We start from the raw sequence: 64993 nt of genomic DNA on the forward strand, positions 1-64993 counted from the left end.
CTAAACATATACCAAATTTAAAATCATACAGAAACAAAAAGACTCAAGGTTAGCTCCCCTTACGGTTTTCTCCTAAGCTTGCTTTCAAACGGTTCCCCGACGTTCCTCTGCCTTAGAATTCCTTCTCGTGGCTCCAAACTTAGCTCTAAAACTTCTCTGGTCCAATGCTTTTAGGTAACAGTTCTCAGATTCAACTTAGGAATTCTCTCAGCCCCAAAACCCTCTTAAATAACCAGAAAAACGTGTTTAAATAGTAAAACGCGTTTACTGAGTCAAAACGCGTTCAAAACGCGTCCAAAACACGTACAACGAGTGAGTCTGATTTTGACAACTTTGCCAGTCCGGTTGAACCCCTTCCCGATGTCGGAATTACGCGTATAAGTACTCGAATCGAAACTATTCGAGTCTACATTCTAATGGAAAAAGAATCAACTTAATATCTAATTTGTACAATTAATTATAATTAAAATACCAAACCATGTCAAAGTTGACAGCATTGTATTTTGCATATAAACTTTAACTTTTGTTACAACTTGATACATTTTTGGTTTCTTACTCTACTAATGACCCAAGATTCACATTTTCCTTTAATTTTTCAGGGTCTTACATCAGGCTTATGCTACAAACATCTACAACAACAGGCAACAAAAACAGCAACAACAACAACAGATGCAATTTTATGATGCTCCTGCTCAAATAGCTCCTCAGCCTTCTACTTCTAAACCTACATTGAAGGAGTTATTAGAGCAGATGACCATGCAAAATCTTCTGTTCAAGCAAGAAATAATGGAGTTTCAGCAGGAAACAGAAGCTGTCATTCAGAGTTTGAATGATCAGATAGGGCAGACAGCTACTCAGCTCAATCAGGAACAACCTCATGATTTAGAGGAATCACCATTTCAGACTGTTCAGATTCTTGATGATGATAGTGTCGTCCACATAGGAGATGGGGAACAGAGTTATGAGCTTACCACTGAGCAACCTACTTTCCTACCTTCAGATGTCCATACTCTTGCACTTGAGGAGACTAATGAAAATCTTGAGGACCAGGCAGAAATTAGCAGTAATTTCGAACCAGGTAGACCATTTTCATGTGCCACCACTTTTCCAATCTTTAGGGAAGTGGCGGAAAACATACCTGAATTTGATTATGCTGTTGATGATTATGCTTTTAATGATTATGTTGTTGAGAGGTATGTTGATGATCATATTGTTGCTGAGCATGTTTTTAATTCTTCCTCTGTGCATGATGAGAACCACTTTTTGATATCACATCCTAATGTTTATTCTCCATGCACTGAACATGAATCTGAGTCTGTTATTGATATTACTTGTAATTTAGAAATTGATTCATGTTCTGAGGATGTATCTGAGGTTCAGCTTGTTACACTAGGATTGGGTGTTATACCCCTGCATGAAATTTCTATAGAGCCACATTGCACTAACCCCATTGCAGGAGGTACAAATGAATTTGATCAACAAACACCCATAGTGGACAACAAAGGTGCTAACATTCACAAAAACTTCAAGATCAATAGGCACCTGTTGAACCCGCTCATCAACAATCACTTCTTAGATCCAGCTGTGGAAGACATTTCCCTGCTTGATCAAATCTGGAGGATGAAGAAATTCTTCCTCAAAACTTCCTTGCTGGATCCAATGGTGGAAGACATCTCCCTACAAGTCCAAAATTGGCAACTGCCACCATGACCGGGGGAGTTTTCTTTTTCCCTTCTCCCCCTTTCCCTACTTTTATTGCACTTGTCCATGATCTGTTGACTATTATGATTTCTGATCTTATGCTTATGACACATTGAGGACACTGTGTAGTTTAAGTGTGGTCTATTGGGGGAGATTTTTATTTTTCTTTGTTAGTTTTTGTTTTCTTGGTAAAAAAATTTTTTTCTTTTCTAGGTAGTGTTTGTTTTGTTTTGTGTACAGTTTTACATGTTTCTCTTGATTTCTGGACTTTGTTTGGGTTGTAGACTTATCATTTCCTTCACTTGATTGATACTTATTTGTTTGAAATCCTTGTTTTTCTTTGCTTGGAAGATGATTATGATTTTTGAGAGGTTGAATTGATTGTGACAATTACCCTGTGTGAGATTTGAGCCACTTAATGTTCTTTCTTGTGTGTGATATGTCTCTTGATTGCTTGCGCATATGTCTTGGCTTGACTCTTGTTGATAATTCTTGATTGATATGCATGTTTGGAAGTGATAAAGGCAGTTTTGTTCTTGAACCTCTCTGGCCAAATTAAGCTTACCTTGTTTTAATCCTTTGATAACCCCCTTGAGCCTATACTTTTCCCCTGTTCTTTGTTTTCAAGCTCATTAATCACCCTTAAGTGAAAAACCATGATAACCTTAACCTTAGGGAATTTTGGAGCTTTGGAAGTGTCTTGGGAACAAGTGTGGTCTCCTTGGGGATTCTGATGAATTGGCTAGTTGGTTCCTCTTCTTGTTTTGTTTTTGTAAATATATTGTGTATCTTGTCTCTTACAGTTGTGTCCTAAACAGAAAGAAAAGAAAAGAGACAAGATGAGAAATGAAAAAAAAAAAATATAGAGAAAAATGAGAAAAAAAAATTGTGAATAATGGAGTCAAGAAGAGGACTTAATTAGAGGTTTTGGGTGTGAGTTGACTATGTTTACACTTGTTCCCCATTGCTCCTCTATTTCTTTTGGTTTGTAGCTTCTCATCCATATTTATCCTCCCTTGTCCTTGGCCCCATTACATTCATAAAAGACCTTTTGATTTGAACATGCATATGTTTTGAGTGTTGATATTAGAGGCTCGCCAAGTCTGTTGTTGCTTGTTTTCTTGAGTGCATCGAGTTGACATTGTTTACCCTAGACACTTGAAAGAAACACTGATAGTGCATCTGTGAGGTTCTGTTGCTTTTGATTCACCTCTTGAGTTGATTGATTATTTTGTCATGCTTGGAAGTGCTTAGATAATTTCATGAGTATCAGCTTTCTTTGATATTGTGTTGGATATTGTCTACTTCCTTTCTTGGTCCAGATTCCTTGAGAACTTTGTAATTATGTTCTTGTCCTAGTTAGTGTTTGTTTTCTGTGTGCTGAGTTTGTGTCACTTCCCTGATGTCCTTTGAACTATTCCTTGATTTGCGTCTTCATTTTGCCCAGGAGTGCAAAAGACTAAGTGTGGTCTATTTTGATGAATCAATATTTTCTTGATTTCACTTAGCTTATTGTGCTAGATTTAATCAAAGAATTGTGCTTAAATGTCCGGTATTTTTCCGTTTTTGCTAATTGTGCTTAATTTGACCAAAAATTCTTATTTTAATTAATTTGAATTATTTGAGCTAATTATTTGCATTATTAATTGTAGGAAAATTGTTGGATAATATTTTGGGATTTAAAGAGAAAATGCCACATCAAATACAAGAGAGGTGGCGTAGATTTATTTTTTTTATGGGGTGCACATAGCAGAAATAAGCACATGCGGAGGCACATTTCACTTTAAAGAAAAAGATGGGCTGAAAGCAACCACACGGACCAACTCTCATCCAGAAGCAGCAGCTTGGTCTAGTAGAAGCCTTCACGTCCAGCAGCTTGGAGGGAGCGTCCAGTGCGTCCAGGAAGTGCATCAGCATCTGGGAGGTGTGTGCTTGGAGAGATTCGGCCCACACCTAAAAAGCAGCAACACGAGAGCCCAGCAGAGGAAGCCTTCACGTCCTTCAATTGGATCCACGCGGACAACAACATCACGCGGAGAAAGTGGAGGGTGCACAGGGAGACTCACGGTCCAACACGTGAATGGGGAGGCACTCACGTCTCATTCACGCGGTCCAGCACACGGGTTTGGCTTCCAGCAGATGGGGTGCAGCAAAACAAGGGGCAGCAGGCCCAACTATCTTCATTCATGTGTCCAGCAAAGATTCACACGCTGGCAGCAAGGGAGGTGTGTGATTGGAGAGGTGCACGCTCACGGGCTGAAGACCAAAAGGAGTTGCTACGTCCACATGCTGCCACGTCCACACAGCCCATCAGCAGACGTTCGCGGTCCAACACGCTTTGAGGAAGTCCAGTTCACGGTCCTGCTGCCAGCATCTCTAGAGGGGTGCAGGGAGAGAATAGGAGGTGCACGAAGGGCTTTACCACGTTCCAGCAGTGTCCATCATTCCACACAGCAACACACGGAGGGAGAGGAGTCCAACAGTAGCTTGTGGGTGCAGTGCACACGGTCCAGCAAGGGAAGAGGCTTTCACGTCCAGTAGGTTGGATGGATGAAGGAGAGACATGTGTGCTTAAAAGGTAAAGGAGAATAGCCGCCACAAGGAGGAGAGTAGAGAGGGAGAAAGAAAGCAAGCATGGAGGGCTACGGTTGAAAAAAAGAATGGTGCTGGAATGAAGAGCATGGAGTTTTCTTTGGAGGGTGTCTCGGCCTGAATCAGGACAGTAGCCGCCACTTTCTCAGATTTTATTTTCTGGCTTTGCTTTTGAATGTTTCTTAGAGAGTTTGGAGCTGAAGGGTACGCGGGAGACACACGGCTTGGAACCAGTCACCACACTCATTCAGTTTTCTTTTCTCTTAGCTAGGAACGTTTTTGTTTGGTGGAACGCTGTTACAGAGATGGATAAAAAGCTTCACTTTCTATTTTGCTGATTACACATGCCCTTTTTATTTCTTTGGTTCATGCACTTTTTAATCTGAAGAACGTTCACGGCTGCCACCTTCACTTGGTTTTCTTTCTTTGGCTTTTCAACATTTTTTTTTGTAATAGAAGCTGCTGCCACCTAAGTGAATTCATTTTCTTTTGGCTTGAGAAAGGGGTTGCACAGTAAAGTGGTGGAGTCACGGATATTGAAAGAAATGTGGTGTGCTGCACTAAATAGCTTTGCTGGAAAGGGAAGAAACACACGCGTGGGTTTGTTTTGGATGAAGATTGAATTTTATATTTGGAAGAACATGGTGCTTTATTTTGTTGGAAAGTGCATAATGATTAAATTGGAGAGGCCCACACGGTTTGTGCATTCAATATTTTTTTTTATCTTCTTTATTCTAGACCGAGGATGAAGTTTACATTTTACATGTTTCAACTTCTTAAATGCATTTAAATGTTTTTTTAAGTCATTTCTACTTATTCAACTATTGCAATTTATTGTGTCGTTTCGTGATGAATTACTTTTAATGTTTAGCTTACTCGTTGCATTTTAATAGCTTCAATTGCGTTTGGATATTTACTTATTGCATTGTACATTTTAATGTCTTCTTTTATTTCAATGCTTTCAATTCTGGTTACGGTTTTATTTAGTTTCCAGTTTAATTTAATTTTTCCGCATCAAAAACAAAACTTCCAAACCCCCCCACTTCGTGTTTGATCTGAGACTCGAATCACATTTGGTCCTTGAGAGACGACCTAGGAGTCACTTCCTAGTAATATATTGCATTCTTTTATGCACAACTTTTGTGGGAGGTGCGACCCTCTCAACAGTCAACTGAAAGTCTTGAAATGTGAAACATCGAAGCGGAGAATCATAATATTGTGCCAAGGCTGTGATAGCGGGTATTTGTACTTCAACCTCCATTAAATTCAACAAATTTCCATATCTTCTCTGAAAGGTTTCTCTCTTTATAGTCTTAAGCCTTTTGCCCAAGTTTATCAGCCCGGTCAAATTTCCAACATGGGTCCTTAGACTATACTTCTTTCTTAAATCGGAAGAGTCGGTATGCCGTGTAGCATCGGATCTTGTGTCAACATCCATCTCGTATGAAGTCAAGTAGGTACATGTGATTTCCTTTAAAATTAACATGTTACTAAATGATGCATGAATAACAACATGACGAAACAAAGCACATGCGTGGTATGAAATGTAATATCATAAAAAAAATGAATAGCGTGAGGATTACAGAAGTACATATTCCTCCCATCGTGCCCTAACAAAGGTTCACTGTTTTGAGTTCAAGGTCAAGTATATGCAATCTCACAAGGATGGTTCCCTGAACCTAAAGGTCAAAGGTTACTAGAGCTATGGCCCCCTTCATAGAATCTCCACAACAGTCGAGTAATCAACTAGGTGTGGAAACACATATGAAGAGAACAGACTCTAGCTGGAGTTCTCACGATAGCCAAACAGGAAGTACATCCTAGAGTGACACCGCTACACAACTCCTCTAATTCTAAGTTACGCTCAGACCCGGGTATAGGGCCCCACTCATGATATGCCGATAGTGTGTGTGTGAAGGGAGAACATCATGCACATCCAAACCCTCACCTGCAAAACAACCAGAAAAATTCCTAGGCAGATATAAACATATTGTCTACCCTAGGGTTCAATATTCAATAGTTATTGCATTTATTCCAAATATCAAGCATAGATAGAGAAAAGGGAAAGAAAAACGCAAAGCAAAACCACATCGAATTCGCGCATCTAATTAAATGGCTCGACTCTCTAGCAGTCCCCAGTGGAGTCGCCATCTGTCGCAACGGGAAATCGCGACGGGACGACGATCCAAAAAAAACAGAACGGGTTTTAGAAAGAGATTTGGAGTCGCCACCATAGTTTATTAAGGAAAACTACGGAAAAACCATAAAGTAATAAGACACGGTCCGCGAAAACCAGATTCTGGGTTCGGGAGTCGGTTACGCGTAGGGAAGGTGTTAGCCCCCTACAACGCCTGCCCTAAGGCAGTACCTTTAACTAAATGCACGAATATGATGTGGTTTTCAAAATATTTAACTATCCCCTAAAATAAAAAATTAAAGAAACAAAATATATATTTTTTAGTTTTTTGGGCCCGACAAGGATTGACCTTGCTCCTACGTATTCTCATTCCAAATGAGAAATCAGGGTTACGTAGTTCTTTCAGAGAGATTACTTGTGGTTTGGGAATATTTTAGTATTTTTAATAAAGAAGGAAAAGGTTTTCTAGCACAAAGCCTACGCGAGCGGACGCACATGTGCTTAAACCTTTTCAAAATATTTTTATTTGATTTTTAACTTTTGTAAAAGGAAAGGAAAAGATTTTCTTATTATATATTTTTTTATTTCAATTTTATTTTATTTTTTATTTTATTTTTAATTTTATTTTTAATTTTATTTTTCAATTTTTTCAATTATTTTGATTAATTAACTCTATTAAAACAAAATGAATATAAGAAATAAAATAGAAATTGAATTAAAAGCAAATGATCTAAATACATTAAAATAGAATAAAACAAAAAGGTAAAATAAAATAAAAGGAAAATAATAAAAAAAACAATAAAAACACATTTTTACTACCTGGACAAAATTGAGTGTTGACACCACCAATATTCATCAGCCTCACCCACCAAAAGAAATGATGCATAAGTTAATTTTTGTTCTTCTGAGCAAGTTATTACTCGAAAAATCTTCTCATTCTACCTTAGCCAAGAGTCTGCCTCATCAGGAGTAGCCTCCCCGTTAAATTTAGTAGGATCATGCCTTAAGAAGTCATTCAAGCTAGAATGATTTTGAGGTACTTGATCAACTTTTTGTTGTTGCATCTTTGTCGAGTTTTAAATGATTTCTTCAAAAAGATAACAATACAATTTAGCATATGATATGAATTTCTTCAAATAGTCATTTTCATCATAAACCATTAATTGTTTTACTAAGAATAATAATTTCACTCCCCACAGTCCCAAAATATTTTCGAAAACCATTGCTCTGATACCACATTGTAACACCCAAATAATTTAAAGGGTATTACTGGTAGTAAAGACTAAATTAATTTGATATTTGATATAAACAATCAAACTTTTTTCAATTCCTCCAAAGTACAATTCCAAACTTACAAACTTTAAACAATATAGTCTTCACCACTTAACATAAATTCGAAATTAAACTTATAAGTCTTACACAACATATTTTTTTTTTAATACAAATTTATTCTTTTTACAAAAATCCCTGAAAGTTTTTCCCCGCGTCTCTCTCATCCTTCCTAAGCTTTTTCAACCGCATCTGCAACATTATCTCCTCACATATAACATGAGTTATATGATCATAGCACAAACAAATAAGGGTAAGCCAATCATATCATACAATCATTAAACTTACTTATAATATAAATGTTTCAATTATATATTTCTGCAATTTACAAATACCATTATCCCGATGTCATTAATTCATTTTTTTTAACTTCTTCAAAATTATCTTTCTCATTTTCATAAACCTTACAAGTATACCATGCTTACTCACGAAGCGTTATGGTCAGACCGCTCTCTGCCTGCTTCCTTAAGCCTTACCTGTATACTATGTCTTACTTTCTGAAGCCTTATGGTCAGACCTCTCTCTGCCTGCTTCTATAAAACTTACGAATCATATGTTTATGTCAAAGCCTTATGGTCAGACCACTTTCTGCCTGCTTTCATAAACCTCGGGGGTTACTTTGCTCATATCAAGCTCTCATGGTATAAACCGAACATACTACTCCTAGTAGTAAACATCATTTCATAAGCAATGATTTCTTATATCCACTCCAACATTTCATAAAATCAACAAATCATACCCTCTTATCCACCTAACTCAATCATGTTCATTCTTTAATCATAAATTGACAATAACCCGTTTTGGTGTCAATACCCAAAATAAAGTAAACATATTGTCAGATATCATACTTCATATTATAAACTCATTTTTTTCCATAACGAGTATAACTCAACATATTTTCACCAATCAAAGGTCATAGATCAGCCAAAATACATCAACATGTCTTAGGAACTACATATTAAAGTTTGGGCTCAATGTACTGGTAAATGAAATATATATGAAGTTTTTACCATGATAACTTAAGAACAAAAATATAGTGTTCATCATACTTTTCAAAATTTCGAAATTTATTTCTGAACACATAGACTTCTAATTACAAATCTGAATGGTCAAATTATAGTAATATATCTTAGGAATCATATATCAAATTTTCAAGTTAATCTAACAGTCAAATAGAATAGAATCTATATTTTACCGAGAGGACTCAGTAACACAATAACAGGGGTAATTAATTAACTCAAACATGCAGAACTTATTTCTCCAAGTACAGACTCTTAATTAATGATCCGAACGGTCAAAGTGAAGAAATAGGTCTTAAGATTCATATATTAAAATTTTAGCTAAATCAACCGGTAAAAACAATTAAAAGGAATGTTTTATCATAGTAACTCGAAAATAAGAAAAATTATAATCATGAAAACTAAATTTACACAAGTGAATAGATAACTACCATTACCAAAATTTTAACATGTTCATAACTCATATTCATGATCATAATATGTATAAATATCATACGTAAGAAAGGATTAGCTCCCCTACCATCAAAATAATCTTAATATAAAAATTTAGGGGAAATAAGAAGTTGAATCTGGTAGAGCCGGTTAGACAACTTCTCATCCTTCCAGAAAGATGCAATAAAAAAAATAGATAAAACAATAAAATTTTTGGGGAAACAAGAAGTTGAATCTGGCAGAGCCGGTTAGACAACTTCTCATCCTTCCAAAAATACAATATAAATAAATAATAAATAAAAGGTCTGGGGAAATAAGAAGTTGAATCTGGCAGAGCCGGTTAGACAACTTCTCGTCCTTCCAAAAATACAATATAAAGAGATAAGAAACAATAAAAGGTCTGGGGAAACAAGAAGTTGAATCTGGCAGAGCCGGTTAGACAACTTCTCATCCTTCCAAAATTGCAAAAGAAATAACTAAATGTTCTAAGTAACAATAACGTACAATTAGCATAACAGAATCAATATCACGTTTTACAACCATCAAACTTGGGTCTCAACACAGAAGCATGTTCTCATTCAAAATTCAAGATCATCTAGAAACAAAATACTCCATATTCAAGATTTAGGATTAGACAAAAGCAAGGTATTGTATACTCAAGATTCAAGAGTAGCTTCCCTTACCTGATTCTCGCTCCTTTCTGAATGAAGAGCACTTCTTCAGAAGCTCTCGCTACCTTCTCTACAACTGAGATTCCATTCCTAATATCTCCTTATTTTTTTTGACAAAAGTCTTACTCAATTTCACTCTCCTCCCCTAAAACTTCATTTCTCACCCCTTTTTATAGTTGAAGTTAGGGGTTACTATAGCAGTATTGTAGCTGTACTACAATTACTGTAGCAGTACTGTAGCTTGTACTAAAGCCACATGGCTCATGAAAATTCTACCGGATGTAAGATTAAAAAATGGATTGTTTTCTATTTAATCAAATACATTAAAAAATCTCAAGGAATTACAATTATGTGCAGTCAAAAATTTAAATATATCAGAAAATGTTAACCATATTTTGTTTCAATAATATCGCATATAGTAGGATTGATAATGCTCATCCTAGTTTCTTTTTTCATATTCAAACACAAAAATCAAAGTATTAAAAAAGCTATAAAATAGGAAAACTATTACTGACCGGCTAACCAAGCCAACTTTACTAACAAGAAGATCAATTACAAATTCAGGTGGTCTGGAAACACTCATTTTGAGCAAAGCCTTTATTCTGATTTTACGCTCTCCCATGATTATCTCACCATTTTCATCCCTAACATCAGCATGAAGTTTAGTTAAAGCAACCTGCTCCTCATGTTTATCATGAGAAAAGTACAATGGAAGCAACCTTCACGAATAATATAAAAAGGTATAAATAATTAATACAAACTCTAAAGGCTAGATGAAAAAGAAAATCAACCAAACTCATTTAACGATAATAAGTTCAGGTTTCTAAAAACAATGCGGGTATAAACATCAAAACAAAAGAAATGCAAAAAATACATTTTATATATTTGAGTATCAGTTGTGCTCACGGTGCAAAAGACAACCGCTGTTACATTGTTTTTTGCTTGTTGAGTTAATCCAAATATTCAATAATTGTATTAACTATCATACTGTTAGTTAGCAATATTTTACTTTTCTGCTGCTTATATACTCTTGTATACCTACGTCTTGGTTAATGAGAAATAGCTCTCAGTTTCTCAATCTCTCTGTCATTCTATATTCTCTCTGCATCATTACCAATCCTTAACAGTGGTATCAGAGCAAGGTTGTTCCAACCTGTTAGAAGTGGTGCGAGGTTCCAGAAAACCTATCGAGAAGAGAAGAGAGCTTCGTGGAGAAGTTTTGATGGCTACTAGAGGGATGATTTCAAGTAATCTACCGGTGTTTGATGGCAAAGGATATGATGATTGGTGTGACAAAATGGATGCAATTCTTGGTTTCTAAGAAGTGGATGAGATCGTGAAGAAAGGTTTCAAAGAACCTTCAAAGAATGATACAGATGAGGTGAAGAAGTCGTATAAAGAAAGTAGGAGATTGGATTGCAAAGCTAGAATGCTTTTGCATCAGTGCATATCTGCTACGATATTCCAGAAAGTTTCAAAAGCTACCACGGCAAAGCGAGGTATGGGATATCTTACAAGAAGGGTATGGTAATTCTGGAAAAGTAAAGAAGGTTAGATTACAGTCTCTACAGAGACAATATGAACTTCTGTGTATGGGCGAGCAAGAAACTATTGTAGGATATATTGAAAGGATACAGGTCATAGTGAATGCAATGAGAGCCTGTGATAAAAATGTAAAAGATCGAAAAATTGTTGAAAAGATCCTTAGAACGCTAACTCCTTCGTATGATCATATAGTTGTTGCGATAGAGGAGTGTAATGATCTTGAAATCATGAGGGTAGAAGAGTTACAAAACTCACTGGAAGCACACGAACAGAGGCTGATTGAAAGGAGAAATACTGATAAAGGCACAAATCAAGCTTTACAGACCAGAGTTGAACAGAAGATAAAAAAGGTCGTGGAGCTGGAAGAGGTAGGGGACGTTTAAGAGCTGGACGAGGTGGAGGAAAAAATACAAATTCATCTGAACAATCTGGAGATGAAAATGATAGTTATTAGAAGGAAGTAAATAAAAGAGGAGGAAGGCTATCCAGTAGCAGTGGCAAAGGCAGAGGCAGAAAAAACTATGATAAAAGAAGCATCTAGTGTTATACGTGTAATAAGTATGGGCATTATGCTTCAGAATGCTGGCACAATGATGAAGCAAATCTTGCACAAGAAGATGTGTGTGAGACAGATTCAGACCACGTGTTGCTGATGAGCACCATGAATCATGTAGAGGATGACACGTGTTGGTATCTTGACACAGGTTGTTCCAACCATATGATAGGAAAAAGAGAGTGGTTAATAGATCTTGACACAAGTATAAAGAGTAGTGTGCGATTTGCTGATAATAGCACAATCATAGCTGAGGGAGCTGGAAGAGTGTTGGTTTCACGCAAAAATGGTAAGCCAACATATATGAATGATGTTTTGTATGTTCCCATAATGAAGAATAATTTGTTGAGCCTGAGGCAGCTTCTGAAGAAAGGATATACAATGTCCATGCAGCAAAACTACATAGAAGTATTTGACAGAAAGCAACGCTCAGTCCTCAAGGCTCCCCTTTCAAGAAACAGAACATTCAAGGTAAATCTCAATGTTATAACAGTCCAGTGTTTATCTATTGTGAATGTTGAAGAAGAAGGATGGATGTGGCACTATAGATTTGGACATCTAAACTTTACGAGTTTGGGTCTTCTGAAACACAAAGAAATGGTGAGAGGAGTTCCACTGATATCCATTCCCAGCAAAATATGTGAAGGTTGCGCTATTGGGAAACAAACCAGAAAGGAATTCAAGAAGTATGCACACAAGAGAGCAAAGCAACCTTGATGTGATTTACTCAGACGTGTGTGGTCCCTTTGATGTGCTATCAATTGGAGGTAACAAGTATTTCTTGATTTTGGTAGATGAATGGACTCAAAAAATTTGGATTTACTTGTTAAAGGAAAAGAAAGAGGTGTTCTTATATTTTGTAAAGTTTTGTTCATTAGTAGAAAGGAAATTTGGTTTGAAAATCAAATTGTTCAGAACTGATGGTGGAGGTGAGTTCAACTCAAAAGAGATTGGTGAGTTTTGTGATGATAAAGGAATCATACATGAAGTCATTGCTCCATATACACCTCAACATAATGGGTTAGCCGAGAGAAGAAACAGGATGCTACTCAACATGACTAGATGCATGATCAAAGGGAAGAAGTTACCTCATTATTTGTGGGGAGAAGTTGTTTCTACTGTAGCTTATTTGTTGAATAGAAGTCCAACAAATGCAATACCATATTGTACTCCTGAAGAAGCATGGTCAGGAAGCAAGCCCGTGGTTCATCATTTGAGAATCTTTGGATTTGTTTGTTATAACCATGTTCCAGATGAAAGAAGAAGGAAGTTGGATGACAAGAGTGAGACTTTTGTCTTAGTTGGTTATCATTCAACAGGAGCATACAGGTTATACAGTCCAGAGAAAAAGCAAATTGTTATAAGCAGAGATGTGATAGTAGACGAGGCTACAACGTTGAGTTGGAAAGAAAGTGAAGCAAGTCTGCAACCAGAGTATGTGCCAAGTTGGTTAGAAAACAACACCTCTATTACTGAAAACGTCATTACAAATGATGAAGCTCATAACAGAAGGTCACAGAGAACCAGATTCTCGTCCACTAGACTCACAGATTATGAAGTCTTTGCAGACAACTATATAACCGATACTGGTGAGCTTGTGCACTCTGCGTTTTTGGCTGATGTAGAAACCTTGACTTGGAAACAGGCTATAGATATAAAAGAATGGAAAGAAGCGATGATGGAAGAGCTAAAGGCTATAGAGAAGAACAAAACATGGGAGCTGGTAGAATTGCCACAACATAAACATGTCATTGATGTTAAGTGGGTTTAAAACCAAATATAAACCAGATGGAGGAGTGACAAAGCTTAAAGCCAGACTTGTGGCAAAAGGCTTCCTACAAAAAGCTAGAGTTGATTTTACAGATGTATATGCACCAGTAGCGAGGCTTAAGACCATGAGACTGATAGTAGCAGTGGCCAACTTCAAGAATTGGAAAATATGCCAAATGGACATTAAGTCAGCCTTCTTGAATGGACCACTGGAAGAAGAAGTCTTTGTGAGACAACCTCCTGGCTTTGTGAATGAAGGAGAGGAGCTGAAAGTTTACAGATTGAATAAAGCCTTATACGAGCTTAGACAGGCACCTCATGCTTGGAATAATCACATCAACTCACTACTGATCAGACTCGGGTTCCAGAAATGTGTTGTGGAATCGGGTATCTATGTGAAATCTGTTATAGAGGAGAGGACTCTAATAATCTGCCGATACGTAGATGATCTGATAGTAACTGGAGATTCAGAATATGAGATTGAAGAGTTCAAAAGGAGAATGAAGGAAGAGTTTGAAATGACAGATCTTGGTAATCTGAGTTACTTTCTGGGATTGGAGTTTGTGCAGATAGAAGATGGAATGTTTCTTCATCAGAAAAGATATATAAATGAAGTTTTAAAGAGGTTCAATATGGAGAACTGTAACAGTGCTCCTATACCAGTCATGGCTAACCTGCACTTAACTGATCAAGCAAGTGAGAAGAAAGTGGATGCAACTCTCTACAAACAAATTGTAGGATCTCTCAGATACATTTGTAATAGCAGACCCGATATTAGCTATGGGGTTGGTTTGATCAGCAGGTTTATGGGTGATCCAAAGCAGACACACTTGATAACAACCAAACATATTCTGAGATATTTGAAAGGGACAACAGATCTCGGTCTTTTCTTTCCTAAAATGACAGCCAATGTTGAAGAAGCTCTAGAGGTATGGTGTGATTCTGATTGGTGTGGTGATAAGGTTGATAGGAGAAGCACATTCGGCTATTTGATCAAATACATGGGAGCACCAATTTCGTGGTACTCTAAGAAGCAAAACGTGGTTGCCCTCTCATCATGTGAAGCATAATATATCTCATCTGCAGAAACAGCCTGCCAATGTGTATGGTTGAAAACACTCTTTGATGAAATGAAGCTAAAGTGTAGGACTTCTAGTAGACAACAAAACTGCTATTAGTTTGTCCAAAAATCCAGTTTTTCATGGAAGGAGTAAACACATTGAAACAAAATTTCACTTTTTGAGAGATCAAGTCAGCAAAGGAAGGCTGGAGCTGATATATTGCCCTACTGAAGAGCAAATTGCTGATATCTTTACCAAAGCACTGAGACAAAACAGATTTGTAAAGTTAAGAAGCCTATTAGGTGTTAAGTCCTTTGAAAATTTGGATTAAGGGATTGTGTTGAGTTAATCCAAATATTCAATAACTGTATTAACTGTTAGTTAGCATTATTTTACTTTTCTATTGTTTATATACTCTTGTATACCTACGTCTTGGTTAATGAGAAATAGCTCTCAGTTTCTCAATCTCTCTATCATTCTATATTCTCTCTGCATCATTACCAATCCTTAACATTGCTTCTCAAGAAATCGTCGCACAGTTCCTAAATAAAAGGCATTTTAGCCTATGATTAATATATCATCCTTCAAGCATTTGCAAACAATTGTTAACTTGCAAGAGAATCATACTCTATATACTAGATGCATTCAGCAAGGATATGATATAAAAACCTGAGATCACACGAAATTATGCATTAAGGTATAATTAACATTTTAAAAAAAAAAGATGCACCCAGCATGTACTCTATTTTCCCACTCAAAGCTGCAACCGTTACCCCTATATTTAAACACTGATGAAATGATAATATAGAATATCAAATTCTGTAAATAGCAATGAGTTTGTAGACAAGTTACTTAAGATTGAACTGTAAAATAATTCTAGAGGGCTTGATTGATCCATCTCACAAACTTCTATTTATAAGAATAAATTGATACACAAGTACATGATAAATAGGGTAACCCTAGACACAATATAATCATGATAAATAGGGTAACCCTTGACACACTATAATGATGATAAAATAGGATAAATATCCTAACACTCTCCCTCAAGCTGGAGTATACAAATTGTATGTACCAAGCTTGGAACAAATAAACTCAATCCGAGGACCCCTTAATGACTTGGTCAATACATCTGCGAGTTGATCGTTTGACCCAATAAACTCAGTACATATTTCTTTGGTTAACAACTTTTCACGAACAAAATGACAATCAATTTCTATATGTTTAGTCCTCTCGTAAAACACTGGATTTAATGCAATGTGGAGAGCAGCTTGATTGTCGCAATACATCTTCATAGTATGGATGTCACAAAATTTAACCTCTTAAAGGAATTGTTTCACCCATATAAGTTCACATGTTAGTGATGCCATTGCCTTATACTCGGCTTCCGCGGTTGATCGAGCTACTACATTCTGTTTCTTACTTTTCCATGAAATAATGTTTCCTCCCAGAAAAACACAATATCCTGTAGTAAACCGTCTATCAATAGGTGAACCTGCCCAATCTGCATCACAATACCCAGAGACCTGAATGCTTCCTTTATCTTCATATAACAATCCTTGCCCGGGAGCCTTCTTTACATACCTTAGAATGCGAATGAGAGCATTCCAATGGTCAATACATGGAGCCTGCATGAACTGACTAACCACTCCAACTGCAAAGGATAGATCTGGCCTTGTAATAGTGAGATAAATCAGTTTTCCAACCAGCCTCTTATACCTCTCTAGATCGGAGAATAATTCACCTTCTTCTGTCCTTAATTTCTGGTTTGGGTCCATGGGACTGTCTATCGGTCTACAATCAATCATGCATGTTTCTTGTAATATATCAAGAGCATACTTCCTTTGGGAGATTACAACTCCATCTTTTGATTGCGCTACTTCAATGCCTAAGAAGTATTTGAGACTTCCAAGATCCTTGGTTTGAAAATGTCTACACAAGTACTTTTAGTTGAGATATTCCAACAGCATCATTTCCTGTAATGACAATATCATCAACATATACTATTAAGTAAACACATTTCCCGAGAGAAGAATGACAATAAAAAACTGAATGGTCTGCTTCACTGCGTTTTAGCCCAAATTTTTGAACAATGGAGCTAAACTTTCCAAACCAAGCACGCGGGGATTGCTTGAGGCCATATAGAGATCGATGCAATTTGCATACCATACCAGACTCCCCCTGAGCAACAAACCCAGGAGGTTGCTCCATATAAACTTCTTCCTCAAGATCACCATGTAGGAAGGCATTCTTGATATCCAATTGATGAAGTGGCCAGTGACGAATGGCTGCCATGGCAAAGAAGAGACGAATAGTAGTCATCTTGGCTACAGGAGAGAAAGTGTCACAATAATCAAGACCATAAACCTGAGTGTAACCTTTTGCAACAAGCCGAGCTTTGAGCCGATCAATTTCACCATCAGGGCCAACTTTAATTGCATACACCCATCGACAACCAACCGCCTTTTTTCCTGGGGGAAGGGGCACCAGCTCCCAAGTATTATTGTGGTCAAGAGCCTGCATTTCTGCAATCACAGCTTGTCGCCATCCAGGATGATCAAGTGCTTCTTTCACATTCTTGGGTATAACAACAGAGGACACTGAGGATAAAAGAGAAAAATAGGAGGGCGACAATCGATGATAGCTTAGAAAATTATAAATGGGATGAGGGTTTCGAGTGGAACGAGTACCTTTTCTGAGGGCAATAGGCCATGCTGAATCATTTGCACCAGGAGGTGTGGGAGGAGGTGACGAGGGAGAAGAATCTAAAGTAGGAGATTCACCATTGTCTTGGGGAGGTGGTCTATCCATTGGGGCCCTGTGTGGGATGATCTCAGTATGTGGAGAAACAGGTGTAGAAGGATTGTGATCAAGACTTGGAATGACAGAGATAGTAGAGCTATTTGACTCAGCCATTGGAATAGGAAGGACCTGTTGGAGGATAGAAACATCCTGAACCAATGGAGAGAAGTAAGGAGTCTGTTCAAAGAATGTGACATTGGCAGACATGTAATACTTCTTAGTTTCAGGAGAGTAACACCGATATCCTTTTTGAAGTCGAGAATAGCCTAAGAAGACACATTTGACAGCGCGAGCGGAGAGTTTGTCTAGACCTAAAGACATGTCATGAACAAAACATACACAGCCAAACACTCGGGGAGATGTATGAAAGAGAGGACATTAGGAAACAAAATGGAGAAAGGGACTTTATTATTAAGAGAGGAGGAGGGCATCCTATTAATAAGATAACATGCAGTTAAGATGGCATCCCCCAGTGATGGACAAGAATATGGGCACCAAGCAAAAGGGTACGAGCAATTTCAACCAAGTGTCTATTTTTTCGTTTTACTATACCATTTTGCTATGGTGTATGAGGACAAGTAGACTGATGTAAGATACCATGGGAACTCAAGATGGCAGAAAAAGAGGATGAGAAATACTCTTTTGCATTATCACTTCTTAATATTTTGATTACTTGACCAAATTGATTCTTGATTTCATTCAAAAAGGATGTAAAGATAGCTAACAATTCAGAACGATTTTTCATAAGATAAACTCAAGTACATCGTGAATATTCATCAATAAAGGTAACAAAATATCTAAAACCAAAGGAGGAGATACGACTAGGTCCCCATATATCAGAATGGATGATGGAAAAACTAGAATTACATATTGATTGAGACCTTTTAGGAAAGGAAGATCTAACATGTTTTCCTAATTGACATGACTCACATTCTAAGGTTTGGAGACCACTCAGTTCAGGACACATTTTTTTTAATTTGGACAAATGAGGATGGCCAAGTCGATCATGTAGCACTTTAGGATTAGGAGCAGCAACACAGGACACCCTTGGACGAGATCCAAAATGGTATAATCCGCCAGCTTCATATCCTTCTCCAATCTGTCTCCTCGAACCACGCTCTTGTATAACAAAAGATTTATGATCAAAGGTTATTGAACAATTTAACATTTTAGTCAATTGGCTTAAGGAAATTAAATTAAAAGGACAATTAGGGACAAAAAGGACTGAGTTGAGATTGAGGGAGGGAGATAAAGAAACATGACTGACTCCTTTGGAAGAAGTTTTAGATCCATTTGCAAGGGTTATGAAATGAGGTTTTTCTCGAAAGGAAATAGATGAGAACAAAGAGGTATTACCAGAAATGTGATCAGAAGCACCTGAGTCAATTACCCATGAATTGTGACCTTCCACAGATTGAGAAATGCAGGTTGTTGATGTATTGGGAGATTGAGATGGTTGTGCCAAGCTGTTAGACTTTAACCTTAAATACTCTTGATATTCATCCTCAGAAAACATAGAAGTGGAAGTTTCAGTCTTCGAAGTGGCAGTTTCAGTCTTCGAAATATTGGCGGTTTTGGAAGGGAAACCATGTAAGGAGTAGCAACTCTCTTGAGTATGACCCATCCTTTTACAATATGTGCATTGAGGACGTCCCCGACCTCCTCGTCCTCCTCCTCTAGTGCCACGTCCTCCTCTTCCTCGTGTGGCAACCATGATAGATGGTTCCACTAGTACATGCACTTCTTGAGTTTGAGGTACTAGGACACGCAGAAGGCGAGTGGTCAATGTTTCCATAGAGGGGACCTCATGACTAGTTAGAAGTTGATCTCTGAGATGATCAAAATCAGGATGTAGGGCACGAAGGATCAACACCATGTAAAATTTGTCTAGTTTCTTTTTTATATCCTCTAATGGATCTACTTCCAAAAACATCCTAAGTTCTTCGACAGCAGATTGGGCTTCAGCCATGAAGGACACCATATCATGGTCTGCCATTTTAAGAGATGCAAGCTTGTTCGTAGTGTCATAGAGATGTTGAATATCGTTGGCATAAATGCTTTGGGCTTTCTTCCAAAAGGAGTGACAAGTTTTGAAAGCCCTCAAAGATACAAGAAGTTTGGGTTCCACTGATTGCCATAACAGGGCACACAACTGGAAATCTACTTGTTTCCACTGATTAGCTTTTTCAGTAGGCACATGGCTTCCATCTCGCTCAAGGTGGTCATAATGCCCTTGGCCAAGGAACCACATCTCCACGGCAGCAGACCATGACAGATAATTTTTTCCATTTAGCTTCTCGGAGGTAATTGATGGACTTCCAGAGAAGGAAAGAGTACTGCCAGACGCCATTTTTGAAGAAGACAAATAGTACTAGCGAGGAACAAGAAAACCCTAAGGGTTTTAGATGAAGGAAACTGTGACAGTGATGGATGACGGTGGCCGGCAACGGCGGGCGGTGGCCGGCGGCGACGGTGGCCGGCGACGGACGACGGTGGCCGGCGACGGACAGCGGTGGCCGGCGACGGACAGCGGTGGCCGGCGACGGACAGCGGTGGCCGACGGTGGACAGTGGCCGGCGGCGGGCAGCGGCGGACGGTGGCGGGCGAAGAAGAACTGTGGCACCGGACAGATATATATTACAAGACAGAAACCAGAGCGGGATCGACCCGCTCTGATACCAACTTAAGATTGAACTGTAAAATAATTCTAGAGGGCTTGATTGATCTCTCTCACAATCTTCTATTTATAAGAATAAATTGATACACAAGTACATGATAAATACGATAACCCTAAACACAATATAATCAAGATAGGATAATCCTAGACACAATATAATCATGATAAATAGGATAACCCTTGACACACTATAATGATGATAAAATAGGATAAATATCCTAACAAAGTTGAAAAGAGCACATATTATGGCATTCTATCTTCCCCTTCCCTTCCACCAAATTTTAATTTCCCTTACTATCAAGCTGGCAACTCATTTTTTTGTATTTTGTCATTTGTGGCTTGATATGAAAAAAAACGAGGATATGTGAATGAATCCACATGTCTTAAGTACGCAAAGCTTGTTTCTTATAATAACTAGAGCCACAAATATATATATATATATATATATATATATATATATATATATATAGAATGCAAAATGTCAACAAAAGTATTATATGCTCTAAATTACAATATTTTCCTATATACAATATATTACATAATTACAATATTATTATCCGTGCTTCATTTACTTAATGTAAGGATGAAATGAAATGTAATAATAATTCCCACAAGTAATTTCGTTCTCAACTTCCCATGAGGTTTTCTAATAAATCATGCATCAACTCGCAACATCAAAAGAAATAAATTGAAAAAGTAAAATCATGACAAAAAAACTCACTTATAGCTACATGTGCAGCTGGTTCTCGGGGATAGTTCTTTGCCTCCGTATAAATACAACCCATAGCAATGCTACATAAATACAGGCCAAAAAGAAAGTAAGTTGTAGAATTTTGAAGAACATAACATCATGAAAACAGTAAATGCTGTACAAAAATCAACGACATAACGTTTTCGGGAGGGGAACCTTTGAAGTCCATTTTCAACAAGAAGCTCCAGGCAAGAACGATAGCAATGACTTCAAGCATTTTCTGCATCATTATGGTACTTAATCGCATACTTTGGTCCAACAGTGTGGATAATTTTCCCACAGGTAATTTATCAAAGAATAAAACATGGTATACAGATAATACAAGACAAGAGATTGCTAAGAAATTTGATTGGGTCAGAAACAAAGGGTATAAAGTAGAATGCATCCATATAATTTCTGGAGTAGGACATATGATAAACAGTTCTCAGATGTTACCAAATTCTAATCAAAATTATTGTACAAATCCAGACACCTATAACAAGAAAAGATATGGGTTGGGGTCATACAAACCTGGCAGGAAGGTCATATGCCTCGGTAACTTTAGCCATCCCTGTTCGACATCCACCCTGTACACAATACAGATGTATTAGTTCATATTCTCATGCATCTTTTATAGAATTCTTCTTCCCAATGATGAGATATTCCAAAGCTGCTTCTTACAAGTTTAAGAAATATTAAACCACGAAAATATAAAAAGACAACTAAAAACATAATAATAAATAAATGTGTAATTCAAGTCCCTACCTCGTATAACATTCAAACTTCCACATAGAGCACGTAATATAATTTTGGTAAATAAATATACTAAAGTCGCACATTCTTAGGCAAGAAAGTCCAGCTGCATCATGCAATCCAGGGCTTCAAGACTTCTTCTCGCTGCTTCAAAACCTCGTCTTCTACGGAGCTCCCTCCGTCACCACCACCACTACCATGAACAACCGCCACCGTTTCCTGCCACATTCTACCTCTCCCACCTCTGCACTAACCTGCAAAGTTTGCAGAAGTTGCACGCGTCCTTGGTGGTCCTCGGCCTCAGCGGCGAGCTCCTCCTCTCGACGAAGCTCGTCAGCCTCTACGGCTCCTTTGGCGTCCTCCACCGCGCCCGCGCACTCTTCGACCACCTCCCCTCCCGCGACCTCTACTCCTTCAAAGTCATGATCCGCTCCTACTTCCTCAACGACAACCACTCCGACGTCGTTTCAGTCTACCGCCTGATGCGGTACTCCCTCCATCCCACCCCTCACGACGACATCCTCTTCTCCGTCGTCCTCAAATCCTCCGCCGAAACACGTGACCTCCTCCAGGCCGCACTCACACACTGCCACGTCACCAAGTCCCTCCCTCCCGACAGCTTCCTCCTCACCTCCCTCGTCGATGCCTACGCCAAATGCGCCCTACTCTCTAACGCGCAACGCGCCTTCGACGAAATACCACACCGCGACGTCGTTTCCTGGACCTCAATGATCGTCGCTTACGTGCAAAACGACTGCGCTCGTGAAGGCCTAACCCTGTTCAACAGAATGCAAGAAGCCTTCGTCCCCGGCAATGAGTTTACAATGGGGAGCGTGGTCAGTGCCTGCACCAGCCTGGGGTGGTTGCACCAGGGAAAGTGGGTTCATGGGTTTGTTATCAAAAACGGAATTTCGGTTAATTCTTTCTTGACCACCTCGCTTTTGAATTTTTATGTCAAATGTGGGAGCGTTCGGGACGCACGTGCGGTGTTTGATGAAAGTCTCTCTTTTTCCGATCATCATCAGGATCTTTTTTCATGGACAGCTATGATTGTAGGGTATACTCAGAGAGGTTATCCTCGCTTAGCGATAGAGTTGTTCAAGAACGAGAAATGGGCAAGGCTTTTACCCAATTCTGTCACCGTTTCGAGTTTGTTATCTGCGTGTGGGCAACTACGTAGTTCTGCTATGGGGAAACTACTTCATTGTTTTGTAGTTAAGTGTGGATTGGAGGATCCTCCTGCGAGGAATGCTCTGGTTGATATGTATGCGAAATGTGGCCTTGTTTCAGATGCCCGTAACGTGTTTGAATCAATTGACAAGGATGTTGTGTCTTGGAACTCTATTATTTCTGGCTGTGCGCAGAGTGGTGAGGAGTGTGAGGCTCTGGAGCTTTTCAAGAGGATGAGATTGGAGTTGTTCTCGCCGGATGCGGTTACTGTGGTCGGTGTTCTCTCTGCGTGTGCTTCCCTTGGCGCGCTTCAGCTTGGTTGCTCTGTTCATGCCTTGTCGTTGAAGGATGGCTTGGTGTTGTCCAGCATATACGTTGGCACTGCTTTGCTGAATTTCTACGCAAAATGTGGGGATACGAAAGCGGCGAGGATGGTGTTTGATTCGATGGGCGAAAAGAATGTGGTGACGTGGGGTGCAATGATTGGTGGCTATGGAATACAGGGGGATGGAAATGGATCTCTTGTGCTGTTTAGGGAAATGTTGAAGGAGGAGCTTGAGCCTAATGAAGCGGTGTTTACAACTATATTAGCGGCTTGCAGTCATTCGGGAATGGTTGGAGAGGGGTCCAGGTTGTTTAATTTTATGTGTGAGGAGTTGAATTTTGTTCCATCCATGAAGCACTATGCGTGTATGGTTGATATGTTGGCGCGCTCTGGGAACCTTGAAGAGGCGTTTCATTTTATTGATAGAATGCCTGTTGAACCTGGTGTTAGTGTGTTTGGAGCTTTTCTCCATGGTTGTGGGCTTCATTCTAGATTTGATATGGGGGAAGTGGCTGTTAAGAGAATGTTGGAGTTGCACCCTGATGAAGCTTCTTACTACGTGCTTGTGTCAAACCTGTATGCTTCAGATGGGAGATGGGGCATGGTTAGCCAGGTGAGGGAGACGATAAAACAAAGAGGGTTAAACAAGGTCCCTGGCTGTAGTTCAGTGGAGATGGATCTCAACAATGACACTTGTGCCAAAATGGCAATACTTTGTTAGTCAGTCTTTGTGTAGTGATAAAGCAGAACTACTTGCTTCAACAAAACCTATAAACTTAATTCTTGGAAGATTGGAGATAGCCATTGGATATGAGAACCCAGGAGCTTAGGTGCTTGGTACTTGTAATTGATCCGATTCCGGTTGAAGTGAAAGTTAAATATTGTCGACAGATGCAACGAAACTCACTGGTGTCACCATTACACCCACACAGGAAACTGTTGAGGATGACCTTATGAGGTATGCAGTGGAGGCAAATATTGTCTTGTCATTTGCTTGCTGCTGCAATGTAGTGGATAATGTGATCAGTATTCTGCAGTGGTAAAATGATCTGGAGAGAAAGTATGGTAATTTGGGAGAATTAATATGGTGAAAATAGTGAGGACTCCTCGGTACGAATGTATAAGGTTGAGGCAATGACGTCGCCTGATTCTTTTTTCCATAACTTTAGAAATGTATGCTACAGTTAAGATTTGAAGATGAAAACAATGAAGACCAAAGAACTCATCGACAGTAGAAAAATACTTATAAAAAAAATTATGTAAAACAGTGCAGGAAGTTTGTAAGACTAATGATTGAATGTTGCGAATAGTTAGAATCTTTGTTCATAAATTAGTTTGTGTTTACAAGTAGTTGTTATTCTTATTCAAACTTGTAAAACATTACAAATCCGTCACCCAATGATTTTTACGATGTAATAAGTGGTTGTAACTTTGTTACTTGTACAGAACCTTGCCTACCCGACATTCATAAATGGATTAGACAGGCCTCATTACTTTGCTTTTAATCAGTATCTCAAGTAATCTTGATCGATCACTGATAGCCTTCTAAATAAACTGTATATTTCATTTCCTTTAATAGAGGGAGAGGAAATAGCATAATGGTACCTCTTGATTCGAAGATCCTGGACTTGCATAAACATGGTACATATATGAAGACATTATGACAATTAATGAATACTTGATTATACCAATAATTTATTGACCTAACCTAGTACTAAAAAGCCAGAAGTATGCGATAATTTCTCTAGGAGATAACAAAATATAATTGAGACGTTCAAGTTCATAGTCACCAGATAACTAAAGCCCAATGATGCAATGAGGAACCAAAGCCTAATTTTATTCAATATATCACCCTTGAAATGTACAAATAATCCAAGAAATTCAACCAATTAGCTTCCACGGTCAATCACAAATACATACAAGGGAACTCGAACTCTTCCCAAAAGTTCGGAACATAAAACAAGGAATGCTTCCATAAACATTTCTCCCTATTAATAACGACAATAAGGGCGAGACAAATAATGAAGAAACTGCAGTGAACTTCTTTATCCACTAAATGATAAGCACATGAGTTGCAGTGAACTTCTTTATCCACTAAATGATAAGCACATGAGTCTCACGGTCTGTTATACACATATTTTGTTCTGGGATCCACAATGAGACCCGTTCCTCCATTTACCTCCAAATCATGCCTACATGAAGTATGAAACAAATTAGTGCCAGCCTATGATCTAAACTACATTTACTAAAAGGAAATAGATACAAGAAAAAACACTTGATGCACAAATAGGGCAAAAGAATCCTGTGAGGATACTTTGTAACATAGGGCATCATTCCGACATGCTAGAATGTTCCAATTCTAAATACTTTTAGAAGACATATTGAAAATGGTTATTGTACAAAATAACAATGTGAAAAGAAAAAGTAAAGATGCTCCACGCCAAAACTAAACACTCAACTGAAACACAAAATCTGGAATGGTCAACTGTTCACGAGGTACATATCTGAACAGCTGCAGAAGTCTATCAACATATACCACTTTCTTCCAAACCTGAAAGTTATATTTTAGTAATAAATATACAAACACACGAGGTCATAAAATATGTTTATAGGTTCCACTGCTTTACCACATTGTCCACAAACAACTGAAGCCCAAATACGGCTGCTTTTAGTCCGAAAGTTGGGTGAAGGACATATATTGCCTACACTCGTCATAATAAGAAATTCGAGAACTTTTAGGACAGCAGGAATAGTTCGTAAGAGTAAAAAATAAAAAAATGACAAGTAAACCATGTTTACATGCAGGTTGCGCTGGTGCTTCCTACCAAGTATTTGTTGCAATCTTCTCATCCAACCCAGGTCTGGCTGTCTAATTATATCAAAACAGTGGAGGAAAAAAGTAAAACTCAACTGCCAACAAAACCAAAAAAAAAGAGTATTGCACAGCAATCAGGAGCAACCAGTAACGACACTTTTACAATTCACAAAGCAACGAACTAATGTAACATACTCTTAAGCCACCTTCAAAATGTACTATCTTAAATTCAGTATGCTTCACTCCAGTAGCACAACCATGTGTTCGTTTTAACACAATTTATCCAAAAACACCTTTGTCTCTCTTAAGTGATGCTCTTCATAAAAGCAAACCACTCAAACAGTAATATCTTCCATCAGCAGGCAATAGATTTTAACAGATATAACATCCTCGGCAAAGTAGCATATACTTAAATCACATTGAATAAAACCAAAGGGTTGCTCAATATTAATAACAAAGGTACAAACTACAAGTAGTAAGTGGCTTTATGATTCTATGCCTCGCATGGACAAATCCAATGGCCAAGCACGTGTTTCCTACAAATATGCACTACCAATACAATGTAAATAGTTTGGTAACCAAATTACTATTCCATATGGATAACACAAACGTTCAAACAATTTTTCCATATCTCGACTGCTGAATTTTCAGATTTCCCTTTACCTGGTTGAATAAAATGAGTGGATTACCAATTAACAAAAATTATGTATACGAAAACTATTGCAATTAATTTGAACAGTAAACACATAATTCAAAAAATAATTGAGTTAGCAATGAAAGTATAATCTGCTCATTCCACTTGAACGTTCCTAAAATATTTATCAATGATTCGCTTATAAACCTATATTTCATAGGAAAATAATAAATCAATGAGAACATCCTAGAATTCAAACATTAAATACTTACATCTGCAAAGATGCAGCAGAATGGAAATACACAACGGAAAAAGGCTTCTGTATTAAAGGCTCAAACTCCTGAAATTTAACACCAAGAAAACAAAGGAGAAGAAAGATTGAGATTAGAACTTACGCATATAAATCTGTTTTGACTTCAATAGAAGTATGCATTGCCCAAATATTTACAATGGCGAATCTAAAGCTTGACACCAGAATAAAGTGTCCAGTGGCAAGGTATAGCCAGACTAACCTTTACCACATGGAGCACAAACCGCTCCAGATCAAGACACCTGAGTAAAAAGTGGGCCCCTACAACAACCACGACAGGATGGCCCTCACTGTCTACCCCTCCACGATAGCTGAAAAACAGATATATCTCACACATTAATCACAAATATCATTTTTTTTATCAGCGTCACAAATGTTGTATAAATAATAGAACCTTGAAAGATCAATCGGAACACATATATGAACCATTCACATTGAATATGAGTAAAGATGTAAGGAATTTCCAAAACACAACTCCATTGTGATTTCAATTATCATTGAATCATGTTCGAAGTAGAACCATATTAATGTTCCAATTTCCTATGTCCCACTAGACCTTGACTTGTATGTACGCAGATTCCAGCCATATGATCCATGCCTATGGTTTGATTAGTTAACAACTATTGTGACTCTCTACTTTGCAGTTTTTGGGCATTCCCTTCCCATTTTGCAGCACCTCCACCTTGATCTCACAATCATCTTGTCATAGAGGATGCGTCAGGGACCTAGCAACAAGAGTTGCCCTCACTACAACTATTGTACCTATTGTGGTCATATTATTGAAGCATAATGTTGCATCAATGTAAGGGAACAACAAAAGACAAATAATGTTACCCAATCCATCAAAATTGTCCAACATGCAGACATTACTATTTCGACCATTGAGTATCATGATTTCCTCCAGTTTTGGGCAACCCAACATCAAGCTTCTTTTAGGTTAGAAGGAGCCACTACAACACCCAGGAAGATATCATAGACTTGTAGACTTGAATACCACATTGTCACCATCACCTTTGAAATCAATGTGGTAAGCCAGTTCCTCAATGTCCCTCATAATAGCCATTGGGATGTTGTCATGTGCGTACTCAAATTAAAAATGCACCAGATTGCAGACTCATGTGAACACAAAAGGTAATGCCACGATTGTTTGTTTCATTGATTCTAATTGGGCATGATCACCATTCGACAAGAGATCTCCTTTGGCTATTGCGTTCTTCTCAAGGGGGTTTTGTTCTCATTGAGAAAAGCAAGAAGCAAAATACAGTTGCTAGATCCATTGTCGCAGCTAACTATCATATCATGGCAAAAACTACATGTGAAATTACATGGCTTAAGCAACTTCTCTAACTATTAGAAAGTGAGTTTATGCCTAACTCATCCCCACAAAACCGGCTTGTAAGGTGAGGTTTGTACCTCACTTATATATTATCATTTGGCCTTATCTCTAGTCGATGTGGGACTTCCAACACACCCCCTTCACGCCGAGGTATAGACATCTCGTGCGTGATAGTAGAAATTGGGTGGTCCGATAGCGGCCCGATTGCGGGTGGAAGAGAAGAATAGAATGCCCACTTAGAATAGGGTAACCCTTGACACACTATAATGATGATAAAATAGGATAAATATCCTAACACTCCCCCTCAAGCTGGAGCATACAAATTATATGTACCAAGCTTGGAACAAATAAACTCAATCCGAGGACCCCTTAATGACTTTGTCAATACATCTGCGAGTTGATCGTTTGACCCAATAAACTCAGTACATATTTCTTTGGTCAACAACTTTTCACGAGCAAAATGACAATCGATTTCTATATGTTTAGTCCTCTCGTGAAACACTGGATTTGATGCAATGTGGAGAGCAGCTTGATTGTCGCAATACATCTTCATAGTATGGATGTCACAAAATTTAATCTCTTGAAGGAATTGTTTCACCCATATAAGTTCACATGTTAGTGATGCCATTGCCCTATACTCGGCTTCCGCGGTTGATCGAGCTACTACATTTTGTTTCTTACTTTTCCATGAAATAATGTTTCCTCCCAGAAAAACACAATATCCTGTTGTAGACCGTCTATCAATAGGTGAACCTGCCCAATCTGCATCACAATACCCAGAGACATGAATGCTTCCTTTATCTTCATATAACAATCCTTGCCCGGGAGCCTTCTTTACATACCTTAGAATGCGAATGAGAGCATTCCAATGGTCAACACATGGAGCCTGCATGAACTGACTAACCACTCCAACTGCAAAGGATAGATCTGGCCTTGTAATAGTGAGATAAATCAGTTTGCCAACCAGCCTCCTATACCTCTCTAGATCGGAGAATAATTCACCTTCTTCTGTCCTTAATTTCTGGTTTGGGTCCATGGGACTGTCTACCGGTCTACAATCAATCATGCCTGTTTCTTGTAATATATCAAGAGCATACTTCCTTTGGGAGATTACAACTCCATCTTTTGATTGCGCTACTTCAATGCCTAAGAAGTATTTGAGACTTCCAAGATCCTTGGTTGGAAAATGTCTACACAAGTACTCTTTTAGTTGAGATATTCCAACAACATCATTTCCTGTAATGACAATATCATCAACATATACTATTAAGTAAACACATTTTCCGAGAGAAGAATGACAATAAAAAACTGAATGGTCTGCTTCACTGCGTTTTAGCCCAAATTTTTGAACAATGGAGCTAAACTTTCCAAACCAAGCACGTGGGGATTGCTTGAGGCCATATAGAGATCGATGCAATTTGCATACCATACCAGACTCCCCCTAAGCAACAAACCCAGGAGGTTGCTCCATATAAACTTCTTCCTCAAGATCACCATGTAGGAAGGCATTCTTGATATCCAATTGATGAAGTGTCCAGTGACGAATGGCTGCCATGGCAAAGAAGAGACGAATAGTAGTCATCTTGGCTACAGGAGAGAAAGTGTCACAATAATCAAGACCATAAACCTGAGTGTAACCTTTTGCAACAAGCCGAGCTTTGAGCCGATCAATTTCACCATCAGGGCCAACTTTAACTGCATACACCCATCGACAACCAACCGCCTTTTTGCCTGGGGGAAGGGGCACCAGCTCCCAAGTATTACTGTGGTCAAGAGCCTGCATTTCTGCAATCATAGCTTGTCGCCATCCAGGATGATCAAGTGCTTCTTTCACATTCTTGGGTATAACAACAGAGGACACTGAGGATAAAAGAGAAAAATAGGAGGGCGACAATCGATGATAGCTTAGAAAATTATAAATGGGATGAGGGTTCCGAGTGGAACGAGTACCTTTTCTGAGGGCAATAGGCCATGCTGAATCATTTGCACCAGGAGGTGTGGGAGGAGGTGACGAGGGAGAAGAAGTAGGAGATTCACCATTGTCTTGGGGAGGTGGACTATCCATTGGGGCCCTGTGTGGGATGATCTCAGTATGTGGAGGAACAGGTGTAGAAGGATTGTGATCAAGAGTTCGAATGACAGAGACAGTGGAGCTATTTGACTCAGCCATTGGAATAGGAAGGACCTGCTGGAGGAAAGAAACATCCTGAACAGATGGAGAGAAGTAAGGAGTCTGTTCAAAGAATGTGACATTGGCAGACATGTAATACTTCTTAGTTTCAGGAGAGTAACACCGATATCCTTTTTGAAGTCGAGAATAGCCTAAGAAGACACATTTGAGAGCGCGAGCGGAGAGTTTGTCTAGACCTGAAGACATGTCATGAACAAAACATACACAGCCAAACACTCGGGGAGATGTATGAAAGAGAGGATCATTAGGAAACAAAATGGAGAAAGGGACTTTATTATCAAGAGAGGAGGAGGGCATCCTATTAATTAGATAACATGCAGTTAAGATGGCATCCCCCAGTGATGGACAGGAATATGGGCACCAAGCAAAAGGGTACGAGCAGTTTCAACCAAGTGTCTATTTTTTCGTTCTGCTATACCATTTTGCTGTGGTGTATGAGGACAAGTAGACTGATGTAAGATACCATGGGAACTTAAGATGGCAGAAAAGGAGGATGAGAAATACTCTTTTGCATTATCACTTCTTAATATTTTGATTACTTGACCAAATTGATTCTTGATTTCATTCAAAAAGGATGTAAAGATAGCTAACAATTCAGAACGATTTTTCATAAGATAAACCCAAGTACATCTTGAATATTCATCAATAAAGGTAACAAAATATCTAAAACCAAAGGAGGAGATACGACTAGGTCCCCATATATCAGAATGGATGATGGAAAAACTAGAATTACATATTGATTGAGACCTTTTAGGAAAGGAAGATCTAACATGTTTTCCCAATTGACATGACTCACATTCTAAGGTTTGGAGACCACTAAGTTCAGGACACATCTTTTTTAATTTGGACAAATGAGGATGGCCAAGTCGATCATGTAGCACTTTAGGATTAGGAGTAGCAACACAAGACACCCTTGGACGAGATCCAAAATGGTATAATCCGCCAGCTTCATATCCTTCTCCAATCTGTCTTCCCGAACCACACTCCTGTATAACAAAAGATTTATGATCAAAGGTTATTGAACAATTTAACATTTTAGTCAACTGGCTTAAGGAAATTAAATTAAAAGGACAATTAGGGACAAAAAGGACTGAGTTGAGATTGAGAGAGGGAGACAAAGAAACATGACCGACTCCTTTGGAAGAAGTTTTAGATCCATTTGCAAGGGTTATGAAATGAGGTTTTTCTCGAAAGGAAATAGTTGAGAACAAAGAGGTATTACCAGAAATGTGATCAGAAGCACCTGAGTCAATTACCCATGAATTTTGACATTCCATAGATTGAGAAACGCAAGCTATTGATGTACTGGGAGATTGAGATGGTTGTGCCAAGGTGTTAGACTTTAACCTTAAATACTCTTGATATTCATCCTCAGAAAACATAGAAGTGGAGGACCATGATAGATAATTTTTTCCATTTAGCTTCTCGGAGGTAATTGATGGACTTCCAGAAAAGGAAAGAGTACTGCCAGACGCCATTTCTGAAGAAGACGAATAGTACTAATTTGGAACAAGAAAACCCTAAGGGTTTAGACAAAGGAAACTGTGACAGTGATGGACGACGGTGGCCGGCAACGGCGGGCGGTGGCCGGCGGCGACGGTGGCCGAACGGTGGCCGGACAGTGGCCGGCGACGGACGGTGGTGGCCGACGGTTGACGGTGGCCAGCGGTGGGCAGCGGCGGACAGTGGCGGGCAGCGCCGGACAGATATATATTACGAGATAGAAACCAAAGCGGGATCGACCCGCTCTGATACCAACTTAAGATTCAAACTGCAAAATAATTCTAGAGGGCTTAATTGATCCCTCTCACAATCTTCTATTTATAAGAATAAATTGATACACAAGTACATGATAAATAGGGTAACCCTAGACACAATATAATCATGATAAATAGGGTAATCCTAGACATAATATAATCATGATAAATAGGGTAACCCTTGACACACTATAATGATGATAAAATAAGATAAATATCCTAACACTAACAACTACAATTTGGAGAAATTCATGGAATAAAGCTTATTTGTGACAATCAAGATGCCCTTCACATTGCATCAAATTGAGTCTTCTATGAGTGAGATAAACACAGATAGCTTGTCATGTTGCTAGAGAAAGTGTTCTCAGGAGAAATCACCACCAACTTTGTTAGCTCCAATTACCAATTGACTAATATTTTCATAAAACTTCTCAATGGATTTCATGTCGATTGTATTTGTAACGAACTCATTGCTCATGAGGGGGGAGATAAAATTATTGCATCATTATTATTCCTTATAGAGAAATGTATGAGCTCATTACACAATACCTATAAATCTTCTTATTAAATCTTTGTCCAGCAGCATTCTTTTATTTTCTCTCTTCAAAAGACTTGCTATTCTTACAGAACATTCTGACTATTAAATATTAATACATTTGATAGGGATTAACAAACCCTGAGAATAATAATATTGAAAAACCTTTACAACTTACTGATATGAACCAAACAACATTGGAATCAGAAACAAAAGGAAAGTATTAATAAATAGAGACTACACTAAAAATATGCAGCCCTTAACAAACACCCTATGTCTGCAGCTACCAGTCCTCTAGCAGGAGCCTTCTAACATCCTTGCACCAAAATTCTCCGCTTCATCCAAATACCTCCCCTCCTCTATTCCCCTTCCATCTCTCCAATAGGCTAGAGTACCCCTCCCAACAAAAGACTTGCCACCAGTCCATTGTGTTATTACATCCATCATATTTTGCCCCAACCAAATCCCTTTGTTAATTATTCCTTCATTGCCCTACTATTCTCCATATTACCATCTTGTCCCAATTCCTCCCTTTTTCTTGACTCCAGTTACTTTTGGTCTAGTAGAATCGCAATTAGCTGTTTGATGAAGAGGCCAAAAAGGATGAAAGAAATTTTATAACCTTGAAGTTAAATTATTTAGCAAAAACCAACAAATAAAGCACCACAAATAATATTATAATATTATACCTATGAGCATGCATGCAAAATAGATGATTCAATTGATGGATACTTACACAATTTTCATTTCAGCAATTTCAGAAAGATTTAAAGAATTTGCTTTAGAAAGGTATCGAGAGTGTAGAGAATATTCTTCAGCGGCAGACAAAGTAGGTCCACCAAGGTTGCCATATCCAAGCAATTTAGCACAATTCCAGCCTCTCTGTGCTTCAGCAGTTTTCTCCCACTGCTCCATACGCCTTAGATCAGGGTCTTTAATCATGGACATGAAGGCAGGGTCCAAAAATGAATCTAAATATGACGAATTCCTACAAAAGCCACATGGATCAGGAAAATTCTACCAGATATAAGATTAAAAAATGGATTGTTTTCTATTTAATCAAATACATTAAAAACTCTCAAGCAATTACAATTATGTGCAGTCAAACAAATTTAAATATATCAGAAAATGTTAACCATATTTTGTTTCAATAATATCACATATAGTAGGATTGATAATGCTCATCCTAGTTTTCTTTTTTCCATAAGAAACACAAAAATCAAAGTATTAAAAAAGCTATAAAATAGGAAAATTATTACTGACCTGCTAGCCAAGCCAACGTCACTAACAGGAAGATCAATTGCAAATTCAGGTGGTCTGGAAACACTCCTTTTGGGCAAAGCCTTTATTCTGATTTTACGCTCTGCCATGATTATCTCACCATTTTCATCCCCAACGTCAGCAGGAAGTTTAGTTAAAGCAACCTGCTCCTCATGTTTATCACGAGGAAAGTACAGTGGAAGCAACCTTCATGAATAAAACAAAAGGTATAAATAATTAATACAAACTCTAAAGGCTAGCTGAAAAAGAAAATCAACCAAACTTATTTATCAATAGTAAGTTCAGGTTTCTAAAAACAATGCAGGTATAAAGATCAAAACAAAAGAAATGCATAAATTACCTTTTATATATTTCAGTATCAGTTGTGCTCACGGTGCAAAAGACAACAGCTGTTACATTGTTTTTCTGCTTCTCAAGAAATCGTCGCACAGTTCCTAAATAAAAGGCATTTTAGCCTAAGATTAATATATCATCCTTCAAGCATTTGCAAACAATTGTTAACTTGCCAGAGAATCATACTCTATATACTAGATGCATTCAGCAAGGATATGATATAAAAACCTGAGATCACATGAAATTATGCATTAAGGTATAATTAACATTTATAAAAAAAAAAAAAATTAAAAATAAAAAGATGCACCCAGCATGTACTCTATTTTCCCACTCAAAGCTGCGACTGTTACCCCTATATTTAAACTCATCATGAAATGATAATATAAAATATCAAATTCTGTAAACGGCAATGAATTGATAGACAAGTTGAAGAGAGCACATACTTTGGCATTCTATCTTCCCCTTCCCTTCCACCAAATTTTAATTTCCCTTACTTACTATCAAGCTGGCAACTCATTTTTCTGAATTTTGGTATTTGTGGCTTGAGATGAAGAAAAACGAGATGTGTGAATGAATCCACATGCCTTAAGTACACAGCAAAGGTTCTTACTTATAATAACTAGAGCCATAAATATAGTGCAAAATGTCAACAAAAGTATATTATTCCCCTAATTACAATATTTCCCTAAGTGCTTCATTTACTTTATGTAAGGATGAAATGAAACAACATGTAATAATCATTCCCAAAAGTAATTTCGCTCTCAACTTCCCATGAGGTTTCCTAAAAACTCATGCATCAGCTCACAACATCAAAAGAAATAAATTGAAAAGGTAAAATCATGACATCATAAAACCTCACTTATAGCTACATGTGCAGCTGGTTCTCGGGGATAGTTCTTTGCTTCCGTATATATACAACCCATAGCAATGCTACATAAATACAGACCAAAAGGAAAATAAGTCATAGAATTTAGAATAACATGACATTATGAAAATAGTAAATGCTGTACAAAAATAAACGACATAACGTTTTGGGGGAGGGGAACCTTTGAAGTCCATTTTCAACCAGAAGCTCCAGGCAAGCACGATAGCAATGACTTAAAGCATTCTCTGCAGCATTATGGTACTTAATAGCATACTTTGGGCCAACAGTGTGGATAATTTTCCTGCAGGTAATTTATCAAAGAATAAAACATGATATACAAATAATACAAGACAAGAGATTGCTAAGAAATTTGATTGGGTCAGTAACAAGGGGTATAAAGTAGAATGCATCCATATAATTCTTTTCTGGAGTAGGACATATGATTAACAGTTCTCAGATATTACCAAATTCTAAGATCCAAATCCAGATGAAAAAAGCACAGTATTCAACATCAAAATTATTGTACAAATCCAGTAAAACGGGACACCTTTAACAAGCAAAAGATATGGGCTAGGGGTCATACAAACCTTGCAGGAAGGTCATATGCCTTGGTAACTTTAGCCATCCCTGTTCGACATCCACCCTGTACACAATACAGATGTATTAGTTCATATTCCCAAACATCTTTTACGGAATTCTTCTTCCAATGATGAGGATATTCCAAAGCTGCTTCTTACAAGTTTAAGAAATATTAAACCACAAAAATATAAAAAGACAACTAAAAACATAATAATAAATAAATGTATAATTCAAGTCCCTAGCCTAGGTCATATAACATTGAACTTCAACATAGAGCACATAATATAATTTTGGTAAATAAATATACCAAAGTCGCACATTCTTCTGCAAGATCAGGTCCAGCTGCATCATGCAATCCAGGGCTGCTGTGTGCTTCATCCATATTCTGTTCATGACAAGAAATAAAAACCAGATAAGAATTTAAGAAAGAAGATATAATTAACTCCATTTCATTTATGGGTGATCAGTTCTATTTAATAACCAGTGTTGCCAATAGTGATTTGTGAAAATTCACAAAAAGGTCAAAATCCACTTTATAATATGGCAGATAGTGTCACCGGCAAATAGCAGTAGCCGCATGGCAGCTGAAATGTAATATATATATATATATATATATATATATATATATATATATGACAATGGAATATTTAAAAGATTTATGAAAATTCACAAAAAGGTCAGTATATATTACATTTCAGCTGTCATGCGGCTACTGCTATTTTCCGGTGACACTATCTGCCATATATATAAATATATATATATATATATATATATATATATATATATATATATATATATATATATATATATATTTATATTTGTATATGACAATGGAATATTTAAAAGATTAAATCCAACTCAATCATGTTCAGAAGCAAGGAATGGAATGTGCAAAATAAAGAGACTATAGTGGGGAAAGTAAGAGGCATCTGCGAACCTATAGGGTGTTTCTTTAGTTCATAATTGCAGCCCAATGATTAAATAAACAGTAGATTCCTTTCATGCCTTGAGAACACAAAATGCAATCAATAATGCTTTTATTCAGTAATTAGGATGTTTGTTGGTAAGAGCCAGATGAAGAATTATTGTCATATGTAGGTACATTCTGAGATGTGGGATAAAATATTTAAAACTACAAGAGTGTGTTAAAGACTGTAATGAACTAGTAAAGAAATGAATGATGAAAAGATGAAAGAATGTATAATGCTCATCAGAATCAAAGGTGCCCAAAGAGAGAAATAAATGCGTAAACTATCCAGGACTTTAAGATCCAGGCCTCTCCCCATATCAGTTCCAACTACTGAACTTACTAGTTCCCCTCTAACCTCTCATTTTTTATAACTCTTTAACAACCCTGACTTTACACATAAGCTTCTGATACACAAACTGGGTAGCGCTCATCTAATGCTTATTCCTAATCCTTCTATTATATACATTCTTAATTGGGGGGTCTAACAAACTCTCCACAAGTGACAATGAATGTTAGAATATAATGCAATTCCTAGTTGCAATCAACCACAGATAGCAACAAGTGGGATGAGAAAAATAAAAAATTCAACATTTGTCACAATTCATCATGATTTTATTGCCTAATATCTGAACAAATTTATACAGACAAAATTACAAGTGTTCAATTTGACTTTATCAGCGATATAATCTTAGCTAACCTACAGTGTTAGTGATTCTAAACCTTAAAAATATCAGAACTTAAACACGGACTTTTAAATTTACAACAAATGTGGAGTAAATGGCTGAATAACAGGATATTATGCGACAACAAAGTCTTCTCCCACTAGACTAAATCAGCTAGCTACATAAACCAAATGATGCCACAGTGTTCTATCATAAACTAAATCCTTGATCTGTCCATTTAGATGTAAGACCTTTCTATGATTTCCATGTAGGTGCTTCCAGCAGCTACTTACCCATCTCAACTAGTTGTCTGTTTGCAGCACAAGGGAGAGATAAGCCGTAGGGTGAGGAGGCTTAAGTGTGTATTGGGAAATTGTGATTGGATTGAGGATATTGGCAGGTGGTGGGAAATTTGCAAGAGTGAGAGAATTTAAGTGGGAAAAATTTTGGTGATATGATGGGTGGAGGAAAATTGAAGGGGAAAGGAGAAAAGAATAAAAGACGGAAAAGTCAAATAATTTAAAAAAGCTTTTGAAAAGCTAAAACCTGTAAGAGGGAGAATTCTGTATTGTGAACAGTATACTTTATTATAAAATTCTTATATTTACTTATTATACTAACTATAACAGTTATACTGACAGCACAGGTATACTAATTAAAATACAGAGTTTTCTTTTCTCTGAACAGTTTGGGTGGTAATGGTGGCTATTCCTGGGTTTCTTATACATCGTCTATCTCTGTTACGCCTTGATCTTGTTACGCCTTGATCTTGCACCGAAAAGATTGTAAAGAACTCGAAACCAAGATGATGGAAAAAGAGAGGATCGAAGAAATCGAGTTCCACTATTCAGCCAATAGGAAAGTTTTATAATTTTATAATAAATTTATTATATCCAGCCTTCACAATTCTAGCAAATGAGAATGAGTTCTATCACGAGGTTCCACATATCATAGTGCCAAGATAGAAAACACCAACCTACAAAAGTTATATTAACGAAGGAAACCTTGAACAACACAACAATACTAAAAGAGCTAGATAGTGCTCACCTCGTTTGTTGAATTTACCACTGCATCCACTTCAAGACTCCAGGGATTCCCCCTCCACAAATATATCTTTGAATTGACTTCACTATCAACAGGGAATTTTGACACCGACTCACTGCCATCACCACTTTCTGCTCCCAAGGGCAACGCTAGAGGATCAGGAAAATGTGAACCAGAGAATGAAGTTTCAAGCCCCAAGGACTGATCAGCATCATTCCATCGCGGAACTTGATCTAATGCGACAGAAGAGTCTCCACTGTCAGTAGGCAATCCACCCCTCGGTGTGGCAGAGGTAGCCACAGGCATATACATTGCAGGGACTACGGTCTACAGCACCAATCCCTCTGCTGAGCTTTCACAATCACTAAGCTACATAAACAACATTCAAAATTCAGCTGTCATGAATAACCTTATCTGATATAATCCACAACTACTGATAAGTAACCAGAAATATGATCAAGAGATTCTATTCGCAACACTATCACCAACCCCAAGTTTCATTTCAAACATAAAACCACCAAAAGCATATTCCAGATTAAATTTTAAAGAATACCCCTGAATCATCACCTCGTAGATTTCTCAAATTGTAAAGTACCACACAAACGAAAATTAGTAATACTCAAGAACCCTAATTTGGAATTTGAGGAGAGAGAAAAAAGTGAAACCTGGAATTGACGAGGGGAATCTGCAGCTGGGATTACGGAGAATGGAAAAAGCCCCAAACCTTAATTTTGTTTGGGACAAATGAGAAATCCAAGGATTATGATTGGTGGTGGGTTTACAAATGCAAAAGCTTATGTTTTTTACTCCAAAAGGAAAACAAGAGTAAAATATAATGCTTGATTTGTCTGTTTGTGAAACATTGCGTCTCCGTAATTGAGATCCAAGTGAGGCTGACGCCAAACTGAGAATGAATGCACTTAAATTTGTGAAAAAATTCAGTCAGAGAAGAAAGAGGATGAATAATTTTTTGTTATTCATCCTCTTTTCTTTCTGCTGATTTCTGCTTAGTTTTTTAAATCTGTTTTCAAATTTCAGAATATAACAACAATTCCTCACTCCACAATCTAATTTTAAAGAGAATTACAAAAAAGAATACAAATATTAAATAATTAGTAAGAACTGATAAAAATATTTTATGGATTCATTATTTTATAGCTTATAATGGTTTAAATTTTTAATTACACATTTTCTCAAAACTGAGCATAAATAATTTTATAAACAAATACAAATATTAGGGATACTGTAGCTGTATGAATAAAGATGTATACATGTACAAATTTAATTTTAATTGAATTGAATAGGATTTTGATGTGATCTAAAAAATATATATTTTTCAAACTTTTACTCCATATTCAATTTTTTAATCAGTTTTTCCAGATTTTTATTTTAATGCACAGGTTAATAAAAACCTCTAGCTGATAAAATAAAAATAAAAAATCAATTAAATTATAATTAATATTATTCTTAAGATAATTATCATAAAAATCAATATTTTTTATGGAGGAAATTAGAATTGCAACCTGTCTTTGGGTAAATTATCCTCAGCAACTCTTATCTATGTTGCTTGATCATATTTTCTGATGAACTTAATCTGGTCTCGTTTAATTTTCTAGTTCATAACAACAAAATGTAATCATTTTGTTATATATACTTATTTATATTACAGGTAACATAAACAAATTAATCTTTACCAAATTATTTTTTTCAATCATCTCATTATTTACATTAATCTTAGTTAAATAATGATTAATAGAATCAGAAATCTTAAACACTTCCCTCTTAATATATGTGTTATTCCGCTTTCAAACCATTTATATGGAAACCATTTATGTTTATGACAACTTTCACAAATAATAGAAGTAGTATTTATTTATATTTATACGTAAAAGAATTCTTGTTAGTGTGTACATCTAACATCCCAAAAATACAGTTTAAAACTATATAATAGAATAATCACATTTAATAATAATTCAGATTAGTCTTACACTAAATAGAACGTACGGCTATGGTCAAACGGCCTTACATATCAACACTAGAAATTTAAGCTGTACAAGGTTACACTTCTGACCGGACGGTTTACACAAACCTATATCGAACGGTCATACAAATCAAAAGGAGAAGATGATTGAACGACCACCTTACAATTTACTAAACTACTGACCGAACGTCCTACTATTCGGTCTTTACTTCAACCTCGACCAGGTTCTCTTCCTCCAGCGTCTCTTCCAGTAGTACGTCTCCTTCTGCTCACATCCACAAAGATAATTATTGCAATGACAAAGACGGATGTACATGACATGACAAGACAGGAAAACACAGGGTAAGCTTATGTAATTTAATTCATGCATACACATACATTCTAGACAATCAAACACACAAGATAAATTTCAACATACGTATCATACAAAACCTATTACTAGACTGACTGTCCGGACTGTATGAAATCTGTGTAGCTACGACGTTCGTGCACCCGAGTGATGTAGTAACTAGGATGCCCTCAACAGCTGCCACCCAAGGTTAGTCCTATCTGTCCAAAATAACCATAAGGACTAGGACCTCCTACCGTTCCCACACATGACCTACCCTCCTCTACGTGAGGACGAGTACTCACGGAACATCAGGATGAACCACCAGCTTAGCATGACCACATTCATACTCTACCAATTTCAATATTCATTCATGAGTCGTTCCTCCCCGGAACGCTCGTTCATAATCCAAACATTTCAATCCACCTCTCATTCTCTTCATCTTTCATTACTAATTATCTCACTTAACCACCTCGTACAAAGATTCATAAGGATCCCATATACCGAACGCTCAACCCTAACTCAGAACGAGACCGAACACTTGGATCGAGACCGAGAGATCTCCAGTTCCACAATGGATTTAGATTAAGAGGGTACTATCGGGTTGAGAAAGAAACCGAGCACAATCATATGGAATAGGAACAAATGGAACGAACGTTACTTACAAAGTGAGCCAATTAGATGAACTGACTCGAGAGCTCCAACCGCACACCAAAAAGGACCATGCCCAGTACTAAGACTCTAGGTCGAAACCAATTTAGACATACACTGATGGACATCAAATAAGGGTATTTAATAGATCAGGTGAATAAATCGAACGTTAATTAATTATACTTAGCCTTTGAAAGAACGAAACACCAATAAATATTAGAGTGTCAGTCAAAGACTGAACACTATAGTGAACGAACCCTATTGGGCTTGAACGAACGCTCTTATTATGAAGTTAGCTTAAGGAACTAGAACGAGTGCATGATGTAAGACCAAACACTTGCTTAGTACGAACACCTGGTGTAAGACCAAGTGCTACTAAACTTATAGAGAAGAGGTTTGCTAAATAGACTAAGATACTATTGGAGTAGTGTTTAAGAATAACTAAAATATACAATTACATATATATATATATATATATATATATATATATATATATATATATATATATATGTGTATATATATATATATATACACTTAAGTTGATAACAGAATACCAAGACACAACTATGTTTGACCGAACGCTCAAGCACAGTATTTTGAAATGCAGACGCTCGTCCTCAACTTGGATTCTTCCCAAATGAAAGAATCCACTTCTAACCAAGTTCACTAGAAAACCGAACGGTCAAGGACCGTTCAGTAACGAACGTACACTTTCTTAGGGGAATTTCATACCAGGATCATTTATATTCCAACTCATTTCTTAACATATAGTTTCATAACTTTATACATTCATATCATAATCAATTTTCATAAGATTAAACACCCACAACATAGCAAATAATCATACTTTATATAATCAAACATATCAAAATAATACTTCATATCATTCATCAACTCAACAAACGTTCATGCAGCACATAATCATACAAATTAAATTAATAAGCTTCCCTTACCTTTTAGAGTGAACAAACTTTCCTAGAGACAGAATTTGTTCGCCTGACTAAACTTCCTTCTACCCTCACGTTCAACAATTCTTCAAACTAAGCCAAACAACAGGAGACCAACAATGGCTCAGACAATATGAAATCATGCCACCAGAATTTGGTTTGCATGTGCCAGAAAACGAACGGCTAACGAGAAGAGGAACTTACTAGTTCAGAATTGGAAACCGTTCGGTTCAAACTGAAGCTCTGGACGCCGGAAGTGCTTCTACGGTTCCTGAACAGTGATCGGAGAAGAGAAAATGTGAGATTGGGTAGAGAGAAGGGAGAGCTTTTAGAGAGAAGGAAGAGAATTTGAGAATTTCAGAGTTTGGAGAAGAAGGTGCATGCAGAGAAAGTGTGACGTAAACTTTCGAAAAATCAGTTTTTGCTTCCCACGTCAAAACGAATGTCCGCTCACCTACCGACACCTGTCTTCCACTATCTGATTTTCGGATCCTCGTCGCTTGACACCTGGCGTCCGTTCAGAGGAGTTTGGGTGCGTTTTTAATGATTCTGACAGTACATTTATTTTTTCAATTTTATTTTTTAAATAAATTTTTTATTAAATTAAAATAATTATGTTATCAATTTTATCTAGTTATATTTTTAATATTTAATCATTTGTTTGATATTTTAAACTTAATATTTTTTTTAATTATAAAATAAATAAAAATTATTTAAAATAATACATATTTATATAAAGGACGTTTGTTCACTTTTTACTTTTTAAATAATAAATTTTTAAGACAAGAATAATTATTTTATTAATTTCAACTTTCAAATCTTTTTAGATTTAATTAATTATTTATTTAATATTTTTTAAAAATAATACTTTTAATTATAAAACTATCTATAAAATAAAAAACAATCTAAAATAATAATAATAACAATAATATTTGTAACATCCCGACATTTCTACACTTAACCAAAAACATAAGGTTTTTACATAAAGAAGAGAAGACTAAAATAAAATTTTCCCACTCTATGCCTTAGCTTCATTGTTTCCTAACACATGTTCACTCCTAACCTTTCCTAAGCTCACATCATTAAGGTGATCATTGCAAAAGAAAAAACAAACGCAAAACCAAAAAAAAATAATGATAAGCTAATATCACAAGAGTAAAGCATGAAATTTATAAATTAGTATATATTATATTTCACTTTCAAATTAAGCACAACATTTAAGCATATCATAAAAATCTAGACACGAACATTCAGATACATGTATTATTGTCAAGCTATGGCGGGTTGTGCACTTGTGGTGGTATCTATTAGTCTACAGAGCCATTGTCAATGGGTTTCACCCCACCCCACTTACAAGGTTAGTTTGTCTACCATCTATGGTCAAAGAACATCAGACCATAGACTAAGACCTCTTACTACTCTCACAACATGCCTCAACCCTCTCTGCTTGAGAATGGATTATCACACGAACATTCAGATACATGTATTATTGTCAAGCTATGGTAGGTTGTGCACTTGTGGTGGTCTATATTACTCTACAGAGCCATTGTCAATGGGTTTCACCCCATCACACTTACAAGGTTAGTTTGTCTACCATCTATGGTCAAAGAACATCAGACCATAGACTAAGACCTCTTACTACTCTCACAACATGCCTCAACCCTCTCTGCTTGAGAATGAAATATCATTAGAGTGTCAAGATAATCCTCAAGACTGAGCTTCCTACAATAATACATACACTATAAGGCATCACCATGGAATATCTCCACAAGAGTCATGGAATTATGTCCATCTACCATGCACATGATCAAGGCATAATCATCATCATCAAAACATCATACATGTGTGAAAAACTACCATACATATTAATATTCAATATTTCATTTCATGAAGCATCATGCATACCATCATATTCATCCATCATAAACATATACATAAACATGCTCACAAACCATAAACATCCATTTTCTTATGAGATAATCGATTATCAAGCTTAATAATCAATTATTTCAGAGAATTTTAAGCAAATACGACAATACCTACTCAAATAATTGATTATCAGGTCTGATAATCGATTATTTCATAATACCTACTACAATAATCGATTATCAGGTTTGATAATCGATTATTTCATAATACCTACAACAATAATCGATTATCAGATCTGATAACTCATTATTCTAGAGAGTTTTTCAGCAAAGCTATAATTTTGACTGAAATAATCGATTATCATGTTTGATAATCGATTATTCCTGTCATTTTTTGACAACATGATTTTTTGGTTTATGTGCACTTGGAACCTATCCCAATGACCAAATTGATTTCTTTGACACTAGGATTGATGTAAAACATGTTTATGGTTAAAATTGAATACCACTTTGCTCGTTTAGTTAGAAACAAAACACATGAGACCAACTCAACAACTTAAAAGTACCTATAACCAATTCTACACATTGTAAACCAAAAATGTTTAAATTAAGGGTCTAAACAAGTCACAATTGACTCGAAAACATATCTTAAACCTTCATTTTTGTGAAAGACCTTGTCTTTTAGATTCTCACTTGTTAAAACCCCTAAAAATGGATCAAAAACAACCTAAACTCAACATATTAACTACTTACCAACTCAACATCATATTTATGGCTAATTAAGGTTATAGAATGGTTTGAAATGATCTAAAAACAGCTCTCAAAAATCAGTTATAGTTCCAAAATCACTTTTATAGAAATCCACCTACAAAAATAGAAGTAACCGAAAAAAAGTAGAAGGGGGTTGAATAGTGTTTTTATAAATCTTTTTGGAAGCAGAAGTTTGACCATAATAAATGAATATTGGACGATCCTCATGATGATGGAAGCAGCTCCACTCTTCAAGTTAGTGCTCTTCACGGATCAGAACAAATGTAGCGGAGTTGGAGAAATGAAGGAAGTTTCTAGTGCACGCCAAGTGTTTGATGAAAGGTTCAGTGGAGGTTGGATGAGTGTGTGAGGTTTCTCAAGATCATAAGGTCTTCCAAAGGGGAAGGAAGCTAGAGGAAGAGGTGCAAAATTAACACTAGAAGTTTTGAACTCTGAGGATATGACTAGAGTAAACTCAACAACATTTCATTCTCTCATGAAAGTTGGATTTTACATGTAGATGCACCTCTCTTTTATAGGTGAAGAGAGCTCTAAATCTGACTTTTCAAGCTTCTAAGATTGCTAAAGAAGAGTATATAAGACGCTACTCAGCTTGGGCTGCAAGTTCCATGCCAATAACATTAAAAATGTGCGTTTTTCAAAAGCTGAAATTTGGTGCAAATTGGCTGAGCGCGAACAGCAGGTGGTTGGGCTCAGTCTTCATTCCGGAAGGTAATTTCCCTTTGCAGTCCAATCCAGAAGCCATCTTCTCCAATCCGGAAAACACTTAAAATGCACTCTTCTTTTCGTCCTTAACTCTCTCTAGTTTGGCAAGCCTTCTAAGATGCATAGGCATGGTTTCCAAGCTTTGATGGTGACCTACAAAACAATATAAATGTGTTTAGTAAAGAGAATCTATCTAAGACTTAGATAAGGAAAGAGCTTTTTGTTAAAAGTCTTTATTCACTTCCCTTTCTTAATCATAGTCTAAGTTGATACTTCTTTGGATGGGAAGTCCCTAAAGGAGTTGTCATCATTCCCTACCTCTTTAAAAACGATTTGTCCTCAAATCGGAAAGTTAGAAAGAAGCATAACTTTGGTTGTTGTTTTCCTCCTGGATAAAAAATATATCTACAAAAGATAGCAACAATTAATATGATTAAAAGGATGTAATAAAAAACAAGAAGACAAAATGAAGGGGTTGTATTTTTGAAAACGATTTTCTTAGAAGTAATCGTGGAAAAATTTAGAAGTTCATATTTACAAGTTATTGGACTTTTATCTTGAGTTAATTATTTCCACAAGGGTAACATTAACTCAAGATTCGAATTGCCATATTTTGAAAAGGATTGCACAGAATATGGGATGACAATTGGTTTGAAAGAGAAGTTAATATTTGAAGACTCAATAATGATTGGAAAAGAAGTAAAGAATTGAAAACCTTCCCTTTTAGGTTCCATAATTTTTGGAGGAGTTGAATTTGCCACCTGTAGCAATTTCTCTTTCTCTCTATTTTCCACTGCTTTCTTCTTTTCCTCTTCTCTTCTTTCTCTTTCTCGTCTCTCTTCTTCCTTTATCTCTCGTCTTCTCTCCCTCTCTCTTCTTTCTCTCTTCTCTCTTCTTCTTTTCTTACTTATGTTCTTCTCTCTCTTTCTTCTCTTTCTCTTTTTTCTTGTTCTCTCTTTCTTCTTCTTTTTTCCTTTCTTTTTCTTTTCTTTCTTCCTCTCTTCTTTTAATCTCTCTTTCCCTTTTCTAATCCTTTAACTCTTGAAAATTTCCCCAAATTTTATTTCTCTACGAAAGAAACCATGATCATTTAAACTCTCAAGAAATATTTTTCCATTTTCACACTATCTCTCATTAGTTCCAGGTTTCTGTTGATTGTAAGAGGCACAAACTTTCTTCTCATGCAAGCTCTTAGTTCATACCAATCATGAATGGAGGATTTTCTACCTTTATTAACCCAATATTGCCTTTCATCCCACCACTCACGTACAGGCTTTTCTAACCTAGAGCGATATAAACTAAGAACACGAGATTCACACTCTCTAGAAAGAACAATGGGACTATAGGATTCAATTTCACTCTGTCTAACAAGGAATGGATGCATTTTATCAATTTCTTTTTCCCAAACTAGGTATGTTAAGGCATTTATGTCTTTACCAAAGAATGGAAGTTTACTAGCTTGAGTATACAAATCATCCTTAATATATGAATTATAGTACCCATTATCAATCCGAGATGACATATATGAACTAGACGACATATATGAATAATAAGACATTTTATTTCTAAAAGTTTTTCACAAACCTTTTAGATTTTTGGTGAAGGATTTCTAGAAAGATTCTAGAGGTAAAAATGAACCAAATAGCTCCTAGGAAGGAGAGGTGAGTCACAAATGGACAAGCTTAAGAACCTTGTCCTTCTTAGCCAGAGTGTCTTTGGTTGTTTCTTACCTTAGTTTCTAGGTAGAAATCTTTCAAAAGCTTTTGAATGCAAGATGAAATGCACATCGAAATCAAATAAAGATTTGGCTAAATGAAACGCACTCCTATGTATCACGGAGACTTAAAACATAAAAGTCAAGCAAGCAAAGTAAAGTAAAGGAATGCAAATGGAAAATGCTAATCAGTCCTAAGTGAAAGTGAAAGTGATTTTGAGCCCCTTGACACACTTTCACACTAAGAAGTGGAAACTAAGCTATTAAAAAGTTTAATTGTGCACTTGGAATTGCTTGAAAAACATTTTTTTCCAAGCCACTTTGAGTTGCAAATGGAAAAGCAATTAAACTTCAAATGTTCTGTGATACAAAGCTGGAAAATACTTGATACAATGCTTAAAATTTACAAATGATGTTGTTGCAAAAACTGGACTGTTGCAGCCCTCCAAAATTGGTGCAAAGTATGGTGCAAGATGGTGAAATGCTGCTGAATTCTTGAGCAAAAGTGCTACTTTGAGAGCAACTCCCTTGTCCAATTCAGCAACCCTTCCACTTCCTAGTATGCTACCCCTGAAGCAAGGATTCTGGACCTTGGAAGCCTCACCAAAACATCAGAACACCCTGCCACACACTAAACCACTCACAGCAAAAATTTGCACTGCACCAGAATTCAAATTCGCATACCAGGTTTGGTGGCACAAATTGGAGGTCAAACAAGTTGATTTCAAGTATTTTTAAGCTTTGAATCAATGAAGGGACACAAAAGAAACCTAGGAGAGGCACTAGATCAGATTAAAAAAGCAAGAAAAATAAAAAATGAAGAGCCAAAAGTAGTGTAGTAAGGTGTTTGATGATAAACGTAACTGTTTGATAAAAGTCTCCAAAGAAGTGCAGATTTTGTGATTTTTTAGTTTTGGGGTTCAAAATTGGATTGCTTGGTTTTCTTTTGCTTTTTATGGATGTTTTACATTGTTTTAATCATATCTTTTCATTTGGAAACACAAACCTAGCTTTTGCCAATCCAGAAATGAGATTTGAAGAAATGGAAATTTCAAACAGCACTAAAAAATGGTTACTGCACTAGAAAAGTAGCTTTAAAAGTGTGCTTTCAAACCCAAAAATGAGTGGCAGTTTTTCTAAATCTCAAGTGATGCTTGAAGCAACTTTATATCATCAATTTGAAGGTTTTTAAAAACTGAAACAGCAAGGAATCACACTCCACTCGAAATTCACTAGTTCACTTCCACATTTAAGCAAAATTTGATGGTTTAGAAAGTGATTTTGCATGTAGGCTCAAATTTGACCAAATGAACAGTGCACACAAGTTTCAAATGACCAAATAAACTTGCACAATTGTTTAAACTGAACTGAAATAGACAAATTCACCAAATCACAGTAGCAGTAGCTTAAAAATGCAGAAAAATGCACCAATACTGGAGCAGAGTTGAAATTTAAGTGGAATCAAAGTTGGACGGTTCAATCAAATGCTTAAGAAAATCCTAATGGATTAGATCTAGTTATAGAATATGAGCTAGCAGATTTTTGAAGCCTAAGAACAATCAAAGACATCAAGTATGGTACAAAATCTTGACTGAAAACAGTGACAACATTGTTTTAGCATATTTTTTATGAACTCAACTACACTTTTTGTAATTATGTGATTAATATGAGTTTCTATACTTCTAGCAATGCTTAACAACACCAAATAAACTTGCACAAAGCTTAAGAAGCAAGAAATCTAGTCTGAAGCAGATTATAGCACTTGCATCAGTTTTTGAAATATTGTGCAGAATTTGGGAAACAGAAATATGTTTTCACTGATTTAGCACACATATAATCAAGGCTAGACATTGTCTCACTGCCTTATATGATTCGTATATGGCTACAAATGCACTGGAAACTCATTTGAAAACAAAAACATTGCTGGAACAAAGTCAAACACTTGATGACAGAATTTAAAATTGCACACAAGGCACATGACGTGACAAAACTGGAAAATGGAAATTAAAGCTGGAATGAAACTCAAACAAATGAATGGCACCTATTAAAATCATGAAAACATACTACGGAACACTCAAGGCACAAGTATAACAACAACAAACACGAATTGAATCAAAACTGAAATGAAAAATATTTGGAAAACAGTGAGCACTACACTGCACACGGTCAAACAAAAATATGGAGGTAAGAGCAACTTAGCTCTTGAAGCAATGCGTGGACGTGCTGGTTCTTGATGCCAAATGATGGAAGCAGCTCCACTCTTCAAGTTAGAGCTCTTCACGGATCAAAACAGATGCAACGGAGTTGGAGAAATGGAGGAAGTTTCTAGTGCACGCCAAGTGTTTGATGAAAGGTTCAGTGGAGGTTGGATGAGTGTGTGAGGTTTCTCAAGCTCAGAAGGTCTTCCAAAGGGGAAGGAAGCTAGAGGAAGAGGTGCGAAATTAGCACTAGAAGTTTTGAACTCTGAGAATATAATTGGAGTAAACTCAACAACATTTCATTATCTCATCAAAGTTATATTTTACATGGAGATGCACCTCTCTTTTATAGGTGAAGAGAGAGCTCTAAATCTGACTTTCCAAGCTTCTAAGATCACTAAAGAAGATTATCTAAGACGCTACTTAGTTTGGGCTGCAAGTTCCATGCAAAAAACATTAAAAACGTGCGTTTTTCAAAAGCTGAAATCTGGTGCAGATTGGCTGAGCGCGAACAGCAAGTGGCTGGCCTCAGTCTTCATTCCGGAAGGTAATTTCCCTTTGCAGTCCAATCCGGAAGCCATCTTCTCCAATCTGGAAAACACTTAAAATGCACTCTTCTTTGCCTCCTTTGCTCTCTCTAGTTTGGCAAGCCTTCTAAGATGCATAGGCATGGTTTCCAACCTTTATTGGTGACGTACAAAACAATATAAATGTGTTTAGTAAAGATAATCTATCTAAGACTTAGATAAGGAAAGAGTTTTTTGTTAAAAGTCTGTATTCACTTCCCTTTCTTAGTCTTAGTCTAAGTTGATACTTCTTTGGATAGGAAGTCCCTAAAGGAGTTGCCATCACATGAGCAACTTAGTTCTTATTCTATAAACGTTGTTTTGATATATGCATTTATAGTCTCAATATTTAGCTTATCTCCGTAGCGTTTAGAAGTAACTCTTAGAGAAGGAGATGTATGTTAACAAGTGTGCATGTTAAGGATTTGCTTTCCACATAAGGTGAACGTTTGTAAATCTAAGACATAACATACAAACACTTTATATTAGTTCACTCAACTGAGCTATGTTCATTTATTCTCTAAGATAACTTAAAGGGTTCTACTAGATTTTCAATGAAGTACAGGTGAGTATTCTTACCACTTTTGGTTTCACTAGTCAAACTCAATAACCCCTGTTACTGTGACTATTACGAGTATCACCCAGTCCTAGTTGTGCAGTATTATTCACCACTCCTAGTATCCCTAGACGCTCCCGGCATCCTCTAGATACACTATATAGTTGAGTTTAACTCACTCCTGGTTGTCGTAGTCAACCTAGTAACCCCGTTATTGTGACCCTGATGGAATTTCACTCACTCCCAGTTGTGTAGTATTCTTCACCACTCCTGGTATCCCTAGACACTCTCGATATCCTTTAGATACATTATCTAGTCGAGTTTAACTCACTCCTAGTTGTCGCAGTCAACCTAGTAACCTTCATTACTATGACCCTGATTGAGTTTAACCCACTCTTGGTTGTGCAATATTCTTCACCACCCTTGGTATCCCTATACACTCCCGGTATCCTCCAGATACACTGTCTAGTTGAGTTTCACCTACTCCTAGTTTCCACTAGACATTTTCGTCTACCTACCGTTTAACTCCACTAAGTTAAACATCAAAGTCCACCCACTCCCAATTTCCACTAAACACTTGTCTAGCTACCATTTAACTCTCAAAGTTAAATGTAAAGTATTTTAATTATCTTTTGAATTTACAATTAAAATATTGTTTCAAGTCCTTAGACGGTAACTCTCGCATAAAGGATATGTGGTTAATACAATTCAATGTAACAGACTCACTGGATATTTTTTGTTCTCTCTCTTCTTACAAAAGTAAGCTTATATATCAATGAAGCTTAAGAGTGTTTTTTTCTTGAGTTTCTCTCTCTCTCTCTCTCTCTCTCTCTCTCTCTCTCTCTCTCTCTCTCTCTCTCTCTCTCTCTCTCTCTCTCTCTCTCTCTCTCTCTCTCTCTTTCTTCTTACATAAGAGGATCTAACTCTAAATAGTTTTGAGAGAATCCTTGATCTTTTCATCAGAATGATTTTAATATCAATCTTTAAGTGTTCATCCTCTCTTTCTTCTTCTTCTTCAAGGATCTTCTATTTATACTCCTTTTGACATTGTAGTTGTTAGACTATTTTTGTCCTCGAGGTTTGGTGATAGTATAGCAATTAGACGATGCTTGTCCTTGATATATGACTCTTTGTGGCTTTAGTCATAAGTGGTGGTCACAAGTTGATGTCTACTTGTCAAAGTAGACTCACTTTTTCAGTACATTATAAAAAATGGATTGCACTTTCTCTTTGGCGCGACTTTTGATGAGAATATCATTCCACAAATGTCTTCTTATCTCTAACATCCATTTCTGACTTGTGTTTGATAGAACATGTCGATGCTTGTAATAGAAAATTTGCACAAGGTAGAGTAGATATGCATGCAACAAATATGATCTTTCTCTTGTTACTTTTGTTGTTTTTAAACGTTGAACATTTAATAACATTTAATGTTTGTTCAGAACAACATATTTTTTCACATTTTCCATCTTTCAGGTAGGATTTGATTGTTTGAGATTTTTAGTGAAGTTACCAAATGTTTCATGAGAGTTTCATCAATTGATGAAAACACGTTTGACACATGGTATCGTTTAGCCTATGAGAGACTTCTTTTATTGGGCGCTTTGTTTAGTAGATGCTCGTTGAGTTCAAGAGTGTGTTTAGTAAGACATGTTTTATTATGTGATTTTAAAATAGTTTTGTTCTTTTAATGCGTTTACCAAAAGACTCATTTTATAATAAGAGTTTGTTGATCATCGTTTAGTAATGTTCTAACATTTGTTGCATTAAACAAAACACTCATTGACGCATTAAATAAAGACATCGTTTAATGATGCGTCTTACAAAGTCTTTTTCCTTAGTGATTCTCTTAACCCTCATTTTTCTATTTGTATTATGGATTTCAAAAGAATAATATTTTGCATGCATATTTTGTTCAGTGCAATTCGTTAGTCCATAATATGTGCGAAGTCACTAAACAATCTTAGCCTTTCCCTTAGCAACCTTTCTTACTTCCTACATTCTTATGTTTTGCAAATAAGATTCTTCAAATATTTTACGTTCTTGTGCTCAGTGTTTTATCAATTTTACTTGAATGTTTCTTGTACGTGTTATATATTTTAACCCTACTGTACTTTTATTATGCTCCTATGTTGTTTCATCTTATTTCTTCTATTATTTAATCATCTTATGTAGCTTTAGTTATGACTTTTGATTAAGCTTGTTTTGTAGATGTTTCTAATCTTGAGTTTGTATTTTTATGTTGCTTCTCTGACTTTTATAGTGTTTCGACCATTGTAATTTGTTCTTTGTGTTTATACTCTTTTGTATATTTGATGACCCAAGACGACTTTGGTCAATGTTGTTTGTTAAACTTCAAAACCAGAGATGTTGTAAATGATCCAAGTCTCTCTCTCAAACAATCTTGTCTTAACAAAAATCTCAATTTAGACCGAAAACTAGCCTAACATCACTCCCATTTCACTACTTTCAATTCAAAAACATATTTGTACCTCATGAGACTCCAAAACAGCAACATTCAAAATTCGAGTAAATACCATTTCACAATCATTCACAACAACATTCATTACTAATCCAATTTCATTCATCAAACACAATTTTTACTAAATAATTATCTCAAATGATAACATATTCAATCAAACATCATTATCGCAACCTAACAAACATAATTTCATACTTCTTAACACAAATTAAAACAAATATTAGCTTCTCTTACCTATCTGAAGACCAACGACTCTTTGGAACCCTCAAATAGCTCCCACAAATCAAAGAATACTAATTGTACCTATAAACAACGTAATCATGATCAGGGTACACAATTAGAATCACTTATGAGTAGATAGTCTTATAGAAGACTTAAATGAGACATGCAAAAACATTAAGGCTCGCATGCAAAGGAAGCTATACAAACCAAAGAAAGAGAGTAGAAATTAACTTACTCTTTTGGAGAAACTGATCGATTAAATTTAAAGATCTCGCCCGTTGTAATCACTCATATGGTCTCTAATATTCAAATAGATGAACATGAGATGAGAGCTCCTAAATAGAAGTAATAGAACTATAGAAAAGTAGTTTCTAAAGATAGTATATTTTAAATAATAAAACTCATTATCAACCAAACAATTTATATTAAAATTTTTTAATATTAAAATAATTGAGTTTCTTTATTTTTAAACCATTATCACTTCTAAAATACAACTTTCTAAGCTTTTATAATATTTCTATTATTTTTTATTATTATAAAAATTGAACAGTTCTATATTAAAAAAACGTAACTATTTAAATTAAAATATGTCTAAGTATATTAAAACTAAAAATTTTCGGTTAAAATAATAATAATATTATTATAACTTAATTAATTTTAAAAAATATTTTTAATTTAATTTATCATAACAAGATTTTAAAATTTAAATTATATATGAATTAAAATTAAATTTAATTAATAATAAAGTAGAAAACGTATATTAAATATGTTATATAATGCAAAAGACCCATAATTTAAAGTAATAGGAAATAGCTCTTGAATTATGGACTGACTTTTTTATATTTAAAATAATTAAATTAAAAAATAAACACTTATTTAAGAAGTGGATAAAATTTTTTTATTTTTAAATAAAAAATAAGCAGCCATGAATATTTTCTTTTTTTATTAGATAACTCTTAGAAAAAGTAGAATGAATAGTTTGTTTTTAATCATTAATGAATTAATCGGAAATTTATTTCAAATACATCCTAATGATGAAAGAACATAAATTAGATTATTAAGATTTAAATGTTTAAATATAGAGTAACTATATGGTGGACCAAAATTTTGTACTTATTATAATGATATTTTTCATTTTTTTTAATATTTTCTTTATTAAAATCAAATAAGACTGACATTTATGAGGTTTTTTTTCAAATTATGTTTTAATTCTATCAAAATCTCCTTTTTTTTTTTAAATATTTCTCCTCTATTCTTACAAATTATTTTTACATAAAATTTTGTATGCATTTATGTGTATTTTAATTTTCTTATAGTTATTTTAACACATTTATAGAATTTGAGAATTACTAATCTCTAGAGCATAATATATATATATATATATATATATATATATATGGGTTTGCTAACGCGCGTACGCCTGTTTTTCAGTTGGTACGTTTTAGCAATGTGTACCGGGTTTTAGTAGACAAAAATATCCTTATATATCATGGATTATAAGTTTAAAGGTTAAGGGTACTAAAAAAAAAAAAAGAAACCCCCAAACCCTTACTCATCTCTCATTCCTCTCAACCCTTTCTCTTTCATCTTTTTCACTCCAATCTTTTCTCTGTCATCCCTACTGTAGCCCCAATTGAAAAAACACTTGTCGTTAAACAATCTTACAAAAAAATGATTTTATAATTAGTTTTCATCTTATAATTTTTGTCTTATCTAATTTTATCCAATTTTCACAAGCATAAAGGAATTGGTAATTGGCCTGGAAAAAATCAGAAATACTCGTTGTTAAACAATTTCTTACAAAAAATGATTTTATAATGAGTTTTTATTTTATGATTTTTGTCTTATCTAATTTTATCTAATTTTCACAAGCATAATGACATCAAAGGAATTGGTAATTGGCCTTGAAAGAATCAGAAACACTCATTGTTAAACAATTTCTTACAAAAAATGACTTTATAATGAGTTTTCATTTTATAATTTTTGTCGTATATAATTTTATCTAATTTTCACAAGCATAATGACATCCAAAAGAATTGGTAATTGGCCTGGAGGATATTTTTAGAGATGATGATTCAGCAGATGATGAAATTAGAGAGGTTAGTAAAGATGGTGAAATTGAAGAGATCTTGAATGAACCTTTGCCTGAAGGTGAATATGTCAATGAGTCAACTCTTTACAAAGGAAAATTGTTTAAAGGCAAATGTTTCTGATTTTTTCAATTGGAACTACAGTAGGGATGACAGAGAAAAGGTTGGAGTGAAAAAGATGGAAGAGAAAGGATTGAGAGGAATGAGAGAGGTGAGTAAGGATTTGGGGTTTTTTTTTTTAGAATGAAAATTATTAAAATACCCTTAACCTTTAAACTTAGAATCCATGATATATAAGGATATTTTTGTCTACTAAAACCCGGTACACATTGCTAAAACGTACCAACTGAAAAACAGTCATACGCACGTTAGCAAACCCCATATATATATATATATATTAATGGATAAGAGTAACTAGTTTCGTTAAGTTAATTTTAAATTTTTTCATTAGAAAGTTGATTTTAAATTTATATCTAATAAATATTTCAAAATTAGTTTATAAAATAAATTTTGAATTTATATTCTTTTAAATTCTTGTTTTATCTTGACATATATAAAAAATTACCTAAAAGGTGAAATTATACCAATGGTACCCTTCTTAGCTGCAGTAGTAGTCTTGTGTGTGTCCGCATTAATTAGGTTTGAATGATGAAACAAGTTGCAGTCACACTGCAAATCTTGAAAGATATCAACAACAACACTATCAATATTATATACCCATCTACATATTTGAACCCACGTCATCCACCTAAAAAAAATGCTAATCAGTTCTATAATTGATATCTGATTTTTTTAATATATTTCCTCGTTTCTAAAGTCAATGATTACTATTGTGTAAATTATTTTAACGAAAATTAAACACAAACTATATAAACTATTTTTACAACATATGAAGACAAAATATTTATCCAGATCTTCTATTATTCATAAAAAATATTTGATTAAATATGTAACAGTCCAAGAGATATAAAGTTCCCTTCCCCAATCCACCTATTATTTTTATTTTCTTTAATCTTCAAGTTAATTAATATTGTTTTTTAATTTTTAAGATACTTCTCATATACTTTGATTCAAAAAAATTCCATTTATGTGAAATTTATTTTATATCTAAAACATCAATAAAAAAAAGGAAACACGAAAAGAGATTGCCGACACAGAGAGCAAACAGTACACGACATGTATTGATGTCTGAGAGCAGATAAGGCGGACCCACATATCTTGAACCACAAATTCAACAGATATTTCTCTTGCAGAATCTTAGGCACTCACTATAAAAACCCACTGACAGTTTTTGCAGAAGACGCAACTAAACAATGGCTTCCGAAGAAACCCAGAACAAACCGACAGAGCAGTCGAGCAGCGACCTTCTGGCGAGCGCCAAGCTGGTGGCAGACGCGGCGCAGTCCACTCTCCGGAACGAAAGCGACAAGGTGGACAAGTCAAAGGTGGCGGACGCGGCGGGAGACCTTCTTGACGCGGCGGGGAAGTATGGAAAACTGGACGAACAGCAGGGCATAGGGCAGTACGTGGACAAAGCTGCCGATTATCTGCACCAGTATCAGGACAAGGCTGCTGCACCTTCTCAACCTGCAGATTCCAAACCTGAAGAGGGTGGTGGTTTGGGTGGTCTTGCAAATTTGGCTGGAGGCTTCTTCAAAAAGTAGTTGTAGTAGAAGAAAAAGGAGCAGGTGAAGAAGGTCTTTGGTTTCTCACTTTAGTGTTGTTGTTCTTCTATGTAATATTGAATAAATATGATATGATCTCCTGTTTGTAGAACAAAGATCTTTTCTTAGTTCCACAAACATGTTTTCTTTCTGTGTATCTGATTCCATTCCCTTGTCTTTTGTATATATTAACGTTGAATCATTTAGGATTTTCTTGCCTAATAGATTATTGAAAACTTAGGATTTTATAATTAAAATCAAATTATAATTAGGTGAAAAATATTTACAAAGCGATACTGTTAAAATAAAGTAAAATGGATTAAATCTATTTGTATTTAAATTTATTAACCATAGTACACTACAAAAATATGTAATTTTAGTAGGGTTATTTTTAATGAGGGAAAAACAGCATTGTAAAGTTACCAGAGTTGCCAATTTCCAGGGGTTTTGTGGGAACTGTCGGTTCGTAAAATCGCTCCTATTACCAAGGATTTCTCAGAACCGCCGGAACTAACCAAAAAACCGCCAAATGCATACAGATTTTTTTTTGGTTGAAATTGGAGAATTTCTTAATTCTGATGCATCAAAAACCTATCTAGCAGTGTAGTAGTTTATGCCAATAAAATCAAATGAATTAATAAACAATCTAGAATGCTTCTTTGTAAATTTTGGATAATCTCCTTTTCTTAATGGATCTATAAACCTTCAATGGAACAAGTATGTTTTCAGATAATGGCACACTCCAAACAAAATTCAATGTTATGCCATTTTGAATTCTCTGTTTTGTTATAAAAAATTAAAGACAGATGTTCAATACTAAAAATTAAATACTTCTAAAGTTCTTCTTCATTACATCGTTTGGCACACTTCCTTGATCAGCAGCAGAATGATGAATAACTGAGCTTGTAGTTGGGTATAGCTTCTGGTAATCTGGTCCAGCACGGTTCTCAACTTACAATTCTCTTCATGTAGTCTCCGCAATTGACTTTCAATGGAACTCAGCTGAGAACAAAACAAATATTATTTAAAACAAACACATGATAAATAATCACACAGTTTGATTACTTTTTGACCATAATTAACATAAATAACTCATCAAATTTATCTATCATCTTAAGATCATGCACCATATCTCTGTTCCTATCACGTTCATTCAAACCCTATAATTACTTTTACAATAATCTTAATATCTTTTCCTTATTTATCCAATCATTTACTTTTTCACTTTTCTATTCCTCTCTTCACTTCTGTACAAGAAATCATTGTTTCGTGAATGCGTAGTCAAAAAATGTGGAAAAGTGAGTCGCATTAAGTACACAGTGATGCAGAATTGAAGAAATCCATGTAGGAAAGCTCACGTTTACAGGTTGATGAGAGACGTGTGGTGGTGATCCTTGTCCATGAGTGTGATCTTGAAGTCCAACACGGTGGATTCTGCTCTCCACTAGAATCAACCTAAACTTCGAGTCCTTGTCCTTTCGGTTTCTCTCCAGATGCTTCCTAATAGAAACTTTCTTCTTAATCAAATGGTACAGATCCTCTGGGATTTCAAGCGCAAGTCCTGAAAACAAATACCAAAACATTTTTCATCATTACTATTAGTGAGGTAACTATAAACACATTTTCATTTTATCATTCACACTTCAAGTTTTCTTACAATACCTCCTTATTACATCTTACAAGTGGTGAAATCGAATCAAGTCATAAATCTCAATATACAAAATATTCTAGAAATTTATTTAAAAAAACTTGAGATCACAAATCGGAAACTCGTGATGTGGCGAAAGTGAAAGGAACTCATCCTGAAGATTAGGTTAGGGTGAAAAATGAAAATTAGGTTAGAGTGTGAATTGAAATGGGAAGTAAAAGATGAAGGAGATGAACTAGGAAGTATTAGGAATGGGAGGCTCAGGCAAGAGGAAAACAACACAGATTTCTGATTGAAGAGATAAGATGAAGATTGAAGAGATAAGATGAACATACCAGGGAGACGGAAGTGATGAAAATCGCCTCAGCAGAGTCCTCGCCACCTCGTCCTTGTCGCCTCGACCTCGACGCTCAGCCCAAGATTGATGAAGGCAGCGGCGACAGACGCTCCACGAACACGCAAGAAGAGAAGATTTTGATGAAGGCAGTGGGGAAGGAGGGAAGGAATTAGGGCTTAGAACACAGATGCGGGAAAAGGAGGTGAATTAGAAATCAACGTGCGGGAGGTGAATTAAGGACCGCCCAAAAGTTATTCTTAAAAATATATATTCTAGGGGACGATATTTATTAGTAACCGCCAAAATTTATTTTAGTAAAAAAAAAAACCTACCTGCGGTTTTAAGTATAAACCGCCGTAACATATTCGGGGTTCCATAACCGCCGGAAAAAAACCCTTCCTAAAATTAATTATTCTTGTAGTGATAACCTTTTTCTGGCTAAGTCTAGACGAAGGAGTATAAAAATAGCGTACGCATGTTAAAGATCCTCTTTCACTTTCGTTTAAGAAGTATCGGCAAGAGTTTCTCCGTGGTTCAATGTTGAATTTGCCATTGCATTATACAAATGGCTTTTAAATTCTATTCTTTTTAAACATTTTAGATCATAGGATGTTTAAATTTTGAATCAATGTTATTAGTTTCATATTAATTCTTGTTTTTTACTAGAATTCACAGCGCGAATATTTGGACAGTTAGAAAAGTTTTTAGTGGTGGTATGAATGTTTTTATACTTGAAATCGAATCTTTCATTATAACTAAATCATTATGAGTAAATAAGAAAGAACATTGTATTTTTTTTGGGGTGAAATATTACTTATATTTATAGTATTTTTGGAGTTTATAAAGTTTTTTTTTTCTAAATTAAAAAAGAAAAGGGTTAACTTTCAAAGTTTAAATAAAAATAAATATAAAATATAATTTAGATTTATCTAAAAGCTTTATAATTTGTTATAAAACATATACTTCATAAAAAAGTTATTATCATATAGAATATAATGTAGACGAATAAGACCATAGAATATAAAGTAGACAAATGAGACCAAGTTAAGTTTATTAAAGAAGAAAAATAAGTTTATTAAAGAAGAAAAATGAAAAAATAAACATTTTCTCTTATATCTTACATGATTATATTTCACTATTGTCGTTATGATAGAGTGCACTAATGCAAAATTACATGTATAAGAACGTTTTGACTATAAAATACTTAGCATTTAAGTTTGTTAATGAATGACCTACCTTCCTTTCTTAAGAATTACTTGGTGCAGTTGTTCATGAAACAGAAGACAATTTTGAGAAAAGAAAATTGTCTGGTGACAATTGATGAGAAACCTATAAACATCATATATCAGAAGTGGAAGATAATGAATGAGTAGCCTTATGTATGCTATGATTTGTAAAAGATCAAACATTGCACAAATAGTGTAACATTCCATTTTAATAGTACAAACTACTAAAATAAAATATTTCATCGATGATAAATTACAAGAGATTGAGGATTTCTAGAGAAAGAATTTTTACACTTGAGAATCTCAACCTATCTATAATGTTGCTTCTCTTTTCATCCTTATGTTGAATCAACTGGAAAGATGTCCCTTTCCTAATCTCACATCGGTTAAGGTGATCATTGCAAAAGAGAAAAACATACATAAATAGACAAAGACAAGAGCAAGGGTAAGCTAGTGGTAAAATAGTTCATCTTAATCAAATAAAATTCCATCATACATTATATTACACACACAAAATAAACATTCATCCTAAACCTGCCATAGACTTAGACTTGATCATCCAGATATAGTATGAATGTTAAGTTACGGTGGTTCATGCACTTGTAGTGGTAATATTGTTGACTTAATCCAAGTTATCACACAAAGTTAATCCGTTAAAACACTTTGTCACATGAAGAAAGGCCCCAGATTAGGACCTCCTGCTACTCTCCACGAATAACCATCAATCTCTACTCGAGATTGAGGTTATTAAGAGTGTTAGGATAAACCTTCCATCTTAACTTTGACCATTCATTCTAACAACACTACAAGGCACCACCATGTAACCTATCCACGAGAATCATGAAATTACGTCCATCAATATCATTCACATTATCAACCACTTATTCATCATCATTATCCCACTCATATATATATATATATATATATATATATATATATATATATATATATATATATATATATATATATATATATATATATATACACACACACACACACTTTATATAACATATCAAAACTCATGTAAAATCATTTCAAATTCATTAACAAAACCAAAACAATGCATAAAAATCATAGAACAACTTAGAAATGGAAAACCAAAAACCTACAAGAATGGCACCCAACACTTGGAATGGGGCGCCTAAGTGCCAACTCACTGTAATGGGGCACCTAAGGGGCGGCCAGGGAGCGTTCAGCGCCAACCCCACTAGAATGGAGTGCTTGGGGGGAGCCCAGAGGGTGCTCGAGTCCCATGACAACAAATAACACACTTCAAAACTGGCTTTTAATGCACTTGAGCTTTGATCTAATGATCAAATGTATTCCTTACACCCTATAATTGATGGAAAATCACATTTAGAATTAAAGCAAAGTACTCTTTTGATCATTAGGCTCAAAACTAGGTGCACTTAACCATTTGACACCTCCAAAAGTACCCAAACTCATATTTACCGCTTCTACACTTAGTTTCTGCAACCGAACAACTTGAACAAGTCCTAAGAGACTCAATCACAAATTACAAACCATCACCTTTAGCCTAGACCTTCTAATTCAAAATCTCACTACTTCAAACCTCCAATTTTGCACTTAAAATTATCCAAAATACCATCAATGGACTATCCCTTAGTTCTTGATCAAATAACATATAATCAGACTTGAAACATCATGTTTCTCAATCAAAACCCTATCTCACAAACTTGCCTATTGAAACCCCAATTTTCAACCACAAAACCTATGTATTTGACAACTCCTTACTCCTTACCCTAACATCCAATTCCAATCATCAGATACAACTTATTCACATACAATTCTTACATTCAATAATCATCAAAATCACATCAGGTCAAACATTACATCAACATACCATCAAGTAACATCATGCAAACACAATAAATACTAGAACAAATATCACAATTTCAATTAAATCATACTATCATCCAAATAATCACAAATCATACTTATAAATTAACAGTTAATAAGAAACATTAGTTTCCCTTACCTTTTTAGGAGCTCAAAGTAGCTTTAGAGAACTCTACTTTGTTCTCTGAACTCAAAGAGACCAAAGAACACCTACAAACAATGAAAACATGATCAGGGTATACCATTAGAATCACTAATCAATAGAGAGAAAACTCACATGCATTGAAGAATGTGAAACCATAAAAAGAGTAGAAAACTGACTTACTCTATTTGAGAAACTGATCGAGTAAAGATCTCACCATGAGAATCACACAAGCGGTCTCTGATTTTCAAACAAATAAATAGGGTACAAGAATCTTAGAGAGAAGACAGAGGATTCTAGAAAATTAGTTTCTAGAGAGATATTGTGTTTTAAAATAATAAAATTCGTTTATAACAATTCTTTTAATATTAAAATAATAGAGTCTCATTATTTTTAACCCACCACCACTTATAAAATACAGTTTTCTAGGTCTTCACAAGTAGTGGGAATGGTTAAAAGGTGTATGGAAAATCATGGTGGAGAGAACATTGAAGTATTATTAAGAGGATCCTTAGATACATCAAAGGAACCTCAGGTGTTGCATTATGTTTCAAAGGATCATAATTAGTTGTCAATGACTACGTTAATTCAAATTTTGCATGTGATATTGATAAAAGGAGATCTATTATTGACTATGTGTTTACATTTGTAGGAGGTAAAATAAGTTAGTTATCCAAGTTATAAGATGTTGTAGCTTTGTCTACTACAAAAGTTAAATATATGGTAGTTACTGAAGCTTGTAAGGAAGCTAATTGGACTTAAAGATTGATGGAGGAACTTAGGCATAAGAGACAAGTGTTTATTGTATACTATGACACTTAGAGTGCCTTACACATGATAAGGAATCCAATCTTTCAATCTAGGACTCAACACATAGGTTTGTGTTACCGCTTTGTTTGAGAAGTAGTAGAGGATGGGAATGTGAACATGAAGGTTCACATAAATGAAAACCCAATAGATGTTATGGCAAAACTAATTATTGACAAGTTTACGTGGATTCGATTCTATTATGGCCTATCAAAAAAATAAACAACATGATGGTAAAGGATAGCATGGTGTGAAGATTTGATTAATTTCATCAAAATCTTTAAGCGGGAGAATGTGAGAAGACAAGTCCCACATAGATGAGAACTTATCTGATCACAGATGAGAATTTATCTTGTGACTTACTTTTTATGTTATAAAAAGAGTTCAATGTTTTGCTTTAGATCACATCCCATAATCTTTTTCTTTTCTTTTCCTTTTAATTTAGAGTTTGAGAAAAAAATAAGAAAAAATATTAGTTTCTCTTTCCTCAAATATAAGTTTTTTTTTGTATTTTTTTTTTCTATTTTCAAGAAAGAAATTATCATTTTTTTATTGAGACTAAATAAAAAAATGTATAAATTTTTCTTTCTTTAATAAAATTACATCTTTCGTTGTATGTACTTGTGTTATTATCATAATATCCAACACAACTCTATAAAGTTTTTAGTGACATGATTGAATTAAATAAAAATATTTATTATTAATATTAATACCAAATAAATGTAGATCTTTTCAAATATCATACTTAATTAGTTAGAACTTGCGTCACGAATAAGAGATTATTAGTGAGATGTTTTTTCTTATAAATTAGTGAATTTTTTGTGTTAACTAAGATATTATACCTATCTTTCTTAATATTATACTAAATACCAGTTACATCATATACAGTTTTTAAAATAAACAATCACATTATTTATGTTTTAGATAAAATAATGATCTACTTCATTTCATTTTTAAAAGACACTCATTGTTAGAAACAAAAATTAAGTTCAAGTAAATGGCTGAATTGAATTTCGAAAAAATTTCAAAATTAGATGAGGCATTTACTTTGAATCGAAGATAGAACATTTAATATAAACTTGTATGATTTTAAAGAAATGTCAAGATAATGTTAATTTATCTTTCAATTTAGAAAAAAATGTTTTAGCTAAAAAAAATGTAGAAATAGGAAAAAGAAGAGAAACACCAACACTCAACACTTGTATTGTTTCCCTCTTACATGAGAATTACATTCAATAGTTTAATTATACTAATTGAATTAATTTACTTATATTTAAAGTTTTGGAAGCATTTCAGAAGAATTCTCATGTTAGATTCCATTGATCTATGTGATCATAAACACAAAACGTTTTTATTTCTCAAGACACCAACCTCTCTAGGCAATCATTACAAAATCACCAAAATTCACAGTCACATTTTCAACTTCAAAGGCTTTCCTATCACAGTGACATCCCTGAGGGGATTATTTATTTATTAAGCCTAGGGATTGTTCATTGAGCACATCTTTTGCACCATTTTTTCTCATCTTACTCCTTCCTCTGTTCTTTTGATTGATCACCACTATGAAACATGTTTCCTGTTGTGATGAACCTCCTCTTTTCTGTTTTTTTTTTTTCCTTCCTTCCTTCTCTATCTTTTCTCTTCTCCTAAC

At 35.6% G+C, this 64993-nt stretch overlaps 3 protein-coding genes and 2 long non-coding RNA genes across 8 annotated transcripts; 2 read left to right on the forward strand and 3 right to left on the reverse strand.

Moving 5' to 3' along the window:
* The first annotated feature begins 21885 nt into the window (after positions 1–21885).
* LOC108323027 (pentatricopeptide repeat-containing protein At2g03380, mitochondrial) lies at positions 21886–24736 on the forward strand. The gene has a single exon (XM_017555354.2). It carries the CDS (start codon positions 21886–21888, stop codon positions 23986–23988), a length of 2103 nt encoding a protein of 700 aa, XP_017410843.1. The 3' UTR covers positions 23989–24736.
* Positions 24737–25078: 342 nt separating this feature from the next.
* On the reverse strand, positions 25079–39598 carry LOC108323028 (uncharacterized). Of its 4 annotated transcripts, none has more exons than XM_017555356.2 (15): positions 39245–39597; positions 38583–38943; positions 36211–36288; positions 35912–35967; positions 35506–35625; positions 35319–35389; positions 34467–34560; positions 34109–34312; positions 33582–33833; positions 27229–27337; positions 26989–27056; positions 26067–26136; positions 25895–25969; positions 25727–25818; positions 25079–25459 (listed from the first exon to the last, which is right to left on the reverse strand). In XM_017555356.2, exons 2-15 carry the CDS (start codon positions 38889–38891, stop codon positions 25384–25386), a joined length of 1674 nt encoding a protein of 557 aa, XP_017410845.1. In that variant the 5' UTR covers positions 38892–38943; positions 39245–39597; the 3' UTR covers positions 25079–25383. The 4 variants fall into 4 exon arrangements, with proteins under 4 accessions (XP_017410845.1, XP_017410844.1, XP_052733131.1 ...); XM_017555355.2 differs by having other exon boundaries at positions 38583–38948; XM_052877171.1 differs by lacking the exon at positions 39245–39597 and having other exon boundaries at positions 36222–36288; positions 38583–38723.
* Positions 39599–45565: 5967 nt separating this feature from the next.
* LOC128196377 (uncharacterized) lies at positions 45566–50408 on the reverse strand. The gene is made up of 2 exons (XR_008248635.1): positions 46149–50408; positions 45566–45983 (listed from the first exon to the last, which is right to left on the reverse strand). It is a non-coding gene; the product is annotated as an uncharacterized LOC128196377 (long non-coding RNA).
* Positions 50409–56940: 6532 nt separating this feature from the next.
* On the forward strand, positions 56941–57479 carry LOC108323022 (nodulin-related protein 2). The gene has a single exon (XM_017555348.2). It carries the CDS (start codon positions 56972–56974, stop codon positions 57320–57322), a length of 351 nt encoding a protein of 116 aa, XP_017410837.1. The 5' UTR covers positions 56941–56971; the 3' UTR covers positions 57323–57479.
* A 500-nt stretch (positions 57480–57979) lies between these two features.
* LOC108323023 (uncharacterized) lies at positions 57980–59548 on the reverse strand. The gene is made up of 3 exons (XR_001831633.2): positions 59306–59548; positions 58681–58883; positions 57980–58324 (listed from the first exon to the last, which is right to left on the reverse strand). It is a non-coding gene; the product is annotated as an uncharacterized LOC108323023 (long non-coding RNA).
* Between the last annotated feature and the right edge of the window lie 5445 nt (positions 59549–64993).

Source organism: Vigna angularis, chromosome 1 (assembly GCF_016808095.1).
Source record: "Vigna angularis cultivar LongXiaoDou No.4 chromosome 1, ASM1680809v1, whole genome shotgun sequence".
NCBI lineage: Eukaryota > Viridiplantae > Streptophyta > Magnoliopsida > Fabales > Fabaceae > Vigna > Vigna angularis.

Bases quoted from the DNA above. Each gene is read 5' to 3' on its own strand.
- LOC108323027 (XM_017555354.2), top strand. From the start codon at position 21,886: ATGCAATCCAGGGCTTCAAGACTTCTTCTCGCTGCTTCAAAACCTCGT.
- LOC108323028 (XM_017555356.2), bottom strand. From the start codon at position 38,891: ATGTATATGCCTGTGGCTACCTCTGCCACACCGAGGGGTGGATTGCCT. The intron at 36,289-38,582 runs GTGAGCACTATC...TGTCATGAACAG, and splicing joins TGGTAAATTCAACAAACGAG to AATATGGATGAAGCACACAG. The intron at 26,137-26,988 runs GTAAGTATTTAA...TGATATAATTAG, and splicing joins TCTGCTGCATCTTTGCAGAT to ACAGCCAGACCTGGGTTGGA.
- LOC108323022 (XM_017555348.2), top strand. From the start codon at position 56,972: ATGGCTTCCGAAGAAACCCAGAACAAACCGACAGAGCAGTCGAGCAGC.